Raw genomic sequence first — 72,089 nt, 5'->3', positions numbered from 1 at the left:
GACGCGTCCAACATATAAATATGAGCATTTTGTGTCGTTTTAAAGATTTTGGCACACACAGTCGGGGGAGCGGCTCAAGAGGTGTTCCCCGAGGCTTATAACCGGAGAGTTATACTAGAGTATGGGGTATACGAGGGTTGAGTTAAGGGATTAGTTGAGGTATATTTTATCCCATTATTACATAATTATATTTATGTAACATTTCGTAAAGGGTTGTTAGACCCGTGTATGTATATGATTTCGTGATATGGTGCTATTACGAACCCAATGATTTGTTAAATGTTAATCTGGTAATTATGCGTTAAATACCCTAATTTACCGAGATTTGTCAATTGGGTTAACCGCTTGTGATGTTAAGTTGTTAGATGATTGTATTTGACACTTGACTAATTTGGAGACAGATGGTTACTGAGTCTGGTTAGTGACTGTGGTTGATATAGTAAGGAGATTAGACAAGTTCTAATGAACTTGATATATTTTCCAAATAGGGTTGGACAAGTGAAGAATTGGAAAACAGCGTAGAGATGGAGACAAGAATAATAGTTAGTCTTCACTAAGTAACCAAATGAGTAACCTTATCTTTCTCTTGATAATTGTTATCTAGTATAATATCTGAATTGTTATTTATTAGTATCGTATGAGTTGAGTATTTGTGATAACCGAGAATTATAGCCGCCTAATGCTATGAGTCATTAAATAGAATAATTGAGAATTATCGTACTTTATTACGATTTGAGTAAATAGATGAGTATGATTGAGATACATAGCAAAGTATAATATTCATAACGAGTACATTCGAAATATAAATTAGAGTGTTAAATGATGTGTTAATAAACGACTATGATTAAGACATATAATTGTACTATAGGACTTAAAAATCGAGTATTACTGAGATAAATAATAGAGTATTGTTATATGAGTTGATGAGTTAGTATAGTTGATATATATATATATATATATATATATATATATATATATATATATATATATATAGAGAGAGAGAGAGAGAGAGATAGCGAGAGAGATATTAGGAGAGATAAAGAGAGAGGAAGGAGACAGAGAGAGTGATAGAGATATTGAGAGAGATGGAGAGAGAGAGAGGGAGAGGGATATATATATATATATATATATATATATAGTGAGAGACATTGAGAGAGATATGATAGAGAGAGATATTTATAGAAACATAATAAGAGAGATAGAGACAGAGAGAGAGAGAGAGAGAGAGAGAGAGTGATGGAGAAGAGAAGTATCGAGACAGAGAGATAGAGTATATATATGTGTGTGTGTGTATATATATATATATATATATATATATATATATATATATATATATATATATATATATATATATATATATATATATAGAGAGAGAGAGAGAGAGAGAGAGAGAAAGAAAGAAAGAAAGAGAGAGAGAGAGAGAGAGAGAGAGAGAGAATAAATAAAAATAAGTTTAGAAGAGAAGAAAGAGAAAATGAGAAAAGTAATGAGTATAAAAGGAATATATAAAAAGAAAGAGAATGAGTATAGAGAGAGAGTAGAGAAAGAGAATGAGTGTAGAAAAAGAGTATAATGAGTTGAATAACGAGTAAATGTAAACTTTAATGGGTAAACGAGTTTCGAGAAACTATACACCAATAGTTGTGTGTTTTTATGTCATAATTATTATGTGTATCACTTTTACGGATTACTCACTAAGCTCTTTGTAGCTTATCATTTTTGTTGATATGTGTTTGCAAGTAACTTTATTAAGAAGTAAGGAGAGAGAGAGAGAGAGAGAGAGAGAGAGAGAGAGAGAGAGAGAGAGAGAGAGAGAGAGAGAGAGAGAGAGAGAGAGAGAGAGAGAGAGAGAGAGAGACCCGGTTCGGATCATTGCATTTTATTTTATTTGAACCGATCATGTTGATAACTACTTGTACTGGATTTGTAACGTAAGTGTACACCAATGTGTTTTATTAAAAATAAGTGATAATTTTTTGGTGTACCTTGTGTTTAAAAGTCGGATGTTACAAAAAAAGAGACATTTATACCTGATGCAAAAGATTACTATGCGTAAGCATTACTCCTTTTGGATTCCCAGTGGTCCCACTTGTGTAAATAACAGCAGCAACATCATGAGACTTGATGGGTTCATAAACATATTCTTCACCTAAAGATTCACTAAGTGAGTCAAGAGGCATCAAAACATGCTATGGAATGGAATCTCAATTCCAATTCCGCTGGAATTGGTGAGACTCTGAAACGTTACATTCTAGATAAAAACGAATTAAGGGGTTATTTCTTTTTTACTTAATGAAATCAATGAGTTAATCACATAACCTGGACAACTATATATAATTGTTTCTTTTTTACTTAATCTATATAGAATGACTTAATAAGTTAAGCCAACCCTTACTTTTCACCCAACTTCTCTCACGCTAAAATTTAACTTTTTTTAATACTGTGAAATTTGTTTGTTGAAATGTAAGTGTCAAATGATCATTTAGTCTCATTCAGACAAATTATATTCAAACTAGAAAGGAACAGACGTTATGTATACAATATACAACACTTTATCCAGACATCATTACTCATTCAGTCACTTTAAGGACTTAACAGGTAAAAAAAAAAGTTAGAAACAACTCTTAAGGGGTAGATTTAACTTACGGGCATCATGTAAATCAACCAAAAGCATACGATGCTCATGGCCAATATCTATAATCTCCTTGTAGGTATAAGCAGGAATTCCCTCCATGATATGGCTATGGCTATTTAATGATGATTTATCCCCCCAAAGTAAGATCACAAATCTAACAGATGCCTTTGAATTAAATCCCGTTGCAATCCGATGATATAATTCAGGATTATCCACAACAAGTGCAACACTGTTATCCAAAGAATGCAAATTGTTGACATGAGGAAATATGAACCTAGAAATCACTCCACTTATTTACATTCCATGGCATATGGAAACTATGTTAAATGTTATTCTACAAAACTACATATTAACATGATCTTTTTGCAAGCTACGTACCACCATTTCTTTTTTTTGTTCTTTTGCTAACCTTTCAGAATGAGTGTAGATGTGTAAGAGCTCTTCCACAGATGACTTCGATCCCCTCACAACGTTTATTGCTCCTGTAGCCATAATACCTACACCCAAACTTGTTACTTTTACTATATAATTTTAAATTAAAATTAAACATAATCATACGTATCGTTTCTAGTTTCATGAATTCAATGTATCTACCTTGATCAGCAACAAGCCATCTGCATGAATTGTCAGCAAAGAGTGCTACCTTTTCACATGGTTTGATTCCAATAACTCTTAAACCTTCACAGAAATTCAAAATATTCTCCTCTAGCTGCAAATAACGTTCAAATTAAACTAATTGGAGATTTTATTAAAGATTCCATTACTTCCGAAAAAAGTAAAAGGGAAGAAGACCTGGTTGTATGTCATATTAGTAGGCGGGTCATGATGTGGATCCACCAATGCAACCCGATCACCAAATTTTTCTGCTGAAGATCTCCAAATATCAGGAATCGCCTTCAATTCTGCAGTTGATACATTCTTCTCTGATAGCAACTGACCCTCAAGGATAGGTGAAAACTTTCTTACTTGCTTTTCTTCTGTCTACACTTGAGATTATGTTGGAAAAGTCATTATCTTTTCATCAATATACAAATTTGATTCATAAGAATTGATTCCGATTCTCTTTTGGTTCATAAAAACATTTCACAAAAACCACGTATATAGCAAAATAAAAAAAGGAGTAATTCAGATACCTTAGATTCGGAGTAAGCTCGAATTCGATTCAACAAACTGACACGATCTCTTGTGCTCTTTTTGCCATGATAAAATACATTTCCGGCATTGACGTACTGGTACTGGAACTGACAGCAAAACGGAGGTCGCCGTCGATGGTAAGGCGGTGAAACGATATAGTTCGTTGAAGTAATTGCAATCGACATCGAATCGGACATTGAAGGAGCTTGAAACAATGGATTCAACAAACCTCCATGAACAATCATCTTGTATGCTGTGTGTGTGTGTGAAGTGGGTCAGAGTTTTTAGCAAGTGAAGCTTTCAATTTTCCGAAATTGAGAAGACCGGAGAGAGAGAACACAGCGAATCACCGGATAATTCGTAACACATCCGGCAGTGTATATGCTTAGATCATAGGCATTCATTTTAATGTAAACGACATATATATCGTTTTTCGTATGTTTTATTTTCTTTTAATAGTTCTATTTTTTAATTGATAGCGATATATTGACTTTGATATACTTATTTTTTCAGTTTTGTCAATATTAAGACTTTATTGTATCCTAATAGGTAGCCCATTCTATGTTGGTGTATATATTATGTCTATTTAATGAGAATGTAGGAAAATAGAATATCATTAAAGGTATCATCGCATATTACGACTGTATAGCCATCTTTGATATCCTAATAGTTAGCCCATTCAATTTAGGTGTATATATTATGTCTATTTAATTATTTAATGAGAAATATGAGATATATCCGTGTTTTGCCACCGGACGAGAGTTCTTTTTTTATTGTATTATATTGTACTAGGCGAACCGCGCGTTGTGCAGAAACATCTATATAGTTGAAATCTTTATAAATATATGTTTTTTTTTTTAAATATAACAATAACGTTGTTGTTAAATTTGATATAATAATTTGTATACTAAAGCGATATAATATATTGATTATTTTGAATTATATGATAATATATACATCTATTATAACTGTATAATCTCAACCATTTGAATGACTTCTACCCGCGAGTTACTCATAAACAAAATTAAATATAATATATGGCTTAATGTTATTTATAGTTTTTGTTATTATTAATTAATTTTTTCAAATTTATTTTCTTAACGTTTTACTTTCTATCATTATAATTATTTAAAACATCAGACATTGTTTTTTGATTTTAAAGGTAACAATATAATCATTTATATAGAGTTATTTTTAAGAGAAAATACCATAAATAGTCAAAAAAAATGGGGGGTATTTTCAAAAAATAGACATAAAAATGGACTTTTCCGGATATAGACATGCATTCCGCGGAATCTACTGTAGCTCCGCGGAATGACAAAATCGTAAATAAATCAATGTATTAAAAAAAACACTAAAGATCCATTCCTCAGAGCTACCTCCGCGGAATAAGTTCATTCCTCGGAATGGATCTTTAGTGTTTTTTTTTTTCACATTGATTCTTCGGGGTTTATATTCATTTCCCAAACTAATTATTTTTAAGAAAAGATTATCATACTATTATAATCTTTACTTGAAAAATACTTAGTTGGGGAATTAATATAAACCCCGAAGAATCGATGTGAAAAAAAAAACCTTAAGATCCATTCCGTAGAGACGACGTCATTCCGCGGAGGTCCGCGGAGGATCCTTTGCGGAATGTATGTCTATAGCTGGAAAAATCAAATTTTATGACTAAATTTAGAAATTCATCCTCATTTTTTGTCTATTTGTGGTATTTTCCCTATTTTTAACTATTGTTATTGTAAGTTATTTTGAGCTATTAATTTGAAAACTTTAACGATTATACAAACATCTTTTGGAAATATTTTAATTAATTTGATATTATAATTTAGTTTTTGCAGTTAGCACTATAATTTATCACTTTTAACTATTTACAAAATATTCATTAGGTTTTTTAAGTGGAACTGAAATTTATATTTAAGTTGACACTGTAATGTTATATTTAAATTAACAGTTTAAGTATTTTGTCCAAACTGTTCCAAAGTTGTAGCTTTAAATTGATAATTGTTTACATACAACATATTAAATCTAATAAATTAAGTATAATATGTTAAAAGTTAAAGACGTAACTTTATAAGTAGAAGTAAATATATTATTTTAATATTGAAATTTAGTTTATTTATGATTACACTTTAGGTTTGATATTTATTTACCCTTATTAACCAAATTATAATCATTATTAGAAAGACACTACAATTTATCACTTTTAACTATTTACAAAATATTATTTGAGTTGTTTAAGGTAATAACTTACAAAAATAACTTTATAAATTAAGTATAATATGTAAAACTAATAAATTAACCAAATTATAATGGTTTACATCCAACAATATATTAAAACTAATAAATTAAGTATAATATGTAAAAACTTAAAAAACATAACTTTATAAGTAGAACTAAAGATATTCTTTTAATATTGAAATTTTGTTTATATATGATTACAATTTAGGTTTCATATTTATTTAATCTTATTAACCAACTTATAATTATTATTAGAAATAAATTGAAAAGTTATAGGAGTTTTAAATGAATATGGTGAAAGGAAAAATACATGAGAGTTTCAAATGAATGTAGTTACAGAAAAAATGTCTCATTTATAATATAGTATGATATGATATTATGATCCTTAAATAAATTTGCAAAGGGATTAATCTCACGCTGCAAAATGTTGTTGGTAAAACCCACTTATTGGATGTTGGTGTCAAATCAAAATTTAGGGATAATGAGGTTATGAATCTGTTATTAAACTCGAATGTCACATGTGTTAACGGTATATTATTATACCCAAAGTAGTAAAAAGTGTTGGCTTGTAGCTGTGTAATTAAAAGTTAGCGATAGACCGAATGAAAACAGTGTTTGGGTTTGGCGGGTATCCATATCCAAAGCCAAACAAGCACAAAATATCCGATAGTAAGTTATATTCATTACCTTTTCCTTGTGTTAGTGTGTTATCAAACATGAAGTTCATGAACTGATGAAAATTGTAACATCTGTATTTTTCAGTTAGACATATCACACAGTTAGATTCCCTTTTTTTGTTAACAAATCGATGTAAAGTTCATTATAAATAAATATATGAGAATTATTCTTACATGTTGTGTGTTTCGAAAGTGTTCTTTGTGTGTGTATACACACACACACAGACACTAGTTTACCTGTACAAAGTAGCGTCGGCAAATACTTTCATTCGGTATTTAGTTATATTCGGAAATATGTTAAATTTCAAGGAACGCAAAATAAATACATATTGTTATCGATTGGTTTAACGACAAAGAATAGTTGTAACCCTAACAATAAATAAGGAAAATTTTTGTGTGCATGATATTTTGATAGCTAATTAGTTTTTCTTTGATGGATATCGAATAATATACTTTCAGCTAGGGGTGGCATTCATGCCATGTTCGGGTTGACGGTTTGCATGTTGACGGGTCAAAAGTTTCAACCCGAACACGGCCCCTATAAATATTTGTGTCATCTTGTTCAACCCTAACCCGAATAAGCCAAAACCCTGACATGACACATGTAACCATTTGATTATACTGGTCCGTTGGTCAAAAAAATATCAAAGATAATTTGTGACCATTAGTAAGTCACAAGAACATTTATGTAATTTTATCTTTAATTTAATGAAAAAGGTTGATTATATTGTCGTGGAAAGATATTAGATTTTTGGGATTTTTCTTGATATTAGTATGACACGAAAAAATATTGCAAAACACGTTAGAAATATGAATATTTTTTTTTATAATTTATGTTTTCTATTCGTTATGATATTATATTGCTATGTTTCTCAAAGTTTATACATATGATTAAATAATTAGAAAATAACGAATAACACATCCTAAATAACACCAAATTTCGTGTTACCAGTTATTAATTAGAGAATTCATTTTGATAATTATGGTATTGGATTTTTTTTTTTTTTTGCTGTATATTCTTATTATCTTTTTAATTCACTACTAATAAGACATTAGAAAATTTAACAAACTTTCGTTAAATTAAACTAATATAAGATACATTATCATAAAGGTGTTGCGCACATTATTAAGCATAGTGTTTAAAATACATTTGAATATCATTTATTGCGTTATAATTAAATAAATTTAAATAAATAAATTTTAAATATCAAGTAAAAGATACATTTAGTCATGTTGTGAGAGGGTAGTTGTTGGTAGCAACATAACAAGACCTTTGTTCCAAAAAAAACCTTTCAACCAAGTAAGCTATAAATCGTTGGATAGTCTAAATGTTCTTTACATTTGATTTAGAGAACCATCTTCTCATTAAATACATACATAATTCATTTACATTTTAAATTAATATTCAAATTAATGGGAACACTTGGTGAAATGAAGTAATAATACATGACATGAGGATTTGATAGATTGTAGCTGCAACCACTTAGTGAAGCACCACCGATATCCAATTGAAGTCCACCAACAACATGACGAAGATCCAATTGAAGTCCATCAAGAACTTTCGGATTGAAATTTCTTGCATCTTGTTTCCTAAAACGTTTTTTTTAATGCAATCAAACCTCACCACCTTCATTGCATTTATATCGTACACATTTTGGTACTTCGCATAGATTCTCTTCATGCCACAAACCTACAAATATTATGTAGTTTATGAATTTTGAACACGATAGAACGAAAATGAATTTACAAAGTTATCTTCACGATAATCAGAAAAATAGAAAATTGATGATGGTGGTGTCACGAAATATTTCTATAATCACATATAACTTTCTTTATAAAAGTGAAAAAAAAAAAACTTTTATCTTAGGGGATAGAAGTACAAACCTAAGGATTAACATTATAAATTTTACCCCGAGACTCGCGTATGAACTTGATGCAGTCACGATATTCCCATTTTCTATAAGTCTGGATGAACTTGAAACCCATTATAAAACGAACCAAAGTTACCACATAACACTATTTTCAATGTTTTAAGTTGCTCTAAATATAAAATCCCTGTTATGATATAAAAAACCCTAGATTTCAGAATATCTCAATCATGCCTGCAAATGAAGTCAAAACCAAAAGCAGAAAGAGATAAAGTCAAAGAAACGAAAAACCAAAATCAGAAAGATAGAGTTGACTGGTGTATGTGTGTGCATATAGACAATAGAAAGAGGGTGTGTGTGTGTATAATCACATCCTTATTGATTTTGTAATAGATAGAAAGAAACAGAGGGGAAAATGGCAAATTTATTTGGGTTTAAACAAGCAAATGATTGAAGAATAAGAACCGAAACTAACGTGTCTTAAGATCAAAAACATAAACCAAGTATATACCTTTTTTGCTCAATCATTTGCAGCGACTAGCAAAAACGAAGAAGATCCAGAGGTCTAGAAAGGGGTGGGGGAGGGGGATTTCAAAATGCAAGACTAACTTAGCTGATGTTTGGTTCACAGAATGTTTATGAAAGAATTGAAATTGGAATTGGAAAATAAATTTGTCTAGAATTTAAATCCAATTCTACGTGACACGAAATGGAATTAGAATTAATTCCAAATTTGTTTGATTCACAGTAAATGAAATTGGGATCGATGTAAAATGACAGAATTATTCTTTATGTCTGTTTTGCTTATATCTAATTTATTTTCTAGGTTAAATAGCACAAAAAACACTAAGTTTACACCAAAATTTTAATTTGACATTGTGTTTTTTTGTTTCAATTTGAAATTATGTTTTTCAATTTTTTACAATTCTGACCACTTGATCCCTCAACCCGGTTACCTGTTGACGTGACATGATGACATTTCAAAATTGAATTTTTTTCTCATAAAAAAAACTAACTTTTCATTTTTTTCGATTTTGACACTAAGCTTAATTTTTTCTTTCAATTCTGACACTTTGTTTTTTTTCCAATTCGAAAATCAATTTTCCACTTTTGTTCAATGTTGACCATTTTCCATTTGGAACCGTATCATATATTTTTTTTTATTAAATTTTAAATCGTATAAATACATTTTTTCGTTTAAAAACCACATTTTTATATAAATACAATTTTTTATTACAATGAAAACATAATGTTATACATAAATATGCATTAGTTATATTATGAGAACCAAACTAACCATAAACTTCGAATAAGATGTGAAAATTTCATGGGTTGCAAATCTAAAGTGTGTGTCTTGATCGACTACAAGTCTCCAAACATCTAAACTCATTTTAAAGTTGTATATCAATATAAAATACGGTTTTTATATAGCTATACATATTTATACATAAAATTATGTTTTGAATATTAAAAAAATACCTTGTATTTATACAAAAATATGGTTTTTAAATGAAAAAATGCGTGTGTGTGTGTCTATATATATATATATATATATATATATATATATATATATATATATATATATATATATATATATATATGGTTTAAAATGTATTAAAAAAATATTTATACATTTTCAAAAAGAAAATGGTCAATATTGAACAAAACTGAAAAAAAATAATGTTCGATTTGGAACAAAAAAACTGTAATGCCCCAATTTTTAGGTATTGATTTAATATAAAGTTTCTTGATTTCAAGGGCTACTCGACGAGTTGGTTTCCCTACTCGTCGAGTAGCAGCGAGTTAGTCCACGCGTTTTAATGACCTACTCGCCGAGTCCAAGGAGGGACTCGACGAGTAAGAGTTGGCAGATGAAACCCTAAATCCTCGGGTTTTGCACCCTATTTAAAGGATCAACAACCTCCCTTTATCCCCCTTGCAGTCTTTTGAGAACCAAACCAACCCTAATTCGTGTGTGTGTGCTTCATTTTGTGTGTTATAAGTTTTGGAAGGTGAATCTTAGTGAGGAAAGCTTGGAGAAACAAGTGGCTAGAAGCAAGGAATTTGTGAGGATCAGAATTCTACCTCAGTTAACATCATTTGAAGGTATTAAGTCGTTGCCTTTACCTCGTTCCTTTCTTGATCTCATTTGGGTGGAGTTTAGGGTATTTTTTGGTTTGGTTATGATGATACTGTGGTGTATGAACTAGATCTGGAGTTGCAACTTCATATCTGGACCATTCTTGGGATCTAGGTTCATAAAGTTTCGAGTTTGGTCCTGCATGAAGTCTTCCTTGAGTGTAAAACTCCATTATAATCCTAGATTTGTCATTTAGAGCCTTTAGAGCCTTGCATGCACGTAAAGTTTGCAACTTTATGTGATAAACATGCCTTGGGAAGCTGGATCTACAATATGGAGCCTTATCATGGCTTAAAAAGCATTTGTATGGATGAAGGATTGAAGGGAATCGGCGAGTCGCAAGGTCGACTCGGCGAGTCATATGAAGATGGGCATGAACTCGACGAGTTGATGAACAACTCGACGAGTCCGTTGAAGATTGCCTTGGACTCGACGAGTCAGGCGAAGACTCGGCGAGTCGGCTAGGGTTTTCCTCAACCTTTGGACACGTATGAACTCGACGAGTTATAAGGGAACTCAACGAGTCAACCTAGGATTTCATGACTTCTCGAGTTCAGGAGGAACTCAACGAGTCGATGAACTGCACTCGACGAGTTGGGTCACCATTGACTGTTGACTTTGACCTTGACCCATGGTTGACCAGTTGACCTCTAGGGGTATTTTGGTAATTTGGAGATTTATGGAAAAAGGGTTCTATGGTAACTATAGGTAGTGGAGTTCGTGTTGGTGATTCGAGAGTTTGAGTCTATCATTTTCAGTGCGACATTGTGAGGTGAGTTATCCTCACTATATCAACAGGGTCTAAGGCACCAAGGTCGACCCTTTATATATTGTAGCGGGATTATGACATGATATGTTTATTGATTACATCCTGGTAGTTAGGATAATGGTATGCTTATGCTTAGCTACCTGGTTAGGTCAACGTCCTGGTTATAGGATAATGCTATGTTAGTGATCGGTTTGGTCTGTATCCTGGTTATTGGGATGTTGCTATGATTAGTGATATGTTAGATCAGTTTGACTGTTATATGATATGAGCTAGCGTATGATATTTATGTGCACATGTTCATTGACTGGGGGTTGGGTTGAGGCAGTCCAACTTTGTGTTGTAGGCCAACATACTCGGGGAGCTGTCCGGATAAGCTGTAGCACTTGCGAGGCAGTCCAGTTATGTCGAAGGCCCGGGAGCGGTCCAGATAGGTTGTAGGCCCTGTGAGGCGGTCTAGTCAGGCTGAAGGCTCATTATGCATGCTGATCTGAAATTGTTATTGTTGTGGTTATCTTGGTTTGGAGTTGGTATTTTGGGGGAACTCACTAAGCTTTCGGGCTTACAGTTTCAGTTTATTGTTTTAGGTACATCAGGGGGCCGCGGCAAAGCGAAGGCATGATCGTACCGCTCCTCATGATTTGTTTATGTTTCTGGGAAAACTCTGATGTTAGATATTTTGAAAACAACTTTGTAATGATGATTGGCTTTTTAAATATTTTGAATAAGTTTTAAATTGGCATGAAATTTTTGGGTGTTACAAAAACAGAGTAACAAAATTGAAATAAAAAATTAAACTTAGCGTCAAAATTGAAAAAAGTGAAAACTTAGTGTTTTTTGTGAGAAAAAAAAATCAATTTTGGCACGTCAGTATGTCATGTCAACATGTCAATTCATCAAAAGTGACACGTAATCATGTTATGTTAGCAGGTAATCGGGTTGACCGGTATTGGAAAACACAGTGTGAAATTTGAAAAAGAAAAAACCACAATGTCAAGGTGTAAAGTTAGTGTATTTTGTGCTATTTACCCTATTTTCTAACGTATATGTAAAAATAAATTATACCCCCTCCCGGTCCCAAAATTATAATATATCTTTATTTTTTGGTTCGTCCCAAAATAATAGTTCACTTCTAAAAATAAATAACATTTTTACCAAAATATCCCCTCGTTATTACTTAACCAACTAAGCATTTAATGGAACATTAAATCCAAAGTAAGGACAAAACTATCATTTTATTATATAAAGTTAAAAGGTAATTAATGTTTTCTTAATTTGTGTGTTTTTTGTTCGTGGACAATAATTTTGGGACGGATGGAGTATAAATTTTAAAAATAGCAAAATCTTGGTAGCGACGACGACAATAGTGGAGAAAAGTGATGGTTGTGGTGGTGACAACGACGATAATGACGGTGGTGACAGATGATGACAGTGTTGGTGGTAGCGGCTACAATGGTAGCGTCGGCGGTGGTGATGGTGGTGGCAGTGGTGGCTAGTGATGGTGGTGGTAGTGGCAGGTGATGGTGGCGGGCAATGGTGGTGGTGGTAGTGGTAGTGGTGGTGGTGGTGGTGGTGGTGGCGCAATGGTAATGGTGGTGACGACAATAGTAACGGTGGTGGATGAATGTAGTGGTGGCGGCAGCGGCGATAATGATGGTGGTGGTGGCGGAGGTGGTGGTGATAGTAGTGGTGGATGCAGTGATAGTGGTGATGGCCAAGATGACTGTTGGTGGTGAGTGATGGTAGTGGTGGTGGCGGTGGCAGTGGTGGCTAGTAGCAATGGCAGCGGCGGTGGTGACATAGGTCGTTGGTGGTCGGTAGTAGTATAGGCGTGTGTTGGTTTTCTGATAAATGGAGTATTTTTGTAATATGTCATTTTCCTTGATAAAAATGAATGTTTTTTATCCAAATTTGGAAGAAATCTACTTTCCTCCATATGGTAAAAATTTTATTTCATTTAGGAATCCCTATTCTCCTCTAAGTCGAACCAAACGCATGAATTCGAGGTAATTGGAATCATTTCCCTCTAATTCCATTCATTTATCTGTCAATCAAATGCGTCGTTATTGGTCCATTTAAATTTTCTTGCAAGAGGCATTTTAGCATCTATCTTGACCGGAGATGATATATATATATATATATATATATATATATATATATATATATATATATATATATATATATATATATATATTGTGACATCCCCATTTTCTCGGCCAGAAAAGACCGATTTTGTGTATGCTTTATAAAAATTAGAGTACTTCTTTTAATAAAAAATGTTGCGGAATTTGTTCCCAGAATAACATGTTAATTGCTTTATCAAAGCATTTCCGAAGAAATGAATTTTTATTCCTTTTAAAACATTTGGGATGTCATCGTCAATACAGAAACATAAGCATAAACAGAACTTACATTTAGTTACACTAGTGATCTACATTTCTTTTAAATCCCTCGGTGTAAGTAGCTTCGTATCATCACCTGTGATACAAATAAGTTGGAGTGGGTCAGGTTGGGAAACCTGGTGAGTACATAGGGTTTTCAACCCACAATAATATAATTATTATGTTTAAACAATTAAACAATCAACCCAATTACCCTTCCCCATTTTCTTCTTTATTCTACCCTAAAGAATTATCATAAGGGTCATCTCCTATATCGTATTTACCTCTCATCTCTTTACATCACATTCCCTTATATGTTCGTTCCTAAGGCATGAATACATAGTTACAACATCGCCTGAACTCGTAATTCATGGTAAGAGTATCATCACATGAATATGCATTCACAACATCACCTGGACTCATAATTCATCACCTACAGGTTATAAGTCTGCTGGTGTTTCCACGGGTTGTCTAGAATAGTCCGTGGTCACCATCTATACTCTGGTAGATGACTACATCTCCATATTACCAGATAAGGTTTTGGTATCCTACATCACCGATTCATCATCACCTATCTCTCATCATTTTATTTCATCACACACCAACTATTTCATCTGCCCATGTTTTATCCCAACATATTTGTAGATATAAAATACATATACAGTTTAAATCATTTAAAGCGTGTATAAAAATCTTTCACCCAGCATAGACAAGTATTCAGACAGTATGCACACATAGCACGTAGTTTATATAAAATATTTCATATCTATGTGTAAGATGAAAGTAACTATGCACTCACTTGATAAGGTGGTGACTCGGTACTCAGACAGCGCTTCGTTTACTTTAAAATAATTTCCTTCGACGAAACCTAGTATTATTATCACTAGATTTCAGTTTAATATTTATTGTGGCTAATTATTAGTCTTATTATTATTATATAAGAGTTTAAACAATACTTTCTAACCACTATCTACAGACAGGGTCAGACATAAAACACCGGAGGGCAGGACCATTCTGGCATATAGCACTTCTGAAATCCAACAACCCTATGCGGTCCTTTAAACCAGATTTCCCGCACCGCGAGTAGTTAGAAAGATATAATAACGACACTTATATAATAATAACTCAAATATTTATTATAAGTTCATAATAACAATACTAATTTTAAATATAAGTTATATTAAAATAGGGTAAGCATAACTTACTTACAAGGAGGTTTTAGCTAGGAGTCGGGCTCTGCAAGAGCAGAACTTCATCGTTGAATCTTTCTAAGAAAGATTTGTGTAGCGCTTCAGCGCTCACTTTACTATACTAAAACTACAAAAAGAGAAGTCGAATCACGAGGGACCGAAATGCTAGGGGGATAAGAACAGAAAGACTCTTGAATAAAGAGAATGGTGCAAGAAATATGAGAGTCCAAGCCTCTTATTTATAGTAATTAAATTTACAAAAACTACCCTCCATAATTACTTAATGACCTTATAGTTATATAAACGACTAAACACCCCTTCATAATACTATTTTAAATAGATTTAACGATATTTTTACTAAACTAATTTCGAAAGTACTCAACACTAGTTTTATAATAACCGCATCGTCGATACCTTTCTAATGATATATACATTTGTATATATATGTGTACGTATATATGATTTATACTTTATTTTAATACGTAAATATACTATTATAATTTGTAACTCGTTCATACGGACTCCATTTTTGACGTTCTTTATATCCAAGCGTTGCTATTTACGAGTACTGTAACTTTCATTTAAACGACGTCAGCTAATTCTCATTCTATCTCAGATTTACAAAACATATATCGAATTTATCACGCTCGAAGAGTAAGGACAAGGTTTCGTCCATATCTTTAACATACGAGCTCTACTCTCGACATTCTTTATATCCGCGCATAGGTAAAAATAAGATCTAAAACTTTCATTTAGACTCCGTCAGCTAATTCTCGACCGATCTTAAATTTAACAGTAGGAGGAGATTATACTGTCAAATGTCCGCGTAAAATTCATAACTTCTACATACAGACTTCGTTTTCAGCTGTCTTTTTACATTTGAGTTCCTATTAATGAGATCTTCAACTCTCATTTAGGTCGCGCAGGCCAAAAACCGCTCGAGCTAAAATTCGAGTTTCAGGTCGTGCACTACTATGCCAAATGTTAGAAAATAACTTCCTCGTACGAAGTCAGATTTGGGCATTCTTTTGATGGACGCTCTCATTTTAACATATTCTACGACTTTTGTTTAGATTACCAAGGCTAAAAAGTCATCTATCGTAAATTCACTATTTACGTCTCCCGGTGTCGTGCCGGTTTTGCCGAAAAACTTCGACGAGCCATAACTTCTTCGTTATAACTCGGATTTTGGTGTTCTTTATATGTACGGAACCCTTGAGACATATTCTACAACTTGGTTAAGATTATTTATTCTAAATAATATTTTGTCGAAAAGTCGTTTTCGACCCCTATTATCTCTAAATTAACTAGCCCGGATCTGCGGGCATTATATATATATATATATATATATATATATATATATATATATATATATATATATAGAGAGAGAGAGAGAGAGAGAGAGAGAAAGATCTAGATTCAAATGTTTAAAGTATTTATTGTGTTATTATATGCATAAATGTGGACCAATCAAAATTTAAAAATATAAATAAATAAATAAAGGGTGATTAGGTAATTTTATAAACAACTTCCCCATATACTTTCCTATAATTATGCTAGTTGAATTTAACCTAATTTATCCCCTTTTAAGAGTAACGATACACACACACCCGCATATAGTTCCCAAGTCGAAGTCAAACATAAATCTTGGTTAAAGCGATACGCAGCCAATCACCGTCCTTCGATCCAGTCAATCAGTGTGTCCTTCGATCGAGCATCGTATTTTAACTACCTTTTTCTTCTGCCTTTTCTTGATTCTAATCTTGATCAAATTCACGTCTTAATATACTGATTGGGTGGGTTTTGATTCGAAGCGCAGTCTAGGGTTTTGCACTTTGTAATTTGTTATCGATCTATAGTAGTGAAGTGTGTATAGTAATGGCAGAATTGGGAGTCAATAAGAAGAAGAAGACTTTAGAGAAAAGCTTCCGAATATTTTGCTCTTTCAAAAAGAAGAAGAAGAAGAAGAAGAAGACATTGGTGGTTATTGGTGGCGGCGTAGCAGGTTCTCTTCTTTGCAAAACCCTTCAAAAGCATTGACATTTTGATTTCACCCTCATTGATTCGTAAGTTTCTAATCCTTCTCTTCTCTTCTCCCATGTTTTTTGATTGATTAGAATTTTTCTTAGCTGATATTCAATCGGAATGAAGAAAGAAGGGGAAAGAAAGTCTGATTTCTTGATTTCTGATTTCATGATCGCCTCAGATTCGATTTGATTTCGACGAGATTTTTAGTGTACAATTATAGGATTTGTTTTGATTTTAACTTGATTTTGGTTGAATTTTATGAAATGATTCATATTTCAATTTATGTTTTTTTTTCTGATTTAACACTTCATTTATGTGGACAATGCAGGATCTTGACAATGTTGAATTCTGAAAGGTATCAACTATGTTTATGTAGATGATTCAATGGATGATATTTGTGAGATTCCAATTCTATTGGAATGGAATCACGAATTCTAATTTTGTTGGAATTAAATCACGAATTCCAATTCCGTTGGAATCACAGAAGTTGATTCTTGAAGAATGGACCATAAAAGTGAAAGTGATTCTAAGCAACACTATTCTTTTAGAATGTTTTAGTTGTTAGATTTTGATGTTTTCTTTCCCGTTTTGAAAGTTTTTTTTAGTTTTATTCTTTAACAATAAATGTAGTTCTTAACAATTGTTACCCGTATTCTCTAAGAAATAATGTATTTTTTGTTTTTATTCTTCAATTGATTGTTCAAGAATTTGTTATTCTACAAGAAGTTTTTAAATTCATGATCAAGAATAGGTTCAAGAATATTTTTATTATTTATGGTTCAAGAATATTTTTATTTTTGAATATACTCATAAATATATTTTGTCACAATGTCCGAATTAAAATAATTATAATTCGTAAAATCGGATTTTTAAAATTAATAGAATTTATGATCCCTTAAAAAAATGCAATCTTTCTTTATTAAATTTATATTATTTGACTAAATTACCCTTGTAATTAATTAAGATGATATTTTTCAATTTTATTTAATTCAATAATATATATTAATCACTTTTTTAAAATAAGTAAAATTGATTGGCCCATATTTATGCATACAATAATACAATAAGTACTTTGAATAGAATAACCTAGGCTTATATATATATATATATATATATATATATATATATATATATATATATATATATATATATATATATATATATATATATATATATATATATTGTAATTTTTATTTTAAGATTAAATGAAATGTGAGAATATTTTATTTATGATTTTCAAAGTAGCAAAGAAAATAATTTCACAGATGGCAAGTACAAAATTCGTAGAAGACTCATACAAGATAAAGAGTTGATGAAAAATAATTTACTTGAAAGTATTTTTATTTGTACAGGTGATTGGGAAAATGACAAATAAAACTTTTTTCAAAAAAAAAAAAAAAGAAAAGAAAAGAAAAAAAGAAAGAAGAAGAAGATATGTTATTGAGATAAATGGAACCATCTCCAATAGAAATTAATAAGTAATCGAAGGTTAATAAATTTGGGTTACCACCACCTCTATGCTCCTTGACTCCTTGTGAGGAAAAAAAAACAAAAAAAACATCTTATATGGCTATGCAGTATAGTGGTCTAAGTTGATATATTTTAGTTTAACAAAAGTAAATTTGTGAGTGTTCTATGAGACTTGTCCAAAATTATTTGCGTAAACCTTCCCAACCTTGATGCTTTTTTGCGAGTTTGCTTTGATTATTTTTTGCAAATTGTGTGAACTATGTTTATGCACAGAAAATGGTTCATATTTATGTTAAGTGTGAATAATTGTTGATGGAATTTCTTTCAATTGGTATTATATGTCAATATTATGTATTGACGTGTGTAACTTGTTCATGACTTTGGATGATGTGTGAAACCTAAATAATGGAGTATTACTTTTTTCTTTTAAAGTGTCCAGCTGAGTATAACAGCCCATATGTAAGAGTTTAAGGAAGCCCATTCTTATCAGGAGACTTAAGATAATACCCACCGCACCATAATCATTATTTTTAGGATTTAGCCTTCGGGTATATATGGCACCTTCAACACATCATTAAGAAAATACCCACCACACCCTACCATAATCTTTTTTCTTTAGTTTCTCTATTTTTTTTTTCATTTTATCATTAATTATAAAAATAAATTTTATAATTTTATAAAACCTATCATTTAAACAAAAACATAACATTTAAATTGAAAATAAAAACACTATAAGACCAAAAAAAAGTTACGATAAATTAAAAACATACAACGATCTTAGCAATTTAAATTTATTTACTTAATGCTTTTGCTAGTGTTCGCCTTCAACGCTTGCACTACTTCAAGATCTTTGGGCGCCAAACCTTCGGTGCTTGTCCTAAGAATTATAAAGTAATTTATGAGGTGTTTTCGCTCTCGATCTGCTGTTTCTTGTTGTTGAAGTATTTCCAAGTGCTCACTTCTCAAAATAATATTTTCTTGTTGCAGTATTATGTGTTCCTCGAATAAAGCTCCAATTTTTGTTATATGCTTCGCTTTCATTTCACTTCCTTCCGCATGTTTTATCACGCGCTTCGATTTTTCACGTCCTCCCGGTCGCCAAGGACGAGAGATCTCTTCGATGTTGTTTGAAATTGCATCAGTGTTGTCGTTAAGGTCTATGTGAGTCATGCATTAGAAACGTCGACCGAATTCAAAATTCTTGACCTCTTAGATTGCATCTCCACTTTGTAACACCCATTTTGTAAGTATAAATTAAATTTATAGATTTATTTAAAAGTTTAAGATTTGGGGATTTTTGCAAAGCGCATCGCGATTTCTAAAAGTCATGAAGCCACGTGTGTATGTGTTTATATATATATATATATATATATATATATATATATATATATATATATATATATATATATACTAGTTTATAACCCGTGGAAACAATGAGTATAAAATTAATTAAAAGTTTATAATAAAACCTCAAAATTATTAATTAATTATTTTAAATAAATTATTAATTACGATATATTTTTATTAGTTATGTGAAATTATAATCGTTGGTTCAAATATATAAAATTAATTTTTAATATATATTAGACATTTTTTATTTGTGAACTAACGAAAACAATAATATAAAATTTAAAATGGAGAATAAATACATTGACTAATAACATTACATTAATTAGGGGGTCTAATAAATTTAAAAGGGATGACTAATAGATTGACAAGTGACATCATATTAATTAAGATGTCTAATATAATGACACATGGCAAAATGATTACTCTTTTATTAGTATAGGGACTAGGTGTAAGACCCATGTATTACATGAGTTCATTTAAAAAAATATATGAAATTCTAAACATTTGAGAAATTTGAATTTATAAAAAAAAAATAGAAAAATATTGGATTATTAAAATTAAATTGTTTGTTTTTCTTCTAAATTAAACAAATAATTTAGATAAATAAATAAAGGAAACTAATAAAACATCAACTTAGAAAAATTTGAAATTAGAAGGAAGTTAATTAATAAAATTGATATGCATGTATTATTATATTTATTGTAATTAATTATTACATTTCAATATTATGTGAAAATTAATAAAATGAAAAAAACCACAAAATATCATGTGGAAAAAAATTAATTGAAAATAACCACAAAATTACATGTGGCTAAATCAATGAGAGTATGACACATGGCAAAAAAATCTTCATTTATTATGGAGGATATATGTATATATATATATATATATATATATATATATACACACACACACACACACATACATATTTTTAGAGAAAAGAGAGAAGGACATGAAAGGGGAACCACCCCTCGCCAAACCGCACCGAGGGTGTGGTGTTTCTGGGTACGGTTCAATAACCGCGCAATACGAAAAGATAGTACATTGTCCGGTTTCATATAGTAGACAAGTATACTCATTCCTAGGCTCCTAGCCTATGTTAACTTGACTAATCAGGTCAAAGTTTTATAGGATAAAAATTCAATGTTAGTAATCGTTTAAAAAATGGAAGTTTTTGTTATATTGACTTCAATCTTAAGTCCCTTTTTGTCATGTCTTCTGCAATAATCAGGGGTGGCAACTCTCGACCCAACCTCTAACCCAATATTGTACCGACCCGAAAATAAACAGGTTTGAGTTGAGATTTTTGACCCATCAACCCCACCAACCTACTAATCCATTTATTCATGGGTTGGGTTGAGTTATCTGTTTGGGTTCGTGAGTCAACCCGCCAACCCGTGTGTGTGTGTATATATATATATATATATATATATATATATATATATACACACACACACTACATTTAAAAAATACATATATTTAATTATTAATGAAATCTTATTTCCTTCTGTAATATTATGTAGTATTGTATTCATTCGCCTTCCGTATTCATATAATCGTGTGGCTAGTTTTTTTGTGGTGCCCTAAGCAAAAAAGAAAACATACATACTCACGAGTCACGGACGAAGAACATATCATTGTATTAATTATGTTTTTTTTTTTGTATTCCTTATGCAGTTGATTTGAATGCGGCAGTTGACAACCTATCTCAAAATATAATGAATTTAAACAACAAGACAATATAGAGGCTATAAATTCCAACATACTTTAAGTTGTCATTTTGTGAGTTCTTTTTAGTACAAATAGTAGAACACATAAAATTATTTATGTAGCTTTCAAAAGATAATACATTTAATTTTGCATATTGTTTCTCTTTGAAGGTCATCATGAAGACAAGAAAAAGTTGGTGTTGGAGGAAGAAATGAGAATTCTAGCATGAATGAATTATCGAATTGGTTTTTGGATATTTTTGAACAAATGCACTTTGTTTGAAAGTTTTCATTTTTCAATTTTATTTGAATGTTAATGACTTTATGACTTTACGTTGAAAACCTCTTTTTTTTTTTTATGATAATGACTTTAATCACTTTATGATTTTATTTTGAAAAACCTTATTTTTTTTAAAACGTGTTGCTTATTTATTAAACGAGTTATATGAGTTGGGTTCGACCCACTAACCTGTGAACCCTCGAACCCATATACTTAAACGAGTTATATGGGTTGGGTTGGGTTGAAGTTTCCAACTCGTCAACCCATGACCCGTCAACCCGCTAATCTATATATTATATAGGTTGTGTTGAGTTTATGTTTTTTGACCCGCCAACCCACCAATCTGATTGTTAAACCTAGCAAAACAGTTACAAGTCTCATTTATTATATATGGCAGGATAAAACATGATGCGATGTGTTTGATGTTCGTTCATCATTGAAAATAGCTTACATACATAGCTTGTCGATTTTAATTTGGTCATTTCGTCACTATGTAAATGAACAAAATAGATAAATGGTGAAATCTATAAATTTGGACAATATTTGAGTGTCGATATTTGATAAAAACTTTCATCACCATACAATTATTTAAAATATACACTTTAAGGATCACAAAAGATGCACTTTTTCAGTTTTTCTAGACCATAATCTTACCAACTAATTTCTCTATTTACTATACCATAGTTTACTCTATTTGGTCACGTCTTTCATTCTCATGTTGCTCAATGAAATTCAATAACATTTATATTCATGTTTAAACCACACAATAAAATAAATTAACGAAAACATTTTTTTTATTAACGACAGACCATCTCAAAGCTGAAAGTTGATTTCTACATGACTCAATTCCAACGGACCTTGATTGTAGTAACTCAACCCAAGTTATATAACTTTAAATTTCAAATGAAAAAAAAGGTCTCAATTTTGTTTCCAACATTTCAAAATACAAATTATTAACATATATTAAGGGTCTGACTCATAATCTTTACCTTGCTCAATTCTAAATTATACAATCATTTCTAAATCAAACTCTCACAAAGATCATTGTCACCCAAATAACTCACAAACCTTAGGAGGTTCACCAATCACTCTTTACTCTTTCTTTTAACACCATATATCTTCATGTATATATACATCATCTTACACCCTTCTTCACATCTCATCTCAAATGATATTTGCATTTGCATTCTTTCATATGCAAAATCACAAATTCACCAAAATGGCTCTTCTTTTCCTCACTTTCCTATGTCTCATTACTTCCTCAAGTACCAATTCCTTACATTAATTCTAACTTTTCTTTTATGTTTTTCATTCTAACCCTTTTTTTTTGAATTTTTTAGGGGCGGCTATATTAAACAGGATCGGTATAAACTACGGAAGGCTAGGAAACAACCTTCCATCACCCGCGAAATCAATCGAACTTTTACAAAGCATGAACGCAGGTAGAGTCAAACTTTATGATGCTGACCATGAAATCCTCCATCTTTTATCGGGGAAGAACATCGAGGTGGCAATCACAGTCGCTAACGACGAAATCTCCGCCATTGCTTCAAATCAACATTTAGCAGATCAATGGGTATACGAACACGTCTTAGCTCACTACCCTAGTACCAAAATCCGATTCGTGTTAGTAGGAAACGAAGTCCTAAGCTCCACAAACACAGTTCAAGATATGCAAATCGCAAAAGATCTTGTCCCCGCAATGAGACGAATCAAAAACACGATAAAATCACAAGGGATTCGGAACATCAAAGTCGGAACTCCACTTGCAATGGACATGATGGGAACGACGTTTCCGCCTTCAAACGGGAGTTTCAAGCCGGAGATGCGGGAATTGATGATTCCATTGTTGAAGTACTTAAATGGGACAAGATCTTTCTTCTTTGTGGATGTTTATCCGTATTTCGCGTGGGCGGAAAGTCGCGCGAATAATCAAACAGGGATTGATCTTGGGTTTGCTTTGTTGAGAAGTGGGAATATGACGTATACGGATCCACAAAGCGGATTGGTGTACACGGATTTACTCGATCAAATGCTTGATTCAGTTGTTTATGCGATGGCGAAATTGGGATATGATGATGTGATGCTTGCAATTGCGGAAACTGGGTGGCCACATGAAGGTGATTCAGATGAGTTTGGAGCGAATAAAGAGAATGCAGCTGAGTATAACAACAATTTGATAAAGAAAATGTCTGCAACTCCAAGTAATGGAACTCCAGCTAGACCAGGGGCTGTTATTCCAACTTTTATATTTTCGATGTATGATGAGAATCAGAAATATGGACCTGCAACTGAAAGACACTGGGGGTTGATGAATCCAGATGGGAGTGCTGTTTATGCAGTGAACATAACTGGGAAGGTTAATCCATCTGATTAGTTATCATCACTTATCAGATTCGGAGATATCAGAGATTTGAATCTCAATAATTCTTAGTAAATAATGAGATTTTATGTTTGGAATTTGTTTTAAACCGAGTGATTTCGGGATTATTGGAAGTAATTAATAGAAATGTTTTTGGTTTAACAGTTTTTGTGTGAATGCTCGATGGTTGAAGGATTGATAAGAAGAATATGAGTCTGAGTATGAGTTGGGAATTTGGGGTGAAAAAACCAGAAAACTCGAACTAAATCGATAATTTAATTTCAAAGTTCGTAAGTAACAAGATCTATATAGGAAATGATAGATGAAGAGCGTATGAAGATGTTAACATTGATCTCGATGAATGAAAATGACATAATTAGGGTGGGATAAAGTTGCCAATGCGAGTCACGCACAGAGTTACCTCAATTCCATATAGGATTGGGGTGTGGTAAAACCATAGGGGGGATGTGGTGGAGAAGAAAGGAAGAAGAGAGAGATAGAAGAGAGATGGTAGGAGAAGAGAGTGAGGAGAGAGGAGAGAGATGCGGCCAAATTTAATTGCATACGACCAAACCGCAGTGGAGTGGTGGGGGCGGTGTTCCCTACTGTCACCTGACAATAGGGGTGAGCATTTGGACCGGCCCGGACTGGCTCTTGGACCGGACCGGTTATGGAGAATTTTGTGGACCATGGACCGGACCGGATGAGTCGTGTCCGTGTCCGTGTCCGTGTCCGGGTCCGGGTTTTCCGGTTTTTGGACCCGTTTAGACCGGTACAACTTTAATTGCATAGAGTATAATAAGTAATCTACATTGATGTATAATATTATAACTTGCAAAATTAATATGTTTTCGTTTCATGCCTAACTAATCTACATTGATGTATAATATTATAACTTGCAATTTGCAAAAATTAATTTTCCAAATAAAAGCAACTAACATATAAATCAAGTTCACCAACAAAAGTTAAACAATTTTAAGACAAACATACAAAAGTATTACCGTAACAACAAAAATCATAGTTTAAACTTTAAAATCAATATGTAACATATTTAAAGCTTGTGCAATCTCTAAATAAACACAAATGAAAATGTTGTTAGTATTTAATAAAAAGTAATAATTGTATAAAAAAAGAATACATATTGTAATTTTTTTATCCAAAGTTATATCATCATCGTTCAAGATGTCACCAACGTTGTCAACTATCGGATTTGTAAACTTTATCACCCAATCATGGGTGCATAACAAAGCTTCAACTATCAATGTTGATAAACTAGTTTGATACTCACTTACAACTCTACCACAAGTGCTAAACGCGGACTCGGAATTATAGTATAAAATAATACTAAAAAGCTGAAATATTTCAGCTTTGATAGCTCTACTTTGAAGGATTGTAACTCAATGAATATAATACCAAAATAAACAAAATTATAGTCTAAATTCATCTACAAATTGTAAACTAAATGTTGGAAAAAACCGTAGGTCAATCCGACTTAAAACGAATGAGTTATGAGTGTTTAAAAAACGTCACAGATTATAAAATCTTGCTAAAAAGCTGAATTTTTTCAACTTTGATAGCTCTACTTTAAAGGATTGTAGCTCAGTGAATATAATACCAAAATAAACAAAATTATAGTCTAAACTCATCTACAAACTGTAAACTAAATGTTGGAAAAAATCGGAGGTCAATCCAACTTAAAACGAATGAGTTATGGGTGTTTAAAAACCGTCACAGCTTACAAAATGTTGCTGAAAAACTGAATTTTTTCAGCTTTGATAGCTCTACTTTGAAGGATTGTAACACGGTGAATATAATACCAAAATAAACAAAATTATAGTCTAAATTCATCTACAAACTGTAAACTAAATGTTGGAAAAAACCGCAGGTCAATCCGACTTAAAACGAATGAGTTATGTGCGTTTAAAAAACGTCACAAAAATCTTAATCATGTCCAACCGGTTCTAAACCCGGTAAAAACCGGACCGGACCGGAAAGAAATCTTAGAACCGAGAACCGGCTCGGGTGTCCAAAAAAACGGTCCGGTCCGGTCCGGTTCACCGGTCCGGTCCGGTCCACCGGTCCAAATGCTCACCCCTACCTGACAAGCAGGGAGACCGTAACCATTCTCTTTGGTCTTACAGGTTTCTCATCATTTTTAATAAATAAAGGTTTTTTGTCATATGTCATCTTCTAATTCATTTTGACACTTATCATTTCGTGAGAATTTTAGAAATTTTATTTTTCACTTGTTATTTTTTAGGGATTTCTATTTTCTTAAAATAAAATTCCATAAAATTGTAATGGATTCTATAAAGAAATAAAATCATCCTATTAATTTGGTAATAGATTCTCATAAATACTTCAAATGATTTAATTTCTTTTGCAAATTTTCAGAAGATTATATTTTGTTATTTAAATATTACATTATAAAATATTTCATATTTATATATTGATATTAAAATTTTATTTTTAATAAACTCGTGTATTACACAGGTCTCACACCTAGTTTTTGTTATTATTATTAGATTTTTGGGGAAATCTTATCTTTTTTTATTTAAGAAAAAAAAATAACCAATATAAAATTGTTTTTGAAAATTAACTATCATATTCACCATTTCAGAGTCAATTTCGGGTTGTGTATCCTATTCAGGTCATCAAAGACATTAACATGACTTGTTCCAAAGCTAAATTTACAAAACCGGGTTTCAACTTTTATTCCGACACATTATGGAGAAGTAACTACAAACCCATTCTGACACACATTTTGAGTTAAGAACCAAAGAAGATATTGAAAGCAATCTTAATGATCTAGTCGTTTTACGGGTATATCGTCATTTTGCGGGTATGTCCTTCACTCATATACTTTTAATAGTTTGATTTTAAGATTATTGTTTTAAGTAAGTTAGTCTGAAACACGAAAAACAGGTTCGGAATAGATTTAAGATCAACCAACAATAGTTTACCTATATATGTTAGGGTATTATACATTGTAATTTGGTATCCGAACATCTTCGGAATGTCTGAAATGCGGGGAACTAATTTGGAATGTGAAGAACAGGTTTGAAATGTTCATCACATTTCCACCATTTAACTTATGATTTACCTTAAAATTATTTCGTTTGTTTTCTTTTTGCAGGATGACAAGATTTTGAAGCATCAATTACACTATTTTGCAAACCCGCAATTGTTGCGGAAATTCTTGTGGAACTCAAAGACATGCCACCACGTGAGACTATGTTCCGAAAGACCTATTTTGGGAGGTGGTTAGGTAATCTTGTGGGGGTAGAAGGGGATCTTTTACTTCTACATTACATGTTTTGCCACGAAGTTATGACGGACCCTCAAAGTAAAGTTGAGGAAATGGTTTTTGAGATCGGAGGGTACGAGCTGACTTTCGGGAAGAAATATTTCTATCTTCTCACCAGATTCCACTTTGGTGTGAAAATTTTCCTGCATCCATTTCGAACGTTGCCTTTTGATCCCGTGTATTTCCTATGGTTAAGAAGAATGTCTCCGTGAAATTAGAACGGGTGGTTCATGTGTTTGAAAATTCGCTTAATGACTTATTGGACGATGATGTGGTTCGTGTATGTCTTCTATATCTGTTAGAGAAGGGTTTGAATGAATGTATACCTTATCATTCTGTGACAGAGGAGTATTTCGCTTTGCTATCCAACATTAATGAATTCAACATGTATCATGTCATAAATTTGTAATTATCAATACTAATATTTTTTACGAATTTAATTGTGAACTTTTTTATGTAGTAGATATCCATAAGGGAGAATAATTTGGGATCAATTGTACTCTCAGCTATGTATTGTATTCAATAAGTTTGAAAATCTTATACATCTGGTGCTACCAAAACCTCAAAAAATAACCTACACCCTAAACGAATTTTTATACGTTTTTAAGGTAAAATACATGATTAACAATTAAATATTTTTCGTTTGCTAATATTCTAATACATGATTCTTTTAGGTATGGATTCTTGAGAGTTTTCCTGTGAGCAATTTGTTTGGTACTCGACAATTGAATGTGATCCATGGGACTGTTGGATGGTCAAAACTCACGAATATTTAATTGGATCAATGCAAGACGTTTATAGTTGTTGACAATGTATAATTACTTATATAATTTATACTTTGCACATATATTCATAATTTATGCATAATTATAACTTTACAATTTTGTTAGCAGAATAATAGACTTATAGAGAAGTTGGAGCCGACAGCGGTTGAGAGTCATGTTGAATGGTGGACTTTAAGCTCGATGTGGATATAATGCTCTGCTTTAGCTACCACAGACGTTTACATGACACATTCTCTAACACCATCAACTCAGCAATCACCTACCGATGAGCCTCGATAAAAGAAGGCACAATCAGATGTTGTCAAAGGTTCATATGTATCTGACCCACCACCATCACCACCCATTATACCATTAATTGAGAAGGACCAGATTATTGAGTTGCAAAATGAGGTTCGTAAATGCCGCGAGTGTAACACTCCAACCCAGATATTCCATTGTTCACCCTCAAGTGTTTCAATTTTGTCAAAAATGGTTCATTCCATACGTTGGGCATACATCTATGTACGCATAGCGTACGTGTGTGAGGACATCAGGTGGTTGGGGTTCGTACGCTGGGCGTACGAGCATGTACGCGGAGCGTACGTGATGGATTTCTAAAACCCTAATTCTTTGACTTGCACCCTATTTAAGAAACCTTATATCATTCGGACCAAACCCTAATCAGCCTCCATAGCCTCATTTCGTCCCTTAACCCTAGATTTTCATGTGAGTGTGATCCTTGAGCTTAAAGAGTGCTTTAGTGGCCATTTTAGAGAGCTTTCATGAAGGAGAAGGTGGTGGTCAAGTCTTGGGTGTCATTGAGCTTCTAGATCCTACATCTTGTTCATCTTGAGGAACTTATGGAGGTATAAAGTCATAACCTTGTCATCTTTTTTGTTATTTTGAGCTTGGGTTTTGTTATAAAGTCTCTTATTGGTTCTTGGACCCTCTCTTGAGAGTTGAGCAACTCCACAGACTAGGATAGTTAGATCTAAGCTATTTGATCATGTTTGATGCATAAAGGTGTCATCTTGAAAGTTGTTTTGATATCATGCATAAGTTTGAGGTCTTAAATGAGGTCTTAATGTAGCACCTGGGTCTTGGTATGTATTTCTTTCTAAGTATTTTGCATTTTTGGCCTTGGACTCGGCGAGTTGAAGGACCAACTCGCCGAGTAGAAGCGGGACGGGACGCGGGACTTAAGTGATGGACTCGATGAGTAGACCCTGTCTGGACAAACCCCTAATCTGAGGGTTTGCACCCTATTTAAACAATGTTATGTCAGCCACAACGTCCCTTATGCTCCCAGGACATCTCTCATTGAAACCCTAGCCGTTATCTAAGCCTTGTTGGTGGATTTTGTGCTTGTGGTCTTAAGAAGGAAGGAGAAAAGCTTGAGGAAGCAAGTAAAGACCAAGGGAACCCGAGTTTATGCACCATCTACAATTCATTGAAGGTAAAAATTTGTAACCTTGCTCTTTCATTTGTTAGATCCCTTTTTGGGGAGATTTAGGGCTTTTATAAGCCATTTTTGATGGCCAACCATGATTGCAAACATGGTTGGGGGTTAGAGCTTCTGAATCATGTCATTAAGGGAGTCACAAGGCAGTTGGGGACTGCTTTTGCACCCATGAAAGGTCCCATGCATCATAAGAGCTTGTTTTATGTCTTTTTGAGCTCAAAGTCACATGCAAGCACGTAAAGTTTGTAACTTTACGTGCTAGATCGATTGTAGAAGATTGGATCTATCTTTTGATCAAAGGTTGTACATCAGAAACCGAGGATTTAGAGTGTGGACATGACCGACTCGGCGAGTCCGTTCCTGGGACTCGACGAGTCCAAGGTTTTGAGTCCCATATCTGTTGAAGGTCAAAAGAACTCAGTTGAGTGATAGAATGGTTGTAACCAGAGAGAAAGAGTGACCCAACGCATTAGACGTAATTTTAGACCTGGAGTTCATGGGACTCGACGAGTACTAGAACAGACTCGGCGAGTCCAAGGCAATCTTCTTAAGATTGAATATGAACTCGACGAGTTGTTCATGCAACTCGGCGAGTCGAGGATAGGACTTGTTCATCAGATGAAGGTGGACTCGACGAGTGTTCATACAACTCGGCGAGTCGGATGAGTTTCATGCGATGTTCATACAAGAGAGGAACTCGTCGAGTCAATGCCAAACTCAATGAGTCGAGACGTGGATAAGGCGAGTAAAGGGTTAGGGACTCAACGAGTTGACGGCCCAACTCAGCAAGCAGGTCAACTTGAAGTTGACTTTGACTGGACTTGGACTAACCTTGTTTAGGGTTGCACGTGCTGTGTGTTGACATGAAGGCTGTTGTGTAAGAATCGAGGATTCGAAGGGAGTCGACTTGTACGCCGTGGATAATTCAAACACTGCACGACATTGAGGTGAGTTACCTTCCAGTAGCGGTGGGTCTAAGGTCACAATGCGGGCCCACCAAAAAGGGGTATTTAGAAGATGATTGTCTTTGTGATAATTATCTTGGTCTGATTATGTGTTTTGGTCATGAGATTTAACTGCATGACATGTTATGTGTGTAGTAGGGATTAGCTTCCCTGACAGTGGTCCTTAGGACCTAGGGGTAGGTCAGTACCTGGATATGCCTGACTATATGCTTATATCTATTGTTGCATGCTAGTGGTAGGGGGTGAAATAGTCCCCAGTTACCGGTTGAAAGATACCGATGATGATTACTGGTTGAAAGATACCGATGATGGTTACCGGTTGAAAGATACCGATGAAGGTTACCGGTTGAAAGATATCGACGATATTGTATGGTATGTGGTATGATGGGGGAACTCACTAAGCTTTGTGCTTACAGTTTTGGGTTTGGTTTCAGGTACCTCTTCATCGAAGGGGAAAGAGCCGGCGGTGTAGTAGCGCATCACACACACACACATGGTTTCCGCATTGAGTTTTTGGGATTGTACTCTGATTTTCATTACTTTTGATGTCATGGTTTGAGACACAACATTATGATTTTTGTAAGGAGTTGTTTTATCGACAATGTCTTGGTAAAATGTTTATTAAACATATTAATTCAAAAATGAAATTTTCGGGCTTGAATTTTGGGATGTTACAAGTTGGTAGCAAAGCCCTGGTTTGAGGGATTCGGACACACCCTCAGGGGGGGGGGTGTTCTGGACTCAAACCGAGGGACTAAAAGATTTTTACATGGAAAATGGTATTCTAAAATCTAAATTGAGAAATTTTAAGAAAGACGAAGTGTGTGATGCGTGCGACCGGCCGGGATCAAGTAAGTTTTCCCCCAAGATATCCATACTTGCTTTGTTATGTTATATTGTTTTGATTCAAAGAACTGCATGCTAGAATAGGACTAAGGATCTAGGAGGATGCCTTGTGTGCCTGATATATGATTCTGAAAAATTGCATGCTAGTTAGGGCTAAGGGTCTAGGAAGGATGCCTTATATGCTTGTTGTATGAGTTGTATGCTAGGACTGATTAGTCAGCAGTAGGATGGCCTATATAGGTTATGCCTGGTTTGGTTACTCATTGCACGAATGTTGCTTGCTTTGTGCTATGGGGGTTCTGGCCAACTTCAACTAACTAAGGAACGAATATGTAACAGTATCCGCAAGTTAGTTAGGGGGAGGTGGTGGGGACCCGTAGTGCAGCTGATGGCGGAGAGTAGGTCGGAGAGTGCCCTTGGGAAGCCTAGGATGAGGTCAGTGGAAAGGGTATCGGAAAAAGGGACTTGGCAAAGTCGAAGCAATCCTTGAGGAAAGTACGGATAGATGTGGAAGGTAGTATGGGTCCGTACTCCTGAAAGCAGAGGATCCGTACTCGAGTCAAGGAGGGCCTAGATGGAACCAGGAAACTTGGAAAGTGTATGTGACCCTGACAATAGTATGTTTATTTTCAGAATGGTGGTCACACGACATGGAGCGGGAGGTTCAGGATCCAGGCCAGGATCGGGCTCGGGTGTAGGATCCAAGCATGTGGATGATGGATTACGCGAGTTCATCGTGTCCGAGATCACGAGAGGTATCCTTGATGCGACACCGGTTATCTTCGGGTCGATCAAGGAGGGGATCATTGAGCTGATGGAGGATCGCCTCCGATCGTTCAGGAGTGATCTGGCGTCTGGCCAGACGAGCACGAGCACATTGTCCTTTAAGGACTTCAGAGGGAGTGGTGCACTGGATTTCCATGGGGTGAAGGACCCCATTGCCGCTAGGAGATGGATCGCAGACATCGAGTCTGTGCAGCTGACTAGCTTCTGCCCGAAAGGGTCGAAGGTCCGTTTCGCTGCAGGATGTTTGGGAGTTGATTGGTGACACGTTGGGAGCCCCAGCCATTGAAGCTATGACATGGTCAGATTTTGTGGCCCGATTCAGGGCCAAGTTCGCACCAGCTGTGGAGCTTTAGCGGCTGGCCATGGAGTTCTTGGATATGAGAGAGACTACGGAGACTGTGGCAAAGATCACCGCCAAGTTCCGGGAGAGGGATTTGTTGGTGCCCCAGTATGCGGGTGATGAGGACATGAAGAGGACCTGCTACCATGACATGCTACGAGCTGACATCCGGGAGCATGTCAGTTTTTCAGCTTGCCCTACCCTGGATTCCATGATTGCTAAGGCTAGGGAGAGGGAGATTGATCTGGAGCACATCCGAAAGAGGAAGGCAGAGGAGGGGCAGAAGATGGGGGCTTCGGGGAAGAAGCCCAAGGGATCCGATGGTAGGCCGAAAGGCCAGTCAGGATGGGATCGTTGTGGGAAATGCGGTCGGTCACATGAGGGGGTGTGTCGCACTTGGCCGGGATCAGGCTACTATAAGTGTGGCAAGGTTGGCATTTTGGCAGAGATTATACTCCCCCTACTTCTGCGATTCAGACATCAGACCTAATTTTCTTTCATTGCAATCAGAGGGGCCATAAAAAGGCCAATTGCCCTAGATTGATAGCAGCAGCAGCGCCGACAGTGGCACCGACTCCAGCGACAACACGGGTTGTGGATGGCCGGAAGGTCAAGTCGGAGGCTCCAGTGGTTCGGAGCCGAGCATTTCAGCTGACAGCCGAGGAGGCATGTGCTGCACCCGATGTGGTGATGGGAATGATTCCTTATTTATTCTTTTATGTTATGTCGTTGTGATTTTGATATATTATGTGCCTTGCTTAGGATCGTTCCATGTGAACGGTATCCCGGTTCAGGTGTTGTTTGATTTGGGTGCTACCCTATCATTTGTCTCTATTGCGCTTAGCAAGAAGTTTCTTGAGTCTTCGGGCATGTTGGATTGCCCTCTAGAGGTCCAGATTGCGGACGATCGGTCTGTGCGAGCGTCAAAGGTCTACCGGGATTGTGTTTTGCGGCTGTTCGAGGAACGTTACCTGGTGGACTTGGTTCCCATACCTTTGCGGGGGAACAAGGTTATTATTGGTATGGATTGGCTGAGCCCCAATGGGGCAGTGATTGACCTCGCGCAGCAGTCACTGCGGATCAGGATCCCTAGTGGGGGAGAGCTGGTGGTTCCGGGTGAAAGGCCACAACGAGGACTAGCCTTATGTTCGGAAACGTGGGCTAGGCGCTACCTCCAGCAGGGTTGCGCAGGTTATGTCGCCTATGTTATGGATACCCGGGAGGCGGGAAAGGCGACGGTGAGCGATGTGCCCATGGTACGAGAGTTTACAGACGTATTCCCCGAGGAGTTGCCTGGGATACCTCCGGAGAGATGGGTGGAGTTCAAGATCGACCTAGTCCCTAGTGCGGCTCCGATAGCCAAGGCACCGTATCGGTTGGCTCCTCTTGAGATGTAGAAGCTGTCTACACAGCTGCAGGAGCTGATAGACAAGGGGTTCATTAGACCGAGCAGTTCACCCTGGGGAGCCCCGATTTTGTTTGTGAAGAAGAAAGATGGGTTGCATCGGATGTGTATAGATTATCGGGAGCTGAATAAGGTGACGGTGAAGAACCGTTACCCACTCCTGTGGATCGATGACCTCTTTGACCAGCTACAGGGAGCATCTTGGTTCTCCAAGATTGATCTGCATTCAGGATACCACCAGATGAAGGTCAGAGAGGAGGATGTGCAGAAGACTGCCTTACGGACATGTTATGGTCATTATGAGTTTGTGGTGATGTCCTTCAGGCTCACCAATGCTCCTGCCGCGTTCATGGATCTCATGAACCGTGTATGCAGATCGATGCTGGATCGGTCTGTGATAGTTTTCATCGATGACATCTTGGTTTATTCCAAGACGCAAGAGCAGCATGAGGAGCACTTACGGGAGGTTTTGAGTACTTTAAGGAGGGTGGGCTTATATGTTAAGTTCTCCAAGTGTGAGTTCTGTTTGCGCGAGGTGCAGTTTCTTGGGCACCTTGTCAACCAAAACGGGATTTCGGTAGATCCGGCCAAGGTAGAGGCCGTGATGAGGTGGGAGGTCCTGAGGTCTCCATACGAGATTCAGAGCTTCTTGGGACTGGCATGTTGATATCGAAGATTCATTCAGGATTTCTCCAAGATAGTCGTGCCCCTGACTAGGCTGACAAGGAAGGTCGTGGTCTTCCGTTGGGGGGCTGAGCAGCAGGCTGCATTTGAGACATTGCGGCAGAGATTGTGCGAAGCGCCGGTCTTAGCCTTGCCAGATGGCATGGAGGATTTCGCTGTATACTGCGATGTGTCTGTCTCGGGTTTGGACATAGTATTGATGCAGATAGGGCACGTCGTTACTTACGCTTCGAGGCAGCTGAAGCCTCATGAGGCGAATTACCCGACGCATGATTTGGAGCTGGGGGCTGTTGTATTTGCCCTCAAGATTTGGCGGCATTACCTCTATGGGGTCCGGTGTACCATCTTCACAGACCACAAGAGTTTAAGGTACCTCATGGACCAGCCGAATCTAAACAAGAGGCGACGTCGGTGGTTGGACGTGGTTAAGGATTACGATTGCGAGATCCTATACCATCCGGGGAAGGCCAATGTTGTGGCTGACGCGCTCAGCCACAAGGCAGCACCGACCAGGGATATCTATCTGAGAATGACAATGGTGACTCCGCTTTTGGAGCGGATTCGGGAGGCCCAGCAGGAGGCCATGAAGGAGGAACATCGGAAGAGCGAGCGGATAGTAGGGCAGGTTTCCTCCTACGACTATGACAGCCGAGGACTACTTACACTACACCGTAGGGTATGGGTGCCGTACCATGGGGGTGGGCACCAGGTTCTGATGGAGGAGGTGCACAAATATCGATTCTCCATTCATCCCGGGGCGACGAAGATGTGTCATGGTACGTTGAGCGGTGCTTGACCTGTAGGAAGGTCAAGACCGAACATTAGAGACCTCATGGCAAGATGCAGTTGTTGGATATCCCGCTGTGGAAAAGGGAAGACATTACGATGGATTTTATCACAAAACTTCCCAGGACCGCGCGGGGAGTGGATTCGATTTGGGTCATCGTCGATCAGTTGACCAAGAGCGCCCACTTTATTCCGATTCAGGAGAGTATTTCGGCCGAAAAGCTGGCCGACATCTATATCAGGGAGGTAGTGGCGCGACATAGGGTGCTAGTGTCGGTGATTTTGGACAGGGATGTTCGGTTCACTTCCAGGTTTTGGAAGAAATTCCACGACGAGTTGAGCACTAGTCTACATTTTAGCACCTTCTTTCACCCGTAGACAGATGGCCAGAGCGAGCGGACCATCCAGACTCTAGTGGATATGTTGCGGGCGTGTGTGTTAGATTTTGGAGGTAGTTGGGATACTTACCTTCCGTTGGCTGAGTTCTCCTACAACAACAGCTACCACGCGAGTATCGATCATCCTCCCTTTGAGATGTTATACGGGAGGAAGTGCAGGACCCCAATATGTTGGGGCGAGGTTGGCTAGAGGATCATGGGGAGAACCGATGTAGTGCTCAAGACGACAGAAAGGATTCAACAGGTCAGGAGCAGGATTCAGACTGCTCAGAGTCGGCAGAAAAGCAATGTCGATAAGCGCCGATCAGACCTGGAGTTCTAGGTCGGGGATATGGTTCTCTTGAAGGTGTCGCCATGGAAGGGCGTTATCTAATTCAGGAAACGGGGAAAATTGGTCCCCAGTTACACTGGACCATTCAGGGTTATAGCCCGGGTGGGAAAGGTGGCGTATAGGCTGGATCTGTCAGCCGAACTCAGTCAGATACACAGCACTTTCCATGTTTCTCAGCTGCAAAAGTGCCTGATGGATGACTCAGCAGTAGTGCCCTTGGAGGACATTCAGGTTAATGACAGCCTGAATTACATCGAGCGGCTTGTGGCAATCCTCGACCGGAAGTCGAAAGATTTGAGGAACAAGAGGGTGGAGCTCGTGAAGATGCAATGGTAGCACCGGAAGGGCTCAAAATGGACTTGGGAGTCGGTGGACGAGATAATGGAGCGTTACCCAGAGCTGTTTCAGGAACGAGCAGCAGACTTCAAGGACGAAGTCTAAAATAAGTGGGGGAGATTTGTAGCACATGGGTCTTGGTACGTATTTCTTTCTAAGTATTTTGCATTTTCGGCCTTGGACTCGGCGAGTTGAAGGACCAACTCGCCAAGTAGAAGCGGGACGGGACACGGGACTTAAGTGATGGACTCGACGAGTCGGGTCCCGGACTCGACGAGTAGACCCTGTTTGGACAAAAACCCTAATCCGAGGGTTTGCACCATATTTAAACAATGTTATGTCGGCCACAACATCCCTTATGCTCCCAGAACACCTCTCATTGAAACCATAGCCGTTTATTGAAGCAATCTAAGCCTTGTTGGTGGATTTTGGTGCTTGTGGTCTTAAGAAGGAAGGAGAAAAGCTTGAGGAAGCAAGTAAAGACCAAGGGAACCCGAGTTTGTGCACCTTCTACAGTTCATTGAAGGTAAAAAGTTGTAACCTTGCTGTAACACCCCGAGTTCAGAGGTGCAAGTTCAAGGTTCTTAGTGTAAATAAGGAAGGTCGACTCGACGAGTCGAGTCGCGATTCTGGTCAAGTGTTAAGTGACCAACTCGGCGAGTCGGCGGCTGGACTCAGCGAGTTGGTGCTGAAAGGGAGAAAACCCTAATTCGGGGATTATACCCTATATAAAGCCTATTATAGCCACCCTTAGCCTCTTTGCTACCCATTTGAGATCCAGAAACCCTCATATCGTGTGTGACTCCATTGATTGAGAAGATTGAGGCTTTGAAGAAGGAATTGGTGAAGAGAAAATTAGAGGAAGTTGAGGATAGCATCAAGAGAGCTTGTGGATCTGAAGTCTACATCAATTTAGACTTATCTCTAAGGTAAAAGGACCTTACCTTAAGCTATTTCCTTGTTATTTCATCCATGGTGTATGATTTGGGGTTCTTTAGCATGATTGGGATCTATTTCAGGTATAGAGACTAGATCTGAGGTTGCAACTTCAGATCTAGGTTGGTTTGGAGCCATGTGATCAGAAAGTGATAGCTTTGGGGCGTGATTGAGAGTGTCCTTGACTTAAATCTTCATTTTTAGCTTATTGGAGCATGTTGAGCCTTGCATGAACGTAAAATTGGAAACTTTACGTGTGAATCTGGCCCTAGGAGTCCAGATCTATGTATTGGAAGCATTGGAATGGCCTGAAATCGTCTGGACGAAGATGTCACGTATGGACTCGGTGAGTCACATGGGTGCACTCGACGAGTTGTATGAATATGTGCATGGACTCGGCGAGTTGGAAGAACAACTCGACGAGTCTGTTGAAGATTGCCTTGGACTCGGCGAGTCTGTTCTTGGACTCGGTGAGTCTGGTCGTGAAGTCCTAACCTTTTTGGTTAAGCTGTGAATCGGTGAGTCGAGGGACAACTCAGTGAGTTGAGCAGGAAATGACTTAGAGTTTGTTGAACTCGGCGAGTCTTGGGGCGACTCGGCGAGTTGAGTCGTGGATTGGGAGTTTCTAAGTATAGGGAATCGACAAGTCAGCGGGTTGACTCGGCGAGTAGAGTCAGCCACGAGGGTTGACTTTGACTGAGGACTTTGACTATGACCAAGAGTTGACCAGTTGACTTCCAGGGGTATTTTGGTAATTATTGGTTTTTATTTAGTTCAGTCTTTTGGTATTGATCAGTGGTGGATTTCGTGTCGGAGGTTGGAGCAGCGTGATCTTATCTTTTCAGTCAGCAGTTGCGAGGTGAGTTATCCTCACTATATCAACAGGGTCTAAGGCACCAAAGTCGACCCTTTATCGGATGGAAATCTGGGTAGTTGTTTGTTATTGTATTGCTTTGTTATGTTTGCATCCTGATAGTTAGGATGGTATATGTTAGACTTGGTTAGGGTCGGTATCCTGGTTTATAGGATGATGCTATGATAGTGACCGGTTAGGTCGGAATCCTGGTAGGGATGTGCTATGTATATGATCTGCTAAGATTGGTTTTATTGGTTGTGAATTGATATATGATTATATGTTTATGTGCACATGGTTGTTGGATTGGGGTTGGGTTGAGGCGGGTCCTGCTTTGTGTTGTAGGCCAACATACCCAGGGCGGACCGGTTATCCCGAAGGCCCAGCGAGCGGTCCGGATAGACTATAGGCCCCAAGAGGGCAGACCAGACGTGCCGAGGCTCAGAGAGTGGACCAGGCTGACTGAAGGCCCGGTGCGGGCGGACCAGTCATACTGTAGACTCAGAGATTGGACCAGGTGGATTGAAGGCCCGGTGCAGGCGGACCAATCACATTGTAGACTCGATGTATATGGTTGGACTCGGAGGGTGGACCAGGTGGACTGAAGGCTCGGTGCAGCGGACCAGTCACACAGTAGACCCGAAGCGCATGGTTGTTCTGTTTATGATATGATATGTTGGTTGTATGGTATAAGTGGTTGGTATTTTGAGGGTATCTCACTAAGCTTTCAGGCTTACAGCTGTGGTTTAATGTTTCAGCTACTTCAGGAGACCGTGTTAAGTCAAAGGCGTGATCGTACCGCTCCTCATGTTTATGTTTTATGATATGGTTCTGGGAATACTCTGATAATAAATGTATTGAAAACCTTTTCACTATGATTTAATGAAATTGGGTTGTTTTTAAAAAGTTTAAATTGGTTGAAATTTTCACTGCGTTACACTTGCTCTTTCATTTGTTAGATCCCTTTTTGGGGAGATTTAGGGCTTTTATAAGCCATTTTTGATGGCCAACCATGATTGCAAACATGGTTGTGATGGGTTTTAGCCATAAGAACTTTCCTATGTGCGCATGCAAAACCCTAATGCTTGGATCTAGGTTTTCTAATTAAACATGCTTTGAATCCAAGACTTCTAATGACTAATTAGGTATAAAACAATACAAAATCAGATCTAGAAGTTTACCTTTGAATCTCTTGTTTTGATCTTGTTGTCTTGGAGCTCTAGAGTCACAATTGTCACTCCTCTAATGGCTTACAAACACCAAATAACAATGAAGATGATTTGAGAGAGAGGAGAGGAGGAGGAAATCGGCCAGGATTTCTTTCTTCTTAAGAGGTGCCAATTTCCCTATGCCATGGGGTCTATTTATACTTGTAGACTCCTTAAGGGTTTCACCTTAAACCCTAGTTGGATAATCCTTTCCTTAAAGCAATCCAAATCCTTACCATAAATAAGCCTTGGACGATTTTGAGTTATCCAAAGCTCTAGAATCCGTCCAATCCCTATCTCTTAAGGATTTACAGTCTAAAGTGTAACTATCAAACAATTGACTGTTTATACCCTCTTATTTAATTAATCTCTTTAAGTCACCAAATTAATACTAATTAATTTATGACTTATATTAATCAAATACCAATATTATTATTCCTTATATTATTCTCTTAATATATTAATAATATTTATTCTCTCATAATAAATCATCCTATCAAGTTGCTATGGTGAAGGCAACCCAAAAAGACCATGCACAATCGGGTCAAATACTTGCCTAATATAGTTGCAGCCTTAGACACTATTCCAACAGTCTCCCACTTGGATAAGTCTAGTAACTATATGCACAAGTACAATTCGATTTGCAATCATAGCTCTCAAAGACGCTGTCAAACTCTGATCTAATCAATCCTGTCCTTTAGATAAGGGATCGTACAGTCCTCTGTTAGATATCATGCTGACAATTCTATGGAATGATTAGTCTAGCATTTAGGTTTCTCGATCTCTGATTTATTTGACATAGAACTTAATCGAACACATCAATTTAGTTCTGACTGGGCCCGACACATAAGTCAAATCAAATCATCAAGCGGCCGAGATATCGCTTTTACCTTCTTAGGATAAAAGTTATAGATAAACTTCGACTTATATGCATTTACTTATTCATTAATCAACTATACACAACAATACGTTTTATAACACCGAGTTACTGATGCGTTTTCACATTATCAATGTACAACCAATTAACAAATAACAAACCATATATCTAGGTTTTAAGACTATATGATATTATCGTCTTGCGATCACCCTTTTATATCATATTCCATAAGGTGATTCCAGCAAGCGGGGGTTTGTTCCAATGCTCAAAACCAGTTCATAAGCATGCATGAACGTCGCAACAATCTTTTTGCTATGTCTAATACCATTTAGACAATCTACGCACCAATTCACGACAATCTTCATTCATATCTACTTCCAACATATGAACGATTGTGGACAATTTGAATAATTCAGTTATTCTTAATAAACTCAATTATTCTGGAAGTCAAAACAAGCAAAATGAAACAATAGTTAAACAATTAACATAGGACAGTAACATTACTTATAAATAAAACTCCTTTATTTAATCACCAAATGTTAATTACATTTATCTATTACACGTTTCTACTACTATCTATCTAATCTATGCTAATATCATCCTTCAGCCCAATACTCCTAGCATGCTGCAAGTGCTTAACCCTACTCAGTCCCTTCGTAAGCGGATCTGCTGGGTTATCTTCTGATGATATCCTCTTCACTACGAGTTGTCCTTCTTCTACACGATGTCTAATAAAGTGGTATTTCTGTCGATATGTCCAGATCTACCATGATCCCTCGGTTCCTTGGTCAAGGCAACCGCTCCTTCATTATCACAGAAAATCTCCATGGGCTCCTTTATGGCAGGTATGACTCCAAGATCACCAATGAAGTTCTTCAGCCATATTGCCTCCTTGGACGCTTCGCTCGCTGCAATGTACTCTGATTCGCACGTTGAATCAGCTACGGTTTCCTGTTTGGATTTTCCATGTCACTGCTCCTCCATTCAGGGTAAAGACCCAGCCTGACTGCGAACGGTAGTTGTCCCTGTCGGTCTGAAAGCTGGCGTCACTCTACCCTTGCACCTTCAAGTCATCACTCCCTCCGAGGACTAAGAACCATTTCTTCGTCCTCCGAAGGTACTTAAGGATATTCTTCACCGCAATCCAATGGGCTCTGCCAGGGTTCCCTTGATATCTACTAACCATGCTCAAAGCAAAGGCTACATCAGGGCGAGTACAAGTCATAGCGTACATGATTGAGCCAACTGCGGAAGCGTATGGTACTCGGCTCATTTCTGCTATCTCAGCTTCGGTACTCGGACTTTGAGTCTTACTCAACTTGGCATTACTTCGTATCGGTAATTCTCCCTTCTTCGAGTTTTCCATACTAAAACGTTTCAGTACTTTCTCTAAGTAAGTGTTCTGACTAAGTCCTATTAGTCTCTTACTTCTCTCTCTTACTATCCTTATTCCCAAAATGTAAGAAGCCTCTCCGAGGTCCTTAATAGCGAAACACTTCCCGAGCCAGTACTTAACCTCCTGCAGAGTCGGAATGTCGTTTCCTATGAGCAATATGTCATCGACATATAGAACGAGGAAGCTTACTATACTCCCACTGGCTTTGACATATACACACGATTCATCTTCGCTTCGTACAAATCCAAACTCTTTGACTTTCTCATTGAAGCAAAGATTCCATCTGCGAGATGCTTGCTTAAGTCCATAAATGAACTTCTCAAGCTTACACACTCTATTCGGATGCTTCGGATCCACAAACACCTCTGGCTAATCCATGTAAACATCCTCAGCCAACTTTCCGTTAAGGAAAGCGGTCTTGACATCCATTTGCCAAATCTCATAATCATGAAATGCGGCAATCGCTAGCATCAGTCTAATAGATTTTATCTTCGCAACTGGTGAGAAGGTCTCATCATAGTCAACTCCGGGAGTTTGAGTAAAGCCCTTCGCGACCAATCGTGCTTTATATGTGTGTACGTTTCCATCCACGTCGGTCTTTTTCTTGAAGATCCATTTGCACCCAACGGTCTTACGTCTGGGCACATTATCAACCAAATTCCAAACTTGGTTATCATACATGGATTGGATCTCGCTATCCATTGCCTCTTTCCATTTCACAGACTCCAGGCTTGCCATGGCTTCCTTATAGCTATTAGGTTCATCAAGGTTTATTAGTGTACCATCACTAATATACGTGTCCCCTTCGGTAGTAATATGAAAACCATAAAATTGGGGTTGAACTCTAACTCTATCGGAACGTCTAAGAGGTAAGGACTCGTCAATCGGTTCAACCGGAGTTTCCTCCTCGGGTTGAGTGCCAGTGGTAGAGGTTCCTTCATCTATCGATTCTTGAATCTCTTCAAGCTCGATTTGCTTCCCACTGTCTCCTTGGCCTATGAGTTCTCGCTCTCGGAAAACTCCTCTCCTCGCAACAAATACAACATTGTCCTTCGGTCTATAGAAGAGATATCCAAAGGATTTCTGCGGGTAGCCGATGAAAATACATCGCTCACTTCGAGGTTCGAGCTTGTCGTGAGTATCTCGTCTTACGAAAGCCTCACAACCCCAAACCTTGATATGTGCTAACGAGGGAGCTTTCCCTGTCCACATCTCGTGGGGTGTTTTGGCAACCTTCTTTGTAGGGACTCGGTTAAGGATATGGGTAGCAGTCTCTAAGGCATACCCCCAAAAAGAGATTGATAGTGAAGCACGACTCATCATAGAGCGAACCATATCCAATAGGGTTCGATTACGCCTTTCTTCCACACCATTCAATTGTGGTGTCCTAGGTGGCGTCAATTGTGAAACTATTCCACACTCCTTGAGATAATCGTGGAATTCAAGACTTAGGTACTCTCCTCCTCGATCGGATCGAAGCATCTTGATTTTCCTGCCCAATTGATTCTCTACTTCATTCTTGAACTCTTTGAACTTTTCAAAAGTTTCTGACTTTTGCTTGATTAAATTGATATATCCATATCTACTATAGTCATCGGTAAAAGTCACGTAGAAGCGGTTCCCATCCTTCGTGGTTGATCTAAACGGTCCACATACATCGGTATGTATTAGGTCCAATAGGCCCTCACCCCTCTCACACGTACTTGTGAAGGGTGACTTAGTCATCTTTCCAAGTAAACAAGACTCGCACGTGTCATCTTCCCTAAGGTCGAATGACTCCAACACTCCATCCTTTTGGAGTTGGGCTATGCGTTTCTTGTTGACATGTCCAAGACGACAATGCCACAAAGATGATCTATCCATACTATTGGAAGAATCTATGTTCAAAACATCATTTCCTAAGTTATCAACAATCATAACAGTTTCATATATTCCATTACATGGTATAGCTTCAAAATAAAAGACACCATTTAGATAAGCTAAAATAGAACCATTCTCATTATTAAAAGAAAATCTAAAACCTTGTCTAAACAAACCATGAAATGAAACGATGTTTCTAGCCATTTCTGGCGAATAGCAACAATTGTTCAAATCTAAACATAAACTATTCCTAAGCACTAAATAATACACTCCAATCTTGGTCACAGGCGACGATCTTTTGTTCCCCATGATTAGATTGATCCTTCCTTGCTCCACATCCCTACTTCTTCTTAGTCCCTGCACATTAGAGCAAATGTGATAACCACAACCGGTATCAAGAACCCAAGAAATAGCATGATTAGAATCGTTAGATTTAATTGTGTATGTACCTGCGAAAGACGGCTTGATCTTTCCTTCCTTGATGGCTTGCAGGTACTCTGGGCAGCTTCTCTTCCAATGTCCTATCTTGTGGCAGTAGTGGCACTCTGCCTCCTTCGGGTTAGGGCAGGGCTTAGTAGGATCAAATTTGGTCCCACTAGAAGAGGCACCATCTCGGGCTTTAACCTTGCGATAGTTCTTAGACGAAGCCTTCCTCTTCTTTCCCTTTCCTTGTCCAATAGCCAAGACAGGAGCAGCGGGTGGATTGGGAGTTGGTGCAGCAGACTTGTCCTTGAAGTTGCTCTCAACGACCCTCAAGAGACCTTGGAGTTTGCTTAGGGTAACCTCCTCTTTGTTCATGTGGTAGGTCATCCTAAATTGATTGTAGCTTGGAGGCAAAGAATGAAGCACCATGTCGATCGCCAAGTCTTCCCCAAAGTCAACATTTAACTTGCGAAGGCGGTCGACATACCTTTGCATCTTTTGTAGGTGCACGGTAAGAGACTCTCCATGACCCATATTAGCGGAAATCATGTGAGTGAAAATCTCATAACGCTCTTGTCTCGCGTTTTGGTGGTATCTCTCCAATAAGTCTTGATGCATCTCGTACGGGTACATGTCCTCATAGGACTTTTGGAATTCGGAGTTCATGGTAGCTATCATGATGCAATGTACCTTCGTTGCATCTCGCTCATGAGTTTCAAAAGCGGTCATTTCAGCCGGAGTAGCGATTTCAGGGTTGATTTTCTCGAGCTTCTCATCGAGGACATACTCCTTATCCTCATAGCGAGCAATGGTGCGAATGTATCTTATCCATTCGCTAAAGTTCGTTCCATCAAAGGTGACCTTTTGACAAAGGCTCATCAATGTGAAAGAACTAGCAGCAGCGTTGTTTGCGTTCGACATCTACAAATAGAAAGGACAAATATAGATTAGAATATGAATCCCTAATTATCACCCAATAAGAAAAATTAGGGCTAGGATCCAACAACAATATTTACATATTAGAAAAGGGATGCCGTAATCCAACATGCAAATAATATGAAGGTAAGTGAACGACGATTCACTAATTCTCCACCATAAAAACATAACTTTAAGTCCTAAATGTATTGAGAATTCCTAGGTTCGGATGAGATTCATTGAAACTATTCAATGGCATGTTTAAATCTCGATATGCCCCTCTTGTTTGTGACTGGGATACCGAGGATCACAAAGCGGGTGTGAATTACCATGCAAATTCACATGGTGCCTTCATTGTAACGATCACCTATTCAATGTGCCGGTAAACCACACATGCTCCATCGAACTATGATAAACAATGAATCACCATTTTCCACCTTTGCTTAGAACCAATTAGTGTTCCGGTAAACCACACACGCTCCACTAACTTCTTAGCAAGGGTGCAAAGTGTAATTTCATGGGATTGCATCAATTCACTTTTCCTAAAGTAACTAAGATTGGGAAATTTTAAAAAATATGTAGTTACTTTGTATTTTATATTATACTTTTAATGAGAGGATGAGGTTGCCCTATCCTACCCGTTCGGCTAACGACCCTCCACCGATCAAGCAAGCGGTGGGTGTAAGTGTACACCCATTAAGCGCCATTTTATAGGCCGCAACCTTATACCCACCTTATAGATCGGCTTCGTGAATGAGGCCTACTAACGGTAAGACTAGCATTTAGTTATATATGTATATATATATATATATATATATATATATATATATATATATATATATATATATATTAATCTTGTAATATTATATTAGTATAGGGTTGTATTTTAAACTTTTAAAAATCTAGGGTTTGAAATTTAAATTGTCTAAATTAAAACTTTTAATCACAAAACATAAATTCCAAAAACTTGAGGACAAGTTTTAAACATTTAAAACATGAAGGATCAAATAACAAATAATCTCAATTAACAATTAATTCCATAATTATCCATATTTGATTTATTTAATTATTTCTTGCAAGATAATTACCAATTTAATCAAAATAATTAATTAATTATCACATAAGGAAATTAAAAAATTTATTAGTTGGTAAATATCTTTAATTAGATCAAGATTATAGTCATATATATCAGAAAATCGGATTAAGATTGATCTAATATGATAAAGGTAAGTTTCCATAAGATAAGTATGAAAAAATCCCGAATCTGGCCTTTCCTGACGCTTGAACTCGTCGAGTTCCCAACTGGACTCGTCGAGTTAGGCCAACTCGTCGAGTCCACCATGGGACTCGTTGAGTTTACGACTCAGAAACAAAAAATTTGAATTTTGCACACAAGTTTCAAACAAACAAGCAACAATTTAATAGAAACCAATCTAGGCTCTGATACCACTGATGGGTTCTAGCCATAAGAACTTTCCTATGTGCGCATGCAAAACCCTAATGCTTGGATCTAGGTTTTCTAATTAAACATGATTTGAATCCAAGACTTCTAATGACTAATTAGGTATAAAACAATACAAAATCAGATCTAGAAGTTTACCTTTGAATCTCTTGTTTTGATCTTGTTGTCTTGGAGCTCTAGAGTCACAATTGTCACTCCTCTAATGGCTTACAAACACCAAATAGCAATGAAGATGATTTGAGAGAGAGGAAAGGAGGAGGAAATCGGCCAGGGTTTCTTTCTTCTTAAGAGGTGCTGATTTCCCTATGCCATGGGGTCTATTTATACTTGTAGACTCCTTAAGAGTTTCACCTTAAACCCTAGTCGGATAATCCTTTCCTTAAAGCAATCCAAATCCTTACCATAGATAAGCCTTGGACGATTTTGAGCTATCCAAAGCTCTAGAATCCGTCCAATCCCTATCTCTTAAGGATTTACAGTCTAAAGTGTAACTATCAAACAATTGACTGTTTATACCCTCTTATTTAATTAATCTCTTTAAGTCACCAAATTAATACTAATTAATTTATGACTTATATTAATCACATACCAATATTATTATTCCTTATATTATTCTCATAATATATTAATAATATTTATTCTCTCATAATAAATCATCCTATCAAGTTGCTATGGTGAAGGCAACCCAAAAGGACCATGCACAATCGGGTCAAATACTTGCCTAATATAGTTGCAGCCTTAGACACTATTCCAACAGGTTGGGGGTTAGAGCTTCTGAATCACGTCATTAAGGGAGTCACAAGGCAGTTGGGGACTGCTTTTGCACCCATGAAAGGTCCCATGCATCATAAGAGCTTGTTTTATGTCTTTTTGAGCTCAAAGTCCCATGCAAGCACGTAAAGTTTGTAACTTTACGTGCTAGATCGATTGTAGAAGCTTGGATCTATTTTTTGATCAAAGGTTGTACATCAGAAATCGAGGATTTAGAATGTGGACGTGACCGACTCGTCGAGTCCGTTCCTGGGACTCGACGAGTCCAAGGTTTTGAGTCCCATATCTGTTGAATGTCAAAAGAACTCGGTTGAGTGTTAGAAGGGTTGTAACCGGACATAAAGAGTGACCCAACGCATTGGACATAATTTTAGACATGGAGTTCATCGGACTCGACGAGTACTAGAACAGACTTGGCGAGTCCAAGGCAATCTTCTTAAGATTGAAGATGAACTCGATGAGTTGTTCATGCAACTCGGCGAGTCGAGGACAAGACTTATTCATCAGATGAAGGTGAACTCGACGAGTTATTCATGCAACTCAGCGAGTCGAGGACAGGACTTGTTCATCGGATGAAGGTGGACTCGACGAGTGTTCATACAACTCGGCGAGTCGGATGAGTTTCATGCAATGTTCATACAAGAGAGGAACTCATCGAGTCAATGCCAAACTCGACGAGTCGAGACGTGGATAAGGCGAGTAAAGGGTTAGGGACTCGACGAGTTGACGGCCCAACTCGGCAAGTCGGGTCAACTTGAAGTTGACGTTGACTAGACTTGGACTAACCCTGTTTAGGGTTGCACGTGCTGTGTGTTGACTTGAAGGCTTTCGTGTAGGAATCGAGGAGTCGAAGGGAGTCGACTTGTGCGTCATGGATAATTCAAACACTGCACGACATTGAGGTGAGTTATCTTCCAGTAGGGGTGGGTCTAAGGCCACAATGTCGGCCCACCAAAAAGGGGTATTTAGAAGATGATTGTCTTTGTGATAATTATCTTGGTCTGATTATGTGTTTTGGTCATGAGATTTAACTGCACGACATGTTATGTGTGTAGTAGGGATTAACTTCCCTGACAGTGGTCCTTAGGACCTAGAGGTAGGTCAGTACCCGGATATGACTGACTATATGCTTATATCTGTTGTTGCATGCTAGTGGTAGGGTGAAGTAGTCCTCAGTTACCGGTTGAAAGATACCGATGGCAGTTACCGGTTGAAAGATACCGATGATGATTATCGGTTGAACGATACCGATGATGGTTACCGGTTGAAAGATACCGATGATGGTTACCGGTTGAAAGATACCGATGAAGGTTACCGGTTGAAAGATACCGAAGATATTGTATGGTATGTGGTATGATGGGGGAACTCACTAAGCTTTGTGCTTACAGTTTTGGTTTTGGTTTCAGCTACCTCTTCGTCGAAGGGGAAGGAGCCTGTGGTGTAGTAGCGCATTACACACACACACATGGTTTCCGCATTGAGTTTCTGGGATTGTACTCTGATTTTCATTACTTTTGATGTCATGGTTGTAGACACAACATTATGATTTTTGTAAGGAGTTGTTTTATCGACAATGTTTTGGTAAAATGTTTATTAAACATATTAATTCAAAAATGAAATTATCGGGCTTGAATTTTGGGATGTTACACTTAATGGTAAGAATGAAGTATTGGGGACCCTTATGGCATGCAAGGGCATAAAGTTCCTAACTTTATGCCCTAGGACATCTTAATGGACTCAAATCTGAAGTTTAACGTTGAAATCCCAAGTATTAAGCACTTAATGGTCGTTAGTGCATATTTTGCTTGTACTTCGGGTGTAATATTGTGTACGCGGCACGTATAGCCAAGGGGCTCAGTACGCTAAACGTACTAGAGTGGTACGATGGGCGTACGCACCCCAGATGGGTTTGGGCTTAATGTGGGCTTGTAAGCTTTTTGGGCATGGTCCGATTTTATGTTAGTGGTTTGATTATTTTGTTGTGGGCCATAGTTGTTTTGGTTAGGCCTTATTGGTCCATGTGGCCCGTTAATAGCTTTTATCTTGGATTCTAGGCCTATTAGTAAAGGAAAGACTTTTGGGCCACCATGTAAGGACTTAGGCTTAGGTTTTTGGAGTCTTTGACTAGGTTGAGTTATAATCCTAATTTAGGGTTATTTGTATCATTGTTCAGTGTGAGGTTTTGGGTTGATAGGCGAGCAACTATTGTGTTCAGTAGACTGAGGTGAGTCTTCTCATCATACCAATGGGTCAAAGGCACCAATGCCGACCCATTATATGGCATGTAGTAATTCGTTGATATGAAATTGTATGCTTTGTGGTATGGATTGTTTTATGTGAAGACCATTGGGGGGGGGGGGGGTCCCATGGCACCTGGATATCAGACCATGGGGGGAGCCCATGGCACTTGGTTATCAGACCGTGGGGGGAGCCCATGGCATTCCAAGTAAAGACCATGGAGGGAGCCCATGACAACTTATGTATGCCTTTCTATTGCATGGTTTTTATGTGACTGTATGTGTTGTGTATTTTGGGAAATGCACTGGGCATTTGCTTACAGTTTGTTAGGTGTTTCAGGTACTTCTGACTCTAAGGGCAAGGGCCCGACTTGATGGCGTAGTGTGCACTCTCCAGTATTCCGCACTAGTTGTTTTGGATACTCTGATCTTCTGAACAATGTATTATGTAATGGAGATTGTGGGGAACAAATATGAATATTATTTCTAGTTAACAAATGAAAAATTTTACCTAAGTTTTTGGGTTTTTACAAGTTGGTACCAGAGGCTTGGTTTGATAGATTCGGGCACACTCTTGGGTGTGTTAGGACTCAAACTGAGGAAATGGTAAACCCTTTTTCAAATATAAACCAAAAGTTAATTTTTTTCTTGAAAACAGTTATTATAAGTAAAAGGGGAGAGTGCAATGTGCGTAATCGACCGAGCTCAAGTAAGTGGTTCCAATGTACTAGCCATGTTATAGTTATATTTGGAAATTTACGTTGAATTGATTACTTTCTATGTGTATGCTTTCAAATTTGTATATGTCTAGGATTGCATAGCCCTAGAATGATGAATTCTACCTTATTCATGTTCCTTATTTGGTTGTGGTTTAGGGTAGAAGCTTATTTGACAGTCTATGTGATTCTATTTGTGTATAACTTGCATGCATAGGGCAACCTGCTATGATTGGCTTAAGTTTCTGGTTCAATAGGGATTGAGAAATTCTATAATAGTCTAGGATATGAATTGGTGTTGTGTTTTGTGGGTCATGATTTGTGGTTGGGTGAATTAGAGGTATCAAGTTTAGGTTTGGCCTTGGAAAAGCTACAGGTAGGTGTGGAAGTTAGTATTGGTCTCGTACTACTAAAAGCGCAGGACCTGTACCCGAATCAATGTCAGACTTGGAAACTCTAAGGAGTCCGGTGAAGAGGAATCCCCTTCGAATTCCTTATCATTTTGTCATGTGGTATTTTTTTTCAGTTGAGGATGGTGATGATCACACGAGGTTCGGGTTCAGGATTGGGTTTAGGATCAAGATTAGAAGATCTCTTAATGAGAGGAAGTTATAGATTGTCCATAGGAAAAATGTTATGTGATGAGTTATATAACAAAGATAGAGATACAAAGATAGAGGTTCCTTCGGGGACAAAAGATAGATGTTCCTTCGGAGACTAAAGAGTATAGTCCCTCTAGGACAAGATATATAGATTCCTTTGGGAATAAGAGTATGGTTCCTTTGGGGACAAGAGTATGGTTCCTTCGGGACCAAGAGTATGGTTCCTACGGGAACAAGATTAGTATTCCCTCGGGAATAAGAGATAGATTGTTCAGTTGGGGACAAAAGTATGGTTCCTACAGGAACAAGAGTATGATTTATTCGGGAATAAGAGTAAGGTTCATATGGGGACAAGAGTAAGATTCCTTTAGGAATAAGAGTATGGTTCCTACGAGAATAAGAGGTAGAATGTACATTTGGGGTGTCTGATATTGCAAAGTTTTTATGTTTATCACATCTAAGGTGTAGAAGTGTGTATTCTTCTATAATGATCTCATATTCAATAAGCAAGGATAAGTCTTGATGGAAACCGAGTCAGGAGCTATCGAGGTTCGAGGTAGTAGTATTCATTTACAAGATTTTAAGTTGAGTATATATAATATTTAAGCATAGGTCTCAAAAATCATGTATTTAATTATTGTTTAGGTAGTTGTTTGTTATTATCATGCTGGTCAGTTGATTTTAGGGGCATGTGTGAAAATTCAGAAAATAGGCAATTAAATATATATTTTTTTTACTTATAACCAAAATTCATCGTAATTTTGATTTTGAAAAAAAAAAACTTATGGTTATTATTTTGTTTTTGGAAAAACTTATCTAAAGACCCACTTTGAACTTTTTAAATCTTCATTTTTTTTCTCTTTTTACGCTTTTGACTGCTAGATAGATACTTAGAATGCATAATTTCTAAAAATAAATAAATCATATAACAATTCAATAATCATTGAATTAAAACCGAAACATTAGAACAATAACCAAAATTGTAGAAGGCTAGAAGCTTTAATTTATAGTTGTGTTGGAAACTTGTAATTGATCAACAAACTGTTAAAACAAATGTTATCAAAACAATATAAAATATTTTTATTTGTTACATAAATCAAATAGAGATGAAATAAACATGAAAATAAACATAAAACTTACTAAGTATGGCGAATCTACTGTATGTATTCATAGAATTTGAGAAAGTGTTTTATATGTATTTAACGTATACACAAACATCAACACAAGTGACTATCGAGAAATTGGCGAATTATGTGATTGGTGTATATATAAACATGAAAGAGAAATTTATGTATAAGTCTGGAGGGCGTTGTACCACACTTGTCATGGTTCACGTAAGCCACGTCATATTTGCCACATGACAACAAAAAATTGTCATTTACATGGCGTGGGTTGCCACGTTTTACATGCTACTTTTTTTAATATTTAATTTATATAAAGAAATCATTATAAAGAAATTAATTTGATAAAAAACTTAAATTTCATTAACTTGAAAGAAAATCACACACTCGAAAATAAACTAACACACAACAACACTAGAAATTTAAACACACAGCTTACTAGAAATTAGAAGACAACGAGCTTAAAATTTATGTCATTTGGGGCACTACCTCAGAATTTTCCAAAACTCAACATGCAAGAAAGGTTTGTCGGTTTCTTCAGGGAAAGCCTCAAGAGCATTCACAACCAAGTAGTTTCGCTTTCATCTTGCTCGGCTTCACTCATCACCCTATGAAACACATTGTTAAACTAAGTTGAAACAAAACTTGTGCATCTCCATTTGGAGAAGAAATGATCTTTAGTTTGAGGTACAATGGTTTCGCGGTTGAATCTTTCAATGATTATGTTCCATAGAATACTCACAGTGACGTTAATGTTGACTGCGTCTTCTGTTACATCAAGATGAACGGGCCAATATGATTTGTTCATCAGTTGACCAAAAACGAGCCATTTTTTTAGCAATGAGGTTTTGATTAAGATGGAAAATAAAAAAGTTATGAGAATTGAATTAAGAATATTTGAATATGGTGAAAAATGAATAAGGATGATGATAGTTATAGTTGTGGATTAAGGGTTTAAAATCTTAAATTTTGAAGAAAAAAAAACAGTTATATATATATATATATATATATATATATATATATATATATATATATATATAGAGAGAGAGAGAGAGCTAGGTTCATTTGTTTAAACTAAGTATTGTGTTATAGTATGCATAAATATGGGTCAATCAAAATTAAATAAAATAATTAAATAATTAAATAAATAAATAAGGGTAATTTAGTAATTTGTTTAGTAACTTCCAAAATTAATCTCTATAATCATGGTATTGACCTAATCTCTCCAATTTAAATCATGGACTACAAAATCGATCTCGTTCCCCGTTATACATTTTTTGCTTTTGGTTTGTGTATCGTCATTTTGACCGATCGGGCACAGGGGAAAGAATGGGACGAAAGTTGTGGGAGATCGATGACATAAATCGAGGGGCACCGGCCGACCGACTATCACCGACTTTTTCTTTCTTTTCTTTCTGGCCCAATCAACAGCCACACGAATGGAGAAGGCAAAGAATATCGATGATCTCCAAGGGGGTGTTTTAGGTGGTTTAATCGACTGAATCAGATGGAGAGGAGGGTGAAGCGAGGGCAGCAAGATTAACGTCGACGAGATCTCCATAAGACCTTTGATTAACGCCGACGAGATCTATCAGATTTTGCCTCTCGGTGGAGCTACTCTTGGTAGAGATGGTACCATGGTGATTCTTAGATTCTTCTTAAATAAACAACTTTTTTGATAAATTTTGCAAACAAAAATATCAATTACGAATTCAAAAGATCAATTTATTTGTTTGTAGCAATGGCATTACGAATTCCATACTTGCCTAAAGAACATCCATGGTCTGGAATCGGCTGTTTTGAAGGATCACGAATCCGAGTTATCAATTTGTAAGTATTTGGTAAATTACACTTTTCATCCTTTGGTTTATTTATATTTACATATATGGGTCCATTGAAAGCCTTGGAAGCTTTGTAAGTTTCATATTTATTATTCTTTTTCTTCAATTTATATTTGTTTTTTTTATAAATTCTTGAAGCATTTTATTATTTGTTTTATATGGTAATTCCAATTCAAGTGGAATTTGGGGGTTTTGAATGATATGGGGATCATCGTGTTTCTTTCAGATGGTATGATTTATGCAGCAAAGGGACTGATTCAAATGGTCTGATTCATATTTCAATTTTTTTTTTTCTGATTTAACACTTCATTTATGTGGACAGTGTAGGATCTTGACAAGGTTGAATTCTGAAAAGGTATCAAGTATGTTTATGTAGATGCTTCAATGGATGATATTGGTGAGATTCCAATTCTATTGGAATGGAATTACGTATTCCAATTCTGTTGGAATGGAACCATGAATTCGAATTTTGTTGGAATCACAGAAGTTGATGCTTGAAGAACGGCCCACATTATTCTTGTAGAATGTATTAGACGTTGTTAGATTTTGATGTTTTCTTTCCCGTTTTGAAAGTTTTTTAGTTTTATTCTTTAACAATAAATGTAATTGTTAACAACTGTTACCCGTATTCTATAGAAATAATCTATTTTTTGTTTTTATTCTTCAATTGATTGTTCAAGAATCTGTTATTCTACAAGAAGTTCAAGAATTTACGGTTAAAGAATATTTTTATTTTGAGCAAATAATTAAATAAATAAACATATTCTGTCAGAATGTCCGAATTAAAATAGTTATAATTCGTAAAATCGGATTTTTAAAATTAATAGAATATATGATCCCTTAAAATATGCAATTTTCTTTTATTAAATCTATATTAATTGACTAAAATACCCTTGTAATTAAATTAGATGATATTTTTCAATTACATTTAATTCAATAATATATATTAATCACTTTCTTAAAATAAGTAAAAATGATTGGCCCACAATTATGAATACAATAACACAATAATTAAATAAATCAATTAAGGGTATTATAGTAATCTTTGCATAGTTAATTATGGAAGATAATTAATATTCCTGATTTCACTCAAGAATCAAAGATAAATTTAGAGCATTAGCCCTAAATCGTACTCAATATAGTTTCTAATTCACCGCTTCTTCTTCTTCTTCTTCTTCTTCTTCTACAATCGATCGCCAGCTCCACGGTCTCTTCTTATGATTCAAGTTAATCGATTACCCTCTTGATTGTTACCGTTGTAATTGTCGCCGTTAAAACCCCTTGCCGCCATCGTATCTACTACCAACACCGCCATTTTAATCCATCTGTTCTTCCACCTCCACCTGCTCGATCAATAAGATTGTCGCTGCTATTTGAGTTTATTGACTTCATTTATTGATCATGGCTATTTGAGTTTTTTGACTTCGTTTATTGATCATGGCTATGCAACATGGATGGGAACTTCCTGCTCACACTTTTTAGGTACAATTTTTGTGCTTAATTCCCTACTTCGATCTGCTATGTGTTTGTGTTTTCCCTACAATCGTTCAGGCTCTCTGTGTATTTATCCTTTATGTAAGATGCACAACTATCGATCCTGCTGATCCTGGCATTCTAATCGACCCAAACAGGGCAATTGCATCACCTTATAGATCCCATGATGGAACCAAAGTACCCGGTGAGTGATCCAAATTGTTTTGACTTTTGACCCACCCGTTGACCGACCCGCCCGTTTTGTAATCTTTGAAGCAAATGTTTTTTTTACTATCAGGAAATGGATCATCTGGGAGAAGCTAGCAAAATTGGGTTTCATAATGTTGGAATATATGATAATGGTAGCTCAGGTTGTTGTTCAAAAGTTTGGGGATTCTTTTGTGGTTGTATTGTAATAGAGGATTGCAGAAAAGATGAAGATATGCAACAAGGAGGGGAGGAAGAAGCTTTATTTTGTACACTATGCAATGCTGAGGTATCTATTTTCTAAAAAAAAATCATTTTTTAATAAACTTTATTCGATTTCTTAAGTCGTATTTTGTATACTCAACTTCTTATGATATGATTGTTGATTTTCTGGACAAATTATTTAAAATCTTGTTTATAATTTGTTATTGGTTCGAAAGTATAGCAAACACTACAGAAGTTGTGATAAATGTGTTGATGGGTTTGATCATCATTGTAGGGTAAGATCCAAATTCCAAAATGAAGGAATGGAAACGCACAGATGAAAAATCTTCTAGAATTCTTTTTCATTGTTTATATGTAAATTCACATGAGTTAATTTTAATTCTAAATTATTTCTTGTGCAGTGGTTGAATAATTGTGTAGGTAGGAAAAATTACTTCACATTCGTGTGCCTAATGGCTGTAAGTGTTGTTTGGGTAAGTTGATTATCGAAAAACTTGTCATAGAAGGCCTTGATATCTAATATGATGAGGGTAATTCTGCCAGAATGGAATCCCGAATTCCAATTCTATTAGAATGAAATCTTGGATTCCAATGCTTAAGTTCCAATTCAACTTGAGCATTGAATTTTGTATGAGTTATCATGTCTAAAACTTGTTATTTTTTTCTGCACTTACTCATTAGTTTGTGCATTTTCTTCAAATTTTACTTATCAGTTTTGGTGCAATTCACAACTTTCGTTTTATGAGAATATAAATATTACATAAAACATGTGTTGCTAGTAATTCTAACAGAATACATTTTATACATGCTTTAAAATGTTTATGCATATAGAAGAAAAGACTATGATTTAAGTGCATTCTATAATGTATTCTATTAGAATTTATTTCTATAAATGCATTCTGTTAGAAAGTCTTTGAGAATGTTTGTTAACAACAAGTATATTTAGTACTACTAACGAGTAATGTATCTTATTCTTTCAGAATTGCATGGAGAAGGAAATCAATATTAATCATACAAGAGAAATATTTAGATTCGAGTTCAACAACAAGTATATATGTGAAGATCAAGTTGATTATATGAACCATTGAAGAGGATCAAGTGCATTTGTTCAATAATTATATATTCAAGAATGCTATTTTTTAACAATTTTATTCATGTTTGATGATATTCTGTTAGAATATGTATAACTATATTAAAATATATAAGGATATTAGTCTGTAAGAATATGTATGAATTTGTATTTAATTTCGAATGAATATTAAGAATGAAATCATAGACCCAAGTTGGATATATATGAATAATATCTTGTTCTTAAATCAGGTCAATTATCAAATATAATTGTACTGGAAATGTATTCTGCAAGAATAAAATCGAAAGTATATTTACTAGTTTATGGTTGACATTCTGTCATTCTGACAGAATAAAATCGGATTTTTAAAATATTCAAACTTTTTAAAATAAAAGAATTAATTATCCCTTAAAGTCCGGAAATTTCCCTTTTTAATATAGGTAAATTGACCAAAATACCCTTATGCTGAAAATTGTGTGATTATATGGTGCATGTTACCCTATTGTAATATCATAGACTCTCAGATCATGACATTTGATTATATCCATCCGGTGGTCCAGATCTGTGCATTTTGGCACACAATAGTTAGTAAAAACAAAATAACATAACCCTCTCTCTCTCTCTCTCTCTCTCTCTATATATATATATATATATATATATATATATATATATATATATATATATATATATATATATATATATATATTTATATATATTGTATTTTTTGAAAATGAAAAATTGATTAAATTGTAAAAAGGAAAAAAAAATGGTAAATGTTTCTCTCATCGGCAGAAGTTCTCCAAGTAGGGTTGCCGAGCCGAGGTCGCCAAGGACGTGGCTCGTGTTTGCCGAGAGGTGCCGAACCCACTCCGTCAAGTCTAACCAATTGAAAAAATAATATTGGAATTTATTTGTGATTGATTGTCGTCTTGCCGAACAAACCTTCAAGTCACCAACCAATTAAGGTAATGACTAACGAGTAAGGATTATATTGGACCTTTTAAACTCTAAGGCCTAATGCCTAATGGGCTAATGGTGTAATAATACATAAAGTTAATTAATAAGCTAATCGGCTAATTAGGTCTATAACCTGGAAAAAAAATGGCTAGCAATCTAGCATGGGTGAACAAAGAAAACGTTATTAAATAGCTATCCTTAATACGCTAGTAATCTAGCATGGGTGAAAAAACAAAACGTTATTAAATAGCTATCCTTAATACGTTTGCAATCTAACATGATTGAAAAACCAAAAGGTCTTTGGTTTAGCCGTATGAAGTGACTCTAATTTCAGAGGTCATGGATTCAAGCCTTGTTTGAGACATAGGTTGTGATAGTTAGGAATATATTAGTTAGGGTGAGCATATTGACCGAAAACTGAACCAAAACCAAATTAATGAAAATAATCGAACCATTGTAATCGAACCTTTAATAAAAAAAGTGGCGTTGTTTCTATTTTTGATTAACCAAATACGTATAGTTCGGTTATGGCTTTCTTCCAACACCAAACCAAACCAATAATATTAATAAATGTTTTTAATATAATATAACGTTAACTATATGGTATGGGCTACACATAATCCTTGTTGTTTGATACTCTACAATGTATCTGATTCGATGAAACTGTATAATGTATATGCTTCGGTGAAACTTTAGGATAGCTACACATAATCATGGTGTATGTGGTGCTTAGGTAAGTAGTTTTATTAGCACTATATATTACTACTTGTTGAAACAATAGTGTCATGTAACCTACATAATGTAAAATAGTAAGGTTATCCGGTATACCCATCAATAGCTATTGAAGAGTGAGTGGCATACCATCACCATATGCAACCACTAAACATTTGGTATACCTAACACTCCACATCACTATATCCCTCTTATTTTTTATTATTCAAACAAAAAAATATTTTTTTTTAATTATTTGAAATTAGAGAGAGAATGATAATCATTGGGCGTTCTTCATCGTTCTCCCCACCACAACCACTAAAAACGACCAGCCACCACTAATCACCTGGGGTGGTGTTCTCGAATTCTAGCGGGTGCCAAGTGGACCACGGTCCGTGATATGTATACAAGATAACCTAAGGGTACCAGTTATAGTTGTTGTGTCAAACATTCGGTGAAACATTATTTCATATTAGAATTACATGCATTAGTGATCTTGGGTGAGGGTACAGGTAGACATCATGAATTGTATGTTTTTATCCATTTTCATTTATTTAATAAATTTATTTATATTTTTTAGTCTAATAAAATTAACAGGTTCACATGTCAACCAGTGAAATTATTTCTAAATCCGAACACAGCTCATATAATAAACAGATTGACGGGTAAAAGAAACTCAACCCAAGTCATGTTATCTCCATGACGGGTTCATGTTGTATCATGAGTACTGTCGAAATTGTCACCCCTAGTTATAATAAGTTATATTTTTGTTCACATTAAACAAAAATAATGTGATAATATAGTTGTAGAAGTACAAATAAAATAAATAAAACAATACTAATTCAATAATCTCATGGTTTATTTTGCACGGGTATAACATGAAATCATAAAGTGCAAATCTAAACACAAAAAACATGCAAAAACATCATGAACTAATTCAATGGCTATAAATACACATTCTTTTATCTAAGCTTTTGCATTTTTATAATTATATAAGAACATATCTAATATCTTTGCAATGTTACATCATCTACTTTCGACCTAATTGTCTTGAACTAATTTAGCTGAAGTTTATTGATGATATAGAACACAATATAATACACCTCTATGAGACTTTCTTGTAGTAGTGTTCAGCTAAGGGGGTGTTTGGCTAAGCTTTTGAGAGGGCAAAAGTCCTTTTAGGAAAAGTTACAAAAAGTTAGGATTCTCTAACTTTTCCAAAAAGTTCATTTTTTCTTATATAAAAAAATAGATTTTACAAGATTACCAAACATCTTTTGCATCTTTATCTTTTCTTAAAAGCTAAAAGATGTTTTAAAAGTTAAAACAAACACCCCCTAAATTACTAAAATATTAAACTTTTATTACTAAAATATTCATTATTAATATTGAAAGTAGATTCTTAATAAGAAAAGAAAACATTAAATGTGTATATTTTGAATAGAAATAGTTTTCATTTCGGATGATTTCTAACTACAAAAAAACATAAAAGGCTTAGAGGTGTTTGAGATTGTTTTTCAAAATGATTTTTTGATTTTTAATTTTTCTAAAAATTCAAAAAGACATTTGAAAGATAGAAAAGTCATTTTCAAATAACTTTATTTAAAAAATTATGTTTTTAGCCTTTTAAATGGTAAATTACGCTAAAAAAAAATAAAAAAAAAAGTAACTCAAAACCATTTTTATAAACAAGCGCGTAAACAGCTAAAATGAAAAAAACTTTCGAAAAAAAAAACTTTTGACGCCAAACACTCTCTTACATCATTTAATCCATCTATGAAATATATATATGATCTCTCTCCGGTCTTCTCGATTTCCAAATTCAAAGCTTCACACACTAAAACTCTGATCCACTTCACACACACAACATACAAGATGTTTGTTAATGGAGGTTTGTTGAATCCATTGTTTCAAGTTCCTTCAATGTCCGATTCGATGTCGATTGCAATTGCTTCAACGAACTATATCGTTTCACCGTCTTATCATCGACGGCGACCTCCGTTTTGCTATCAATTCCAGTACCAGTACGTCAATGCCGGAAATGTACTTTTTCATAGCAAAAAGGGCACAAGAGATCGTGTCAGTTTGTTGAATCGAATTCGAGCTTACTCTGAATCTAAGGTATCTGAATTACTCTTTTTTCTTGTTTTTATTTTTTCTTTTGCTATATACTATATGGTTTTTGTGAAATGTTTTTATGAACCAAAAGAGAATCGGAATCAATTCTGATGAATCAAATTTGTGTGATCTCGTGTGATGCATTAATCGTATTGCCATTATGAGAGTTTATTAGGTTGTTGCATACCTTTTTGTTTTCTTTTTTGACAATTTGTGTTCCTTTTCTTCCTTGTTTTTTATGGTTTGGCATTTTCACAACAATATAAAGCGCAATGAAACACAAGTACAATTATTACTTATGACTTAGTAACAATCAAATTTAGTAGTGGTGCTCTCGTAATATTAACATTCATATAAAGTTTGAATTTGGATAATGAAATATTTTGGATATTAATTGTAAGAACCTATGATTTAGTTATCACTTATCAGTGTTAGTTTCATGACTTTTTTCTTATCAAAGGTTTAAAAGCATGATATAGTAAGCTTGTATATTGATGAAAAGATAATGACCTTTCCAACATAATCTCAATTGTAGACAGAAGAAAAGGAAGTAAGAAAGTATTCACCTATCCTCGAGAGTCAGTTGCTATCAGAGAAGAATGTATCAACAGATGAATTAAAGGCGATTCCTGATATTTGGAGATCTTCAGCAGAAAAATTTGGTGATCGGGTTGCATTGGTGGATCCACATCATGACCCACCTACAAATATGACATACAACCAGGTCTTCTTCCCTTTTACTATGTCTTTTAATTTTAACTCCAATCAATTCAATTTGAACCTTCACTTTTGATTGTCAAATTTGCAGCTAGAGGAGGATATTTTAAACTTCTGTGAAGGTTTAAGAGTTATTGGAATCAAACCATGTGAAAAGGTAGCACTCTTTGCTGACAATTCCTGCAGATGGCTTGTTGCTGATCAAGGTAGATACACTGAATTCATGATTTTTTTTTCTTCTTATTTTGTAATACACATATGCTTGTATTTTATTTTAACAAGTTTGGGTGTAGGTGTTATGGCTACAGGAGCAATAAACGTTGTGAGGGGATCCAGATCCTCTGTAGAAGAGCTGTTACACATCTACACTCATTCTGAAAGGTTAGCATAAAAGTTAAATTACTTTCAACTTCAAAACTGAAAAAAAAGTTTATAAAAGTATAAATAGACTCATATTTCCTCATGTCAACAATATGCATTCTTTGGATAACAGTGTTGCACTTGTTGTGGATAATCCTGAATTATATCATCGGATTGCAACGGGATTTAATTCAAAGGCATCTGTTAGATTTGTGATCTTACTTTGGGGGGATAAATCATCATTAAATAGCCATAGCCATATCATGGAGGGAATTCCTGCTTATACCTACAAGGAGATTATAGATATTGGCCATGAACATCGTATGCTTTTGGTTGATTCACATGATGCCCGTAAGTCAAATCCACCACTTAGGAATTGGAATTTGAGATTCCATTCCATACTCCATAAGCATGTTTTGGTGTCTGTTGACTGACTTTGTGAATCTTTAGGTGAAAAGTACGTTTATGAACCCATCAAGTCTGATGATGTGGCTGCTCTTATATACACAAGTGGGACCACTGGGAATCCAAAAGGAGTAATGCTTACACATACTAATCTTTTGCATCAGGTACTATAAATGTCTCTTTTGCCCCTTTCAGTTGATCAACTTTTCATATATTATGTTTTTATACATTTTTAGGTTAATAATTTGTGGGACATTCTCCCTGCGGGGCCCGGGGACAGATTTGTAAGCATGCTTCCACCTTGGCATGCATATGAACGTGCTGTTGAGTATCTTATATTTGCTTTGGGAATTGAGCAAGTATACACAAACGTCAAATACTTAAAGGTATTTTTTTTTAATCCCATTTTGATTTTCTTAAATCCAGAAAATGGATATTATATAATATTCCCATTCTCTTTTGTGATTTAAATTCTTTTTAGTTGTTTTCGTTGTAGGATGATTTGCGACACTATCAGCCACAGTATATGATATCTGTCCCTCTAGTGTTTGAAACTTTATACAAGTACAACTTCTCTATTTACTCTTTATAACTTTACAATGATTCAATGATGTGAGAAATAACAATGTACTTTCATCAATTTGTTTATTATAAAAGAAAATTTTGTAATATAAAGAAAGTAGATTGTTATTTCTTGCATTTAGTCCTTTCTATTATGCAGTGGGATCCAGAAACAAATATCCACCTCATCTGCTATCCGTAAGGTGATTGCATTATCATTGATAAAGATCAGTTTGGCATACATGGAGTTCAAAAACATATATCAGGTTCAAACCTTTTAGCATCTTGTTGACTTTTGACTTTTTGCCTTTGTGCATGAGGGAATTTACCTTTGGTTAATTTTATATATACTAATTAGTCTTCATGTTGTGTTATAGGGAGAATGTTTGTCAAGAAGTCAGAAAGAACCTTCTTACATTTCTGCAACTTTGGATTGGATATATGCACGAATTGTTGCTGCCTTTTTGCTCCCTTTACATTTATTGGCAAAGAAACTTGTTTACACTAAAATTCATTCGTCTATTGGGATTTCAAAGGTTTCGTATATTATCCTTCTTATGTCATTCTGTTGTCTGCTGTCTGTTGTCTACTTTCTTTTGTCTGTTGTAGTTGAAATTTTTATTCCACCCAAAAATATGGGACAACAACTCGCTATTTGTCTGTGAAAAAGACGTGAATGCCCTTGTTATCTTGATAATTGTAAAAGCTAATTGAAGAAGATTTAAACGAACTTCTAAATGTGATATCTGTTACATTCGACAGGCTGGCATATGTGGAGGTGGAAGCTTACCATTACATGTTGACAAATTCTTCGAGGTTTATAGATTCATTATTATTATTTTTTTTCTAATATATTAATTACCAGATTAAAACATAGATAAAAAAAAATTGTGGTAATTGTAATTTTTTTACAGGCAATTGGAACAAAAGTCCAAGTTGGATATGGATTAACAGAGTCATCTCCTGTCATAGCTGCTCGACAACCATATTTAAATGTAATATTAATATACAAATCCAGATGTGAAAATTTATATATAGATTTTATATTATTTACAAATATATAGAAAGAATGAGAAAATGATAAATGTGAGACTTGAAGGTTCTTAGATCGGTTGGGCGTCCAATTCGAGATACAGAAATAAAAATTGTAGATGATGAAACCGGTCAAGACCTTCCCCACGGTTCAAAGGGAATAGTCAAAGCCAGGGGCCCACAAATCATGCAGGGCTATTACAAGGTACCTCAAAATATATTGGATTCATGATACTTAGGGATGTTTCTTTTTTACTTAATGGTTTAAGCACTTACTATACCTATTTGCTTCTTTTTTACTTAATTTACTCTTAATTGGTAAGGGCACAATGGTTATTTAAGAGTTGTTTGATAGTTGTTGACTGAGTGAGTCAGGCAGGCTTTGACTGAATTTGCCTCTAACTGAAACTATGTTTGATTACACATGTGGCTGAGTGTGCTAAATATTGAAATATAACCATTTTACCTTTTTGTTCTAATTTGTGCCGAATAAAATGTTTAAGTTGATAAAATATCTGAATAAATTTGCTAAATAATTATATAAAAAAAATGCAAAATCCAAATTAAACATAAATCATTTCAAGCCAAATTCCTCATCAAATTTAAGAAAATCATATTGAATCATACTTGCATTACATAACTCCAAGTTCTCAATCCAGTTGTATGCAACTTCATAACTTTATTCCACACATAAATAAATAAAAAAACATTGCCCTAATTCTAGTCTAAACTTTAGTATAAAGTGCATATATAATTCGTTAAAAGTAACATGTTTGATCTGAAAAGTCCACAGAATACCTGAAGAACTAGAAACATTACATAACAAACCCAACACATGTATAAATGTCAGTCACAAAATACCTAGAGCCGACCTGTTAACATCGTCTTCTTGCAAAAAACCCGGCAAAACCAAAACATAAAATATATAAGATTGTTAAGCGAACATATACAAAACCAAATGTAAATAACAATCGTATGTAAATAAGAGTATTATGACATAAGAATTACCCTATTACAGTGTGAAATAGATAAATTAACATGAAACCAAATCAATTGATTTCTTGTAGGATAAGGTGTACCTTTAGATAATTTTAACATGAACCTGAATCTATTGCATCAACTTGGTAAAGACAACAATAGAAATAGATCGATAATTGTAACATGGAAATTTCTTGTATAGAGATTTCCAATAGAACCCGTCACAGGTAACATAAACACGAGTGTTGTTATTAAGCTAATGAAAACAAAGGAAACAATACTTAATTATTTTATAATCAAATAAAAGACTTAAACAAGGAAACTCCTAATTAGATAATAATTCTAATAGCTTAATCTTTAATCTTTATTCTGATCCTTATTTCTTGTGTAGACCCAACCCCACTTGCCCACTTTCCGATTTATATCAATTTCCATCTAATCTCTAAGTTTTTGACTTGTTAGTAATAGTAGTTCTCTTAATGGGGAAAAAAAAGAAACAACCACCTATATTTTTTAAGAAAAAGATTATTAAATTTACTCATGGTGATTATTTTATCTGCAAATTTGAAATAGAATCCGGAAGCTACAAAGCAAGCTATAGATGAGGATGGATGGTTAAACACGGGGGATATCGGTTGGATTTGCCCTTCCCATTCATTAGGCCGAAGTCGTAATTCTGGTGGCATTATTGTTCTTGAAGGTCGTTCCAAGGACACTATTGTCCTTTCAACAGGTAATTAAAAAAAAAAAAGAAAGAGAGTTTCTTTATCTATTTCTTTTTTTTTTTTTTTAAAGTTTATTTGAATGTTGGTTTTTGAATGGTTAATAGGGGAGAATGTTGAACCAGAACAAATAGAAGAAGCAGCCATGAGAAGCAATTTAATTCAACAAATAGTTGTTATTGGTCAGGTAACACATCCATTTTTTAAACCTTCATTTCCATTTCCTCCTTTCAGATCCTTTTATTTTCCTTTAATAAAATACTATTAAGTTACATTTTTCTTCCCCAAGTGTAACTGATTTTTTGCCAGTTTGGTCCCAAAAAAAAACTCTTGCAATTTTAGTCCTTATTTGAGGTTCTTGTAACATTTGCGGTCCCTGATCCAATTGAAATGACTATTTTTTTTACCTGAGTATAACTGATTTTTGCATTTTTGGTCCCAAAGTATAGTCATTTTACTTGGAATAAGAACAGAAAACGTTACAAAAACCTCAAATAAGGACAAAAATGTAACAAATATTATTCTTAATAATATAATTTTATTTTTGATGTTACAAATGACAACTAGGATCAACGTCGGCTTGGAGCTATAATTGTTCCAAATAAAGAAGAAATTTTATTGGCATCCAAAAATTCATCTGATAATGGTAACGCTCAACTTACCAAACACCAAATGGCTGCCATCTTATCTCAAGACCTTCGTAAATGGTAACCAACCAACTTTACTTTATCTCAAACCTATTTTAACAAAATTTAGGCTAAATAAATGCAAGAAATAGCATCCTACTTTCATTCATTTATGTATGTATGTATTATAGGCAGCATGTTAATAATTTTCTTCTTAATGTTGAATCTGATGCATGCAGGACTTCAGATTGCTCATTTCAGGTGGGACCCATTCTTGTCATTGAAGACCCTTTTACGGTAATTCCACATGCATTCTATTTATTGTACCTTACCTTACCTTTTTTTTGGCATAATTAATCTTTTTGATAAAATATGTTTCTTGGAATTTCAGATTGATAGTGGTTTGATGACTGCAACCATGAAGATACGTAGGAACAAGGTTGTGGAACTATATAAAGACCAAATAGATGATTTATACAAGTAAATCTTGTACGTTTAATATATTTACTATTTAGAAAGAAAAAAAAATCCATAATGTGTATGTACTTTCTCCATATAAGTGATGACATCTCGTTTTTCAAGTCAAATTACAAATTTGTTTTTCTCAAAACACCCTTTTGGACATTTGACACAAAATAACCATCAATTATATTTTGCAAAATTGCCTAATGAGGGGTCCCACTAGAAGTTTGTAACAACGTTTTTAAAACCGGTTTTTTAGTTGAACCGGTATGGTGACCGGTTCCCGGTTTAACTGGTTCGACCGCCGTATGAACCAGTTTTTATATTTTTCATGTTTTTTTTTTTCTATTTTCCTACACATACATACATATAAAAATTATAAATTTGATGTTTACAAGTTCAAACATTAAAAATACACATAAAAATAAGTTGTAGATGAATCCAAATACATTAAAATAACACTTAACCATAGGTTTTAGTGTTTTACATCAATCCATATATGTCAAAAATAAAATAAAGTATAATACCGAAACGAAATATAGTTTTTGATGAATACAACACATCAAAAGAATCTATAACATTTATCATATGTTTTTATTTACAGAAAACTAAATAGATTTGAAAAAAATTACCAAAGTTTATAATGTAAATGAATTTTTTTCATGTGTTTTTATTCGGTTCAACCGGTTTATTTTGACCGGTTCAACCGGTTTTTTCTAAAAACCGGCCGGTTAAATCCGGTTCAGAAATCAATGTAAAACCGGTGATAGTTGAACCGCTCCCTCTCCCGGTTCCCGGTTCGACCGGCCGGTTCTGGTTTTTAAAACATTGATTTGTAATTTATCTACATAAATGTGTAGCTGGACCATTCAATATTCATAAGGCAAAACAAAATTGATGGTTATTTTATAATAAAGATTACTGATTATCAATGTCTAGTTTAAACTTGCTGCTTAATTAGCTTTAAATAGAATCAATAAGAAACAGGTTTGTCATGGATATTCATTCTTTAAGAAAAGTTAAGAATAAACTTTATAGATTATCGAAAATGACAACTATTAATTGCGTTTAACGATTTGATATGCATTCTTTAAAGAGAAGGTTAGAATAAACTTTATAGATTGTCAAAATGACAACTATTAATTGTATTTAACAATTTGATCATCTTTTTAAGAAATTACTTGCGGGATAAAATATCAAGTAATTACGAGTTCATATTAGTGAGTTATGTGTATTTTAAAAAGTGGGAGAAAATATAAAAACTGCTGAAACAAAAGGAAAAAAATGCAACATTGTTATGTTGTTTTCTGAGGACTATAGTTGATTCAGTATGTAATGAAAATAAGTGTTTTACAGTATAAAATGAATTACAAATACCAAATTACATAATGGAAAGAAATCAAGTAACTATGATTTCATACGAGTGAGTTATGCGTATCTACAAATCAGGTCAGAATATAAAAATTGTTGATATAGAAAAAAAAACATAACATTAATATGTTGTCTTCTAGAGCTTATAATCAATATGTAACCAAAATAGTGTACATCCTCTCAAATGTGTGTATTTATTATCAATTACACCTTATCGGAAAGTATTAGAACCACACAATATGGGCCATTTATGGATAAATGTCATGTCCATCATATTACATACGTCATTACGAAAAATGTTATAATACATAATGTAATTGTACCAACATATAAAATCATTATCAATATAGTCCGACGGCAACATTAACAGGTTATTTTCCAACATTTCTCTCACTTGGCCGAGTGACTATTATTATTATACATGTTTCATTATTGGCCAAGATAAGTTTATCATGTTTCAGATTAATACCAAAAGCAAAACAGTACAACCTAACACATCATTTTAGGCATGTGACCCCATCGATCATACTGTGGTGCTTCATATGAAACTTACAATTAATTTAGACCAAATGACATTTAAAGTTAAGCGGTAATACAATATGTTTGTCTATATAAAAAGTAAGTGTGCACAGCTTCTTCATACTCACAAACATTAACCATTTTACTATTGGCATTAATTTGGAAAACTGTAGTAAGGTGACTTTGCAATGAATAAAAATCACCCATTTTTTCTATTGCCTCATTTTTCTAGATTCCATTCATCCACTTAGGGATATGCATTTGGACTGAGTGCCTGAACCGAAACCGAAACCGAAACTCGGACCGAATTGAATACTATATTTGGGTCGGACCGACCCGACCCGAATAACCCAAAATAACAATGACCAAATACAAATTAACTATTCAAGGATATTGATTGGTTGTTTTTCCTTTTCGCCTCCATGGTTTATCGTGTTTTCCAACTCTTTCGCGACGTCATATATTTGCAGACAAATTTGTTCAGTATGGATCTAAAATCTACCCGTTTGTACTAAAAGCCGCCTCGAACACCATGATAGAAATTTGTAGTCCCAAAATATCTATCAACATAAACAAACAAAGTGTTAATGTAACGCCCGAATCTCAGGTAATAATTTAAATAAATGTTTTTGGAGTTTTGGCCCTACTCGACGAGTTGGTTGCCCTACTCGTCGAATAGCAGCGGGATGGATCGCGAGTTTAGTGGCCTACTCGGCAAGTCCATTATTGAACTCGGCGAGTAGGAGCTGGAAAATGAAACCCTAATCCCCGGGGTTTGCACCCCTATTTAAAGAAGCTCAAGCCTCTTTCAGTTCCTTTATAGCCTCCCTTGCTCCACTAACTCGTGTGTGTGTGCCCTTGTGTGTGAAGCTTGAGAGAAGATTTTGGTGAAAAGTGTGGTGAACCAAGTGGCTTAGGCAAGGATTTGAGAGGAGATCCGTGTTCTTCTTCTGTGGTCATCTCTTGGGGAAGGTAATTGATCTTTTCCCTCAGTTATTTTGGTTAGACCTCATCCTTGTATGAGTTCTAGGGTTTTAGAGGAGGGGATCAAGTTAGTATGGCAATATATGGGCTAGATCTGAAGTTGTAATTTCAGATCTGGACCCTCCTTGGGTTATTCAGACATAAAGTCCCAACTTTAGTTGAGTTTAAGGTCCCCTTTGTCCTTGAGCACCCATTAAGAGCTTGATGTTGGCATTTGGAGCTTGTAAAGCCATGGATGTACGTAAAGTTTACAACTTTACGTGATAAGTAGGCCTAAGGGAGTTGGATCTGCAATTTGGGGCCTTGCCATGGCTTATGGACGTCTACATGATAAAATGACTGAAGGAACTCGACGAGTCGCAAAGCCGACTCGGCGAGTCGTTTGAAGATATGCATTGAACTCGGCGAGTTGGATGAACAACTCGACGAGTCAGATGAAGGAAGACGTGGACTCGACGAGTTGGTTGAACAAGTCGGCGAGTTGGATGAAGATGGTCATGAAACTCGACGAGTTGAAGAACAACTCGTCGAGTCATATGAGTTTTAGACAAGGATGTGTTTGCATGTATACCCGTCGAGTTGCAGGAAGGAAACTCGACGGATGGCCTTAAGATTTGATCGGGATTCGAAGGAACTCGACGAGTCACCCCGATGACTCGGCGAGTTGGAATGTACTTCAAGAACTCGGCGAGCAGCCTAGAGTACTCGGCGAGTTGAGGTCAACATGGACTGTTGACCTTGACCAAGGACTTCGGCCTTGATCAAGGTGTGACTAGTGGGTTATGGAGTGCCTTATAAGGCTAAAGACTTATGAGTATACTGTGCTATGGATATAGGTGGTGGAGCCGGTGACGAGTGATCCGATAGTTAGAGTTACCTTTCGAGTCGACATCTGTGAGGTGAGTTATCCTCACTATATCGATAGGGTCTACGGCACCAAGGCCGACCCTTTAGTTGTTATTGTTATGGAATGCTACATGTGATATGATCGGTTTAATCGGAATCAGGGTAGGCAGTATGTTATGCTTTATGATCCGTAGGGATTGGTATGTTAGTGACCTGCTAGGTCAGCGCTGTAGTTACGAGAGAATTCTATGGTTGATGATCAGTGAGATAGATATGTTTGATGTTTGTATATGCTAGTATAAATAGTATGCGCACATGGTTACTTGCTTGTTGGTTGGGTTGAGGCGGTCCTGCTTTGTGCTGAAGGCCAACATACGTTATGAGCGGTCCGGGGAGACTGTAGGCCCACGTGGCGGACCAGTCATGCCGAAGGCTCGGGATAGATTCAGATAGACTATAGGCCCAGAAGGGCGGACCAGTCAGGCCGATGGCCCAGTATGCATGTTGATTGACTGATTGTTATTGATATGATTTCTGTTTGTACGGTATTGGTATTTTGGGGGTAGCTCACTAAGCCCTCGGGCTTACAGTTTTCAGTTTATTGTTTCAGGTACTTCAGCAGATCGAGGGAAGGCGAAGGCGTGACCGTACTGCTCCCCATCCTTACGATCTGTTTTTGGGACACTCTGATGATAAACGATTTAGAAATGTTTTGTAAAAACAATTACTATTTGTTTCTTTTGTTAATGTTAAAAGTTTAAAACTTGGCGTAAATTTCATGGACATTACAGTTAAAATATATGTAACGCCCCAAAAATATCAGCTAAAAATTTCATTTTTAAATTAGGTTAATACGTAAAAACATCATTACAAATCATTCATAATATTACTCCGTGTCTAAAAACTGGTAATATCATAATAATATTTCAGAGTACACCCCAGAAAATCTGTAGTGCAGAAAAACAAGAGTGTGTGTGATATGCTGCTACCACGCCGACTCCTTTCCCTTAGCTGAAGAGGTACCTGAAACCAAAACTGAAAACTGTAAGCACGAAGCTTAGTGAGTTCCCCCACTGTACCACATACCATATGATCACATAACATATATATATTGTCAGGCATATCTGGGTGCCCGACCTACCCCTTCGGTCCTCTCGACCGGACGTTGCCTAGCATACCTGGGTGCTGGCCTCCCCTTTGGTCCTCTCGACCGGATACTGCCTAGCATATCTGGGTGCTGGCCTCTCCTTCGGTCCTCTCGACCAGATACTGCCTAGCATATCTGGGTGCTGGCCTCCCCTTCGGTCCTCTTGACCGGATACTAGGGAACTATTTCTCCCCTCTACTACTACCACATAACATGTATCACAATATCAGAATCTATCTAGCATGGCTGGGTATGACTACCCCTTCGACCCTACCGACCGGATATCTTGGGGACTATCTCCCCCTACTGTCACTAGCACATAGCATCATATCATACTAGCATATAAACATAACACATGTAGCGTTAATCCCTAGATGAATATCACAGAGACAATCATCTACATACAACTCCTACTGGTGGGCCGACATTGTGGCCGTAGACCCACCGCTACTGGAAGGTGACTCACCTCGATGTAGCTGCTGATCTGTGTGGGGATTAACTGTCTGCTGCTGCTCCGGAAATCCTCCGGCTATAATTCCCACAAAATGCTCAATCAACCACTGCTAACTGTCCCTTGGGGTAAAATGACCATTTTACCCCTGACCAAGTCATAAGCCAAGGTCAGAGTCAACTTTCAGTTGACCCGACTCGCCGAGTTGGCTCCCCAACTCATCGAGTCTCTATCCAATTGATTGCCCTGTATCTTGTCCCTACTCGTCGAGTTAGGCATTGACTCG

The 72,089-nt window shown here is 35.9% G+C and overlaps 3 protein-coding genes and 1 long non-coding RNA gene across 6 annotated transcripts in view; 2 read left to right on the top strand and 2 right to left on the bottom strand.

Moving 5' to 3' along the window:
* Window positions 1–4,184, bottom strand: part of LOC111896959 (probable acyl-activating enzyme 16, chloroplastic) — a 16,243-nt gene extending 12,059 nt beyond the window's left edge. The window contains exons 1-6 of one of the 3 annotated variants that reach the window (XM_052771536.1): window positions 3,769–4,184; window positions 3,428–3,616; window positions 3,230–3,344; window positions 3,045–3,132; window positions 2,647–2,864; window positions 2,031–2,149 (exon numbers count right to left, since the gene is read on the bottom strand). In XM_052771536.1, the coding sequence (XP_052627496.1) occupies window positions 2,031–2,149; window positions 2,647–2,864; window positions 3,045–3,132; window positions 3,230–3,344; window positions 3,428–3,616; window positions 3,769–4,014 (975 nt within the window). In that variant the 5' untranslated portion in view covers window positions 4,015–4,184. The remainder of the gene's footprint in view (window positions 1–2,030; window positions 2,150–2,646; window positions 2,865–3,044; window positions 3,133–3,229; window positions 3,345–3,427; window positions 3,617–3,768) is intronic. The other 2 variants (XM_042901890.2, XM_023892935.3) reach the window with 2 other exon arrangements.
* An 18,616-nt stretch (window positions 4,185–22,800) lies between these two features.
* LOC111896901 (probable glucan endo-1,3-beta-glucosidase A6) lies at window positions 22,801–24,796 on the top strand. Its single transcript, XM_023892868.3, has 2 exons — window positions 22,801–23,137; window positions 23,213–24,796. Exons 1-2 carry the CDS (start codon window positions 23,041–23,043, stop codon window positions 24,247–24,249), a joined length of 1,134 nt encoding a protein of 377 aa, XP_023748636.1. The 5' UTR covers window positions 22,801–23,040; the 3' UTR covers window positions 24,250–24,796.
* A 35,456-nt stretch (window positions 24,797–60,252) lies between these two features.
* On the top strand, window positions 60,253–66,684 carry LOC111896980 (probable acyl-activating enzyme 16, chloroplastic). The gene is made up of 18 exons (XM_023892955.3): window positions 60,253–60,625; window positions 61,158–61,346; window positions 61,431–61,545; window positions 61,633–61,720; window positions 61,833–62,050; window positions 62,150–62,268; window positions 62,341–62,490; window positions 62,601–62,668; window positions 62,826–62,931; window positions 63,043–63,201; window positions 63,428–63,481; window positions 63,580–63,660; window positions 63,765–63,902; window positions 65,249–65,408; window positions 65,505–65,584; window positions 65,965–66,104; window positions 66,263–66,320; window positions 66,415–66,684. The coding sequence occupies exons 1-18, from the start codon at window positions 60,281–60,283 to the stop codon at window positions 66,505–66,507; spliced, it is 2,361 nt and encodes a 786-aa protein (XP_023748723.2). The 5' UTR covers window positions 60,253–60,280; the 3' UTR covers window positions 66,508–66,684.
* Window positions 64,357–65,188, bottom strand: LOC122197736 (uncharacterized). The gene is made up of 2 exons (XR_006191392.2): window positions 64,777–65,188; window positions 64,357–64,582 (listed from the first exon to the last, which is right to left on the bottom strand). It is a non-coding gene; the product is annotated as an uncharacterized LOC122197736 (long non-coding RNA).
* Window positions 66,685–72,089: the final 5,405 nt, after the last annotated feature.

Source organism: Lactuca sativa, chromosome 1 (assembly GCF_002870075.4).
Source record: "Lactuca sativa cultivar Salinas chromosome 1, Lsat_Salinas_v11, whole genome shotgun sequence".
NCBI classification, from domain to species: Eukaryota; Viridiplantae; Streptophyta; class Magnoliopsida; order Asterales; family Asteraceae; genus Lactuca; species Lactuca sativa.
This window is presented reverse-complemented; position numbering and strand designations above follow the sequence as displayed.

Coding starts and splice junctions, on each gene's coding strand:
- LOC111896980 (XM_023892955.3), top strand. CDS start 60,281: ATGAAATATATATATGATCTCTCTCCGGTCTTCTCGATTTCCAAATTC. Junction 61,546..61,632: donor ATGGCTTGTTGCTGATCAAG/GTAGATACACTG, acceptor GTTTGGGTGTAG/GTGTTATGGCTACAGGAGCA. Junction 62,669..62,825: donor GTGTTTGAAACTTTATACAA/GTACAACTTCTC, acceptor TCTATTATGCAG/TGGGATCCAGAAACAAATAT.
- LOC111896901 (XM_023892868.3), top strand. CDS start 23,041: ATGATATTTGCATTTGCATTCTTTCATATGCAAAATCACAAATTCACC. Junction 23,138..23,212: donor ATGTCTCATTACTTCCTCAA/GTACCAATTCCT, acceptor TGAATTTTTTAG/GGGCGGCTATATTAAACAGG.